We start from the raw sequence: 72,089 nt of genomic DNA, 5'->3' as shown, positions 1-72,089 counted from the left end.
ATTATATAAGTTTAAACTTGCCCTTTTAAATATAAATGTTATTAAATATCATTCGCTCCTATAAATTAAAATTGGCCGTATTTAAACCTTTTACAACTCAAACAGATGGCGCCTTAGTTTCAAAATAATAATTATAAAAAAAATAAATACCTTATAAAATATAGAAAATAAAAAAACAACAACAGAGAACGACCAGAATTTTCTACGAACAAAGGTTGAAGTGCTGGTGGTATATAATTTCGTGTAATTCAATTTGTAAAGTTAGTCTCTGAGGATGAAATGCGAAGCGTTTCGAAACCGGTTAGACACATCAGTATAAATAAACATTGATCTTTATAACGAAGTTAATCATTACTTATACTTATGCAGGGTTGCCACACGTCAGGGAAAAGAGGGAAATCAGGGAATTTAAAAATTGGCCTAAAAAGTCAGGGAAATGTCAGGGAATTTTAAGAATTGGTAAAAATTCAGGGAAAAGTCAGGGAATTCAATTTTATCTTGGCACTTGTTGAAGGTAATTCAACTCTAGATCTATGACAAATTCTATGATTATCATTTATTTCCTTGAATGTTTTGCAAATTTTTTCAACATTGCAATAACCTTTTTACTAAAATATAAGTTCATCTTAATTTATTAACTTCTGATAAAAGTAAAATATAAAAGAAAAATTTTGGCCTTAATAAGTCAGGGAAAATCTGTTAAAATGGTCAGGGAAAACAGGGAACAGTCAGGGAATTTGAATCTGAAAATTTGGTGGCAACCCTGTTATGAGTAACTATGTTACATATGCTATAAGGTATATCTGATTTACAATGTAAAAAGGGCTATCACATTAACCCAATAATAGAGTTATCAGATTTGGTAAGAAGGGTTCAAATAATACCTTTTTCTTTAAGAAGGATGATTAGATTTAGTGATGAACCAGCCAGTGATATCTAAAGGCTACGCAGTGTGGGGAAAAGTAGATGACACTTTATGACTAGGAATTTTCATATTTTAAAACGGTGACTAAGCCAAAAATTATGAGAATAACCTCAAATTCATTGCCGCACCCAACAATTTTTTCATTATGGTTCTGTTTATAAAACACGTAACGCAAATAATAAACTTTTTTGAAACTTCCATCCTCCTCGTAATGGAGTGTAACATTTGGTAAGACCCCTTCCCCTAAGTAACTCAACGCTCTGCATTACTTTGGCATTATGAACCTTAAAATTATTTAATGGTTTTTAAATTGAAGCGAATTTATTTACGGTTTTTCCTCTTGAAAATTATCGATACTATTATAAATCAGAAAAGAAAGTATTAAATTGCTAGTACACCTTATAATTTAGTGATAATTTAAGTGCTGGTATAAACTTTTTATATGTTACGTAATATTTTAGCGATATGATCCATCTCCATTGTAACATTCAGTAACACGTGTACAAACTGACCCTTCTCTTACTGCGTTGTTTGTGGGTTGTTACCGCGCAGGGCAAATTTTTCAGCGAATAGTGGGTGTTTTTACTACACTATTTAGTGTCTTTTCGGCGGGCATTAACTTGGATTTGAGAGCGTTTTGCTGTCTTTACAATGCACATAAAAATAACATAACAGAAGTTTATAAATGTTAAAAAGGTTCTTATTTTAAAAGCAGTCGCCTTATTTATATGACATTAATTTAATATAATATGCAGTAGATAAAATAAGCCATTGGTAATGAAGAAAATCCCTTTTAAATAAATCAGAAAAATCAAACGATTAAAATTTCCACAAATGTGCCGTTATTCCGACCAATTCCAATTTTTCACGTTTTATTTCTTGGTGCAGTTTATTGGCTGAGCACATGCAGAAACTAGTTTACAAAGTCGTTGTTGAACGGTGATTTTTTAAGGACAGTCAAAAAAATTCTTACAATTGTTAGACATTTCTTTATCACTGTGCGTATAAACTAAAATTGAAACAATGCTAGCGTAAAAAGCATGTTTAAAAAAATTTAATGCGTGCTATAAATACATCGTCAGAGTGCACTATTGAGACATCCTTTGAGCACGCTGTTAAGACTCGTTTAAATACACAAAGGGATGCTTGGTTTAGAATATATACCACTGTTTTTCATAATTTGAAATCGTCTCTATTTTTAAAAAAAACAATTAAATACGCCAAGACACCTCATTTCCGTTTCCATAATTAGGCTTAAATGAAGACTTATACGATGCAAAGCCACGGAAGGAATTATTATCAAGATGATCATGTGCAGAGCCAGATTAAGACCTTTAGAGGCACTATGAACTGAAATTATCATGTTTGCATAAATATCTATTTCAAATTATTATTAATAATAATAAACTATTATATCTTAGAAAATAAAATAAAAATAATGTGGAAAACAATGATTTTATACTTTATATTTATTTATATTTGAAAGGTTTTTCTAATTGCAAAGGAAATTAATGGCCGAGGCAAGTTTCAAATTTTCTTAATTTATCCGAGAGATGGCGTTGGCTTCACCTTTTTACTAGAAATAAGATTTTCGTGATGAAAAGGCTATTTTCCCCAGCATTTTCATTAAGGCAAGCGGCATATTATCTGTAGAAGATAACGCTGTAGGAAGTCTTTTAATCCTCTTTAAAATTTAGCTAAATAGCGCAACTGACCACTTTTCTGGTTTTACGATGAAAGTGAGATAGCTTTGGTCACTACACTTTCCTCCACAGAAATGCCCACAGGTGACCTACCGCCTAAAGGGTGTTAAGCCCATATAAAAACGTCTTGGCGAAATTTATTTATACGTTATATGTATAGAATCTACCAGTTTTATTTTAAATACACTACATTTTTCGACATGCGTCCACGTGAAACATGTAACGTTTTAAAAAATATATTTGTGTTATAGTTGGTTATTATTTTCATAAGATATTAAATGCACAAGACAAAAACGAATTATTTAATTGACCTTTAAAATTTAAATTAATTTTAATCTTGAGATTTAAAATATAATTTCATTAAATTTTATGATTTAAAATATAATTTAATTTAATTTTTTGATTTTAAATATAATTTCTTTTAATCTTGAAATTTTAAATATAATATAATATAATTTCTTTTAATCTTGAAATTTTAAATATACTATAATTTCTTTTAATCTTGAAATTTTAAATATAATATAATTTCTTTTAATCTTGAAATTTTAAATATAATATAATTTCTTTTAATCTTGAAATTTTAAATATAATATAATTTCATTTAATCTTGTGACTTAAAATATAATTTCTTTAAATCTTGAAATCTTCAATATAATATAATTTCATTTAATCTTGTGACTTAAAATATCATTTCATTTAACCTTGAGATTACAAATGTAATTTCACTTAATCCGGAGACTTTAAATATCATTTCACTAAATCTCGAGATTTAAAATATCATTTTATTTAATCTTGAGATTTCAAAAACCTTTTCACTTTATCTTGATTTAAATTTTTTTTTATTTAATCTTGAGATTTCAAATACAGTTTTATTTAATCTTGAGATTTGAAATACCATTTCACTTAATCTTGAGATTTAAAATACCATTTCACTTTAGGAGGAAGACTACAGTGGTCATTGTCTACTTTCACGCTTTTTCAAGCTGAACTCTTTTAATTTTGTATTATAACTTATGAAATTAATATTTATTGTAGAACAGCCTCTTGTTTAGTGCTTAAAATAACTTTGACAATATAAAATTTTAAAATAATTAAGTTATAACGTTTTAATTCGGACCATCGGAGCTAAACAAGTTGGGCAAGCATCCAAACTACCCTTTAGTTAGGATATTATATCTCGTTAACTATTGATATTAGAATTATCAAAATTATTTTAAGCACTAGAGGAAGGTTCATCCTAATACGAAAAATATAATTCAATTATGTAATTGTTAAAACAGAAACGTTCAGTTTGAACGAAAAAGAGGCTTTTACCGTATTCTTCCCCCTTAATCTTGAGATTTGAAATATTATTTTATTAAATCTTGTGATTTAAAGTATCATGTTGATTAATTTAATTAAAACATCAGATTTTAAAGAACATTAGTTAGAAAATGGAGTTCTTTATTTGAATTTTTATTCACTAGAAATAACCCTGACCTAGCACTACAGTAAAAGGCATCGGTTTAACTTTTGATTTTAAATTGATAGCATAATAAAGAATTAAAGTTTTATTAGAAATAACAATTTATTTTATTTCCCGCAATATTTATTAAATATGTACACAAATTATTGTGATGATTTTTTTCCCCTTTTTAGCCAGAGTTGTTTAGGTGTTCTCTTAAAGCGCTCATTGTCTGCGTTATAGTTTTCAGCTTTATGGTTTAACATTCCACGGTTATGGTCATTTTTAATAGTTTTTTCAAGGTTAAGTGTTTTTTAAATGCTCTTATAGCGAAGTCGCACTGTTTAACTGTGTGTCCCACTTTAAATGTCTCTGATTTTATTTAGGATCGACATGTTTTGGCTTTGGTGCTGGTTTAATTTTCCATTTCGCGTGTACTTCTTAACCTTGATTTTTCATCGATTTAAGTTTTTGCAGTTTTAACTTGGGGTCCTTCCTTTTTTGATTTAAAGACCGAGAACCGAGCGAAATTCGACCCTTCTCATACTGTACTTAATATTTTTTACGAGTGAAAACTGATTGGCATCTCTGCAACTTGACTGTCAGCTCTGACAGCTTGAATGACCACTCGGACAATTCTGGATATTGTAGCTTACCTCTTTTTTTGATGCTCATTATGAATATCCTACTCAAAACCAGCCTGAGCCAAACTGTCGACGCTGTCACTCCCCAAGAAATCGACAAGTTCCGTTTTGCGGGGGTTAAAATTCATTTATAATTTCTTGACTCGGGTTTAGTTTGGGAAATCAGTAATTCGCCAACTCTTACGAACTCGCCCTTTTTCTCCAAATTATCTCGTTGGTTCGTCTTAGATAACCCAATCTCGAACTCCCTTAGGTTTTTTGAAAGGTTCATTTTCTGGGTTTCAACATGGTTCTCGGCTATTGGATTCTTCCCCATTTTTGGGTCTTTAAATTTTATAAAATTGGATTCTCGAACTTTGCAGTGACGTTTAACCCGAAGATCTATTAATTCCGGGGGTTGACCCTCAATTGGGGTGGCGGAGTGGTTAGCACTTTCGCTTCGCAGCATGAGGAGCCGGGTTCGATCCCAGCTTGTGGCACTGTGTGAAAACTCGGAACAACTCCTTCCGCGTTGAGTTTGCCAGTTCTCTCCCGGCTGGTTTAAGGGGTTTTCCCCTGAGTTCTTCGGTTTCCCCTTCCATAAGAACTTGTTGAGGTTAACGGTAATAGTAAGTGTAGGGAGCTGTTTGCTCGCGTGGCACGAAGGGCTTGCCACCACCCTGCTACGCATTGTAACCCGGCCACCTGTTTAACGGCATTGAAAGTCGCTGGATGACTTAGGCCTAAGGTGGTGCCTTGGGTATTAGCCTAGCGGATTATTATTTTTTTAAACTTATCGAGCAAATACAACATTTTGGTTTTCTAAAAGTCTTGTCCTTGTAAATTATCTCAATAGCAAAGTTTTTGGGCTCCAAACAATTAAATCACCACAGGAATTTTCACTCTTTGAGTTTGGAAGTAGAAATCGTGAGTTCTACGTGGTTTTAGGTTTCAAATTTCATTCGTGCAAAACCCAGTTTTGATTAGCTCCTTAGCTTCCACCGGGATAATTTTGATTGTCATTGGGCATTAAGACTTTGGCAATCACGTCACCATCAAGCGAACCATGCGTAGCTTTCTTAATCTCGCTTTGCTTCGTTTCGTCGACCTTCAAGGTTTCAAAGCTTTCACTTCTCCGTCTTCGGTACAGAAACTCTTCCGTTGGTATGTCCGGTTGTTGTAAATCTAGTCCATATTACGCTAGGCCGGCTGTGATGTCTCTCGAGTTGCTAAATTTTTATTTTTCTTCCCCGTACTTAAAAATACTTTCGCTAGGAATATCCTCTTGGTAGCAAATTATATCTGCTAACATTAGTAACACTACTTCCTACCCATACATTGCGATAACCCCGCACTGTAACAGTGTAACTCGTAAAAAGAAGCGTCTTTTACTGTCAAGTCTTTCTTAGCAACCTTTTGTTTTAATAGTGTTGGATCCGACGTGACAACATCTTTCAAATTTTTAAATGAAAACCGTTCATTTTTCCCCGCACTTATGAATAAGATCCTTGCGTGCTTTATGCGCGAGTGTGTCGTTCTATCATTATCATCTGATTTATATTATGCCTACTATGGAAGATATGTCTTCCTCGCCGTTGATTCACTTTTGGACCTTCGGTCGCCAGAAGAGGTAAATATGGCTCTCGCAACTCCGGAAGATTCTTGGAAATTTTAAAAGCGGATTCAATGGCTGAAGGGTCTTCTTGGCTTAATGATTTTGGAGCGACGTCCTGTTTTATGTTTTCATCGTTCAATTTTATCTGATCAGAGGTCGTACCGGTATAACGTAGGATACTTACAATATTTATGGCGTTTTCGGAAGCATTTGGTGAACTACAGTCACGCTCTGGATTATCGTCTCAATAATTTCGTTATAACTTCTGGCAGTATAAGGAGAACCAATCTGAGGTAACTCGTTCGTTAGAGCCAGATCCTTAAACGATTCGGAATTCATCGTTAGGTTCAGCTTTGTTACGAATACTGATGTGATGTTGTCGGATTCAGCTAGTGGATATATAGCTGGATCCTATTCCACTGACGCAATTACTTTCAGTTCGGAAACGGCCACTTCTAGTTCACACTTATGGGAAAATGGCACTCGTGATGTAACCATTTTATCTCGCAGACTAAAATAATGTGTAGACTATTTTAATTAAACACGTAGTGCTAACGTAGGATTATTAAAACCGCGGGCACTCCAATTAAGGGTGGAGGAGTGGTAAGCACTTTCGCCTCGTAGCATGAAGAGCCCGGGTTTGATTCCAGCTTGTGGCACTGGGTGGAAACAGAAATCATTCTGAGTTAAGTTTGAAAGTTCTTTTCCTGTCTATGAAAGGGGCGTAACAGATAAATTAACTGGCAAAATATCAATTAATCATAAAAATTGCGGTTAACCGTTTATACATGGATATTATCCATGGATAGAAACGATTTATTAAGGGAAAAAGCCAAAAATAACTGATTATTTGTTAGATAATTTTTGTTTATGGATATTATCCAAATAAACGGTTAATTTTGATCCAAACCCCGACCCCTACATATATTCGTTAAACCTCGCTGAACCCTTCGCGCAAAGTCGAGAGCGAAACAACCATCGCTAACTATCGAGATGACATCGGTCCAGAGAATTCCGACCAGAAAGTCATACTCCAACAGCCATAAGTCTGGGAAAAGCAATGCCTTCTCGAACTTCATGAAACCTGAGGGACACCGTTTATCTAGCAATCCCGAGACATAAAAAACTCAGGGGTTTTCAAATAAAAGTTCGTGTAGGGACGCTAGTGGTTATCTGTGGCAGGCCTATCCACAGCCCTTCTACGCGGTGTTATTTGCCCCGTATCGCTGTTAAAATGGCCTCAGGCCTGTTGTAATGTTGGTTATAAACAGATTTTATAATTATAATTATAACGACTTACGTTATATCTATAAATGTTCCTTCTGTTGTTCTTAATGACGCTTCTTGCGCCCAATTGACTTCGACAGAAGTTGAATGCTCGACGATTTGGTCATTTTAAATCAAATAAGATTGGCTAATTTGAACACACCTTGATCTTAATACATGGAAGGATTTTATTAGCGGCTACACACCACTTCAGCTCAAGCTTGGGAAACAACTTCCTATGCTGAACTACGATCTAAAATGGTAATACCTAGAAAAAAAAACGCTTGCGCAACTTGAATCCGGTCAATAGACGCTTAAATAAAACATGTTCAGTGATTTGCCTAAAAGTAGTAATACACATAGCCAACGACATAATTGTAAAAGCGTTATATATTTATATTGCGCGCTTCTTAATTTTTCAATGTATAAGGACTGGTTCAATTTCGCACGCCCCTCTTGAAAGGAAAACTGAGCGTACGATATCAACTTTAATTTTACAAATAAAACTTATATAAACACGTGACTATTTTATTCAGTGATTCGTGTAAACGCGATGGGAAGTAAAAAAACAATGCAGCGTCTATTATTAAGGAACGTTCAAAATGCATCATCCCTCCCATAAATTGTGAAGAGCCAAATAGGGAATATAATTTCTAAGGCTTCGCCTGCTACAGAGACTTTACTTTCGTCGTGCCTTTGATGACTATATTACCTGACCTATGGCATCTAACACGTCTTGGAATAATTTTAACAAGCCGTTTTAGAGGAATCTCGCGAATAAACTTCAACAGCTATTTCGGGAAGGTGGAGCGCGGTTTTTATTCTAGTGCCCTCTTGTACCAAAGATTCGAAATACACAAAGGTTTTCTTCTCTTTTAATTAAAAAATCGAGAACACCAACGGCTTCTTTGCTAAGGTTGTAGAGAAATGATGCCAATAAATAATGCACGTTTTTATTGTGACGGTTTCTGATTTTAAACATAATTATTATAAAACACAATGGACCACTTAAATTTCATACAAGGTTCTTTCTAAAGTAAAATATATGCATTAAAACTACGCAAAATTTCGATTTCAGTGACATTGATTAACCGGATGTTAAACTAAAAGATACAGGACATTCAGGTTACGCTATCAAGTATAACCAAACTGTTAAATAATGGTACGGATTTAGATTTACAATGGAACAAGAGTTGCTATTTTTGGATTGGGGTAGTTACAAAAAGCTTGTCACGTGTGTATTCATATCCTTTTCTCTTATGAAATGATAACGATGAAGGACGTTTACATTGTTAACAGACATATCGATGGAAAAGCAGACCGGACGACTGTTGGAGAACCTTTTCACTCCCTTAAAATTAAAAAAAAAAGATCTTGGCAACTAATTTCTAAACCTCTGAGAGGGTCGCATGCTGACATCCTGTGGTAGGGCAAAGTTCATCACTTTGCCACTGTCAGTTTCATCAATTCCCCACTACTCAAACGGTGTTTAGTCATGGTGAAATTTTTTAAAAACATATTTACTTAAGAGCAAACATTTCTGACACAAGGTGATGCTGTTTGTTAAATTTATACGTAATATTGTAGGAATAATTTGTTATTAAAATGTGAAATTATTCCAATTGGATTTTACCGTTTAAATGAATCAATAAAAAACTAACTTTTGTTTAATTACGTAAATTTGTAACTTTATTTGACCTTTTTGATAAAAAATATGTGACTTGACCATGCATAAAAGGTACTTACTTTCTTAATTGCAGAAATTGAATGTTTTGTAGACAAGAAAAGAGTCCCTATATATAAGTGAAAGAGGTGTAGGCGGTACTTTCGTCATTCAATTTTATTACCTTATTTTGAAAATGGCATTGTTTGAATTAATGGCATAATAAAACAAATGTTTTTCACAATTACAGTTGAGTAATAAAAACGTGATGACGCTGATGAAATATTTGCACGTTCGATACGCTTAACCTCTACATCTATCGTTTTAATTTTCAACGTACGTTTTTTCCCGAAATAATAAAACTTTTCATTTAGATGAATTTCAACTAGCAATAAATTGATCTTCCCAACTTTATCAATTTTTATAATCCAAACCCATGAACATTTTAACTTTATTGCGAACATTTCCTAATAGAAAGAACCGTATGTGTGATAAGCAAATATATTTTTATTATTAAAAGTAAAATTATTGTTATTGTTAATTTTGAAAAGGCAAATTTGGTTTTAAGTTGTAATAAATAAATCAGAATATAATTTTAATATTTGAATTATAAGTTTCGTAAATGATTAGATTGCTACATGATATTATAATATTTTAATAAAATAACTCTGGGAGTTTATATTTTACTAGAGCTGTAACTAGGGTTGTTAATTTTCTGTAAATGTTAAATGTGGAAAAATTTCCGCAAATCGGAATAATACAATATTGACACATTATATTCCTTTTCAATGGTTTTTTTAGACTAGTCTACATGTAGAGATTTAGTTTTTCGTTAAGATTCGATAAAATAAGGTGAAAATGCCGCAAAATTTAAATTTACGAACAATATTAGAATAATCATGGAATGAAACACTTTTTTTTCTTTTTCGAGAATCTACAGAAAATATTTCGGAAAAAGAACACGGTCATTTTCCGGAATATTTTCCGACTTATAACACTTGCTGTAAAATTGTGGTAGGTTTTACCGACAGCTGACAGTAGCGGCAGCATCTCGTAACAACTTGACGCGGCTGGTTATCGATAAGCAGTGAGCATGCTGTAGCAATCACAGACATTCGTAGGCCCGAAAAAGTTGCTTTAAACGTTTTTAAAAAACTCTACATGTTCCTGGCTATAAAACTCAGTCACCCTAAATTTTATTCCGGTTGTGTTATAATTTCGTTACGAAAGAATGCATAGCTATTCTGATATTTTCCTTCATGGTATTAGATGGTCTATGTTCAATGGAATTCAACTACATTAAAGGTAAGATACCTTTCAGAATAAACTTCTTTAAATTAGATTTAGTCATACGGAACTAGGCAATTTTGATGGTTTTTTTAAGCCAATAAAGGTTTAAGTACCCCTCTAGGGCTTATTGAATATTGTTCAAGAGTGCGAGGGAAAATATAATATAAAAAGTAAATAACAGAATAAAATTTAAAAAATATGTAATTATGTGTTGGAAAGTGAACCTGAAGGGTTACAGATGCTGATTTTCTCTTTGACCGCAGTTTTAAAGCAACTGTAAGTCTTAATTTTCCAGAAAGTGTTCTCTTCAAGTTTAGCACATGTTTATCGTAAAACACTCCTACTAATATACATTTAATTTGTATACTTTCATAACTAATAAAAACGACCAACACAAGCAAAAACCCCCAAATGAGACTAATACGAACGAACTGCTAATACAACAGAGTTTCTTTAATATTAAAGATTTGTTGAATAACATGGGACCCGTGAATCCAAAAAAGACAATTCAACAGGTTATTAGAGATTAAATATGAAACAAAAATAATCAGATATATTGATTTGCAGGTCTCTAATTCGTCTGCTAAACTCTTAAAAATTTTAATTTAATGAGCTGGAAACTGTTCTTTTAAAAAACGCCAATGAAATATCCAGTCCATAACCTTTTTATCATTTCTTCCGGTCATATAATTGGTCGCTGTTGTACTTGTCGATAAAGGAAGGGTGATTGCAAAGCGAGGAGAAAAACTCCAAAATAATGAATTCAGTGTTATTTAATCGGAGGGGGGGGGGGGGGTTTAGAAGTTCCTTTGTTACCCATGATCCTCAAGGGAGGCGCCATAAAGATCCTAAGAATATAAAAAAAAAACTCCTACTTTAAATCAAAAAGTTTTTCTTAATCGTAAATTAACTCACTTATTTTTCGAATAGTTATACTAAAATGTATTTACTCGCGATCTAAAAATGAAGGACAAGCACATTTGGCTGGGGCGGTCGTCGAAAGCTTATAAGGGAACAATATCGTAATATAGCAAAGCTACAAAAGCAAAATATTTAGAAGACGATTTATACACGGTGTACCCAATTGAGTTGGGAAGGATATAGAGCCCCAGGCCGCGTTCAGTAACAGCAAACTGTTGGACCGTTGAATGCGCATTCGCTACTGTACGACGTTTTTCACTTCCGGGATTGACGTCACGTTTGCAAACGGAGAGTTAACGAAATAAGCGGCTGGAAGAGCCGGTTATTTTGTTGATAACGCAATCGTGACGTCACAGCACACGGGAAGGCTAGTTGCAGACGACACAACAGACGATATTTTATAAAATTTACAACAATCGTAAAAAAGCGTTCAACAGACGTAACGTCACGATTGAAAACGGAGATCAATGGTTAATTCACAATTTCTCCTCCATTGAGCGTCACTGAACGCGGCCCATGAGCGGATTTTCTCCATAGACTTTAAGCTAGCTATGGGACAGAAAATCAAGGATCTTTATCATTTAACTACTACAATGCATTCTCGCGCCAAACTGTACGCGCTTGCAAGTCCACAAGACATTAATAATAATAATTATAATAATCAAGCGACTTTTAAAGCCATTAATTCAGGTGGCCGGGTTACAATGCGTAGGAGGACACTGGTGGAAGGCCCTTCATATATCCTTCAGAGCGCCTTGCGTTGGAGGAAAGTTTTAAGGGAATTTATAAAATAAATAGTGTTTTAAGAAGTGATGGCTCGGAAGTGACAACTAATAAGAAGTAATAGCGGAAGAACGAAACTTTTACCAGGATCTCTTCTGTTACGAACCAGTTAATGCTAACGACCACTATCATGAAATTTTACCCAAATTGACAGATGACGAAAGTACATTTTGCAATGCCGACTTAAATGAAAAAGAATTCGAGTTATAAAAAGTCTTTCAAAACGAAAATCCCCTGGCATAGATGGCATTACAAACGAATTTTACTAACATTTTTGTTCCCTAATGGGCAGTGTTCTTTTCCAAGTTTTTTGTAATATAAAAAATTTACCACAGATACAAAGTTCCTTCACCATGGCCCCAATTATATTGATCTTTAAGAAAGGCGATCCAAAATTATTTTAAAACTGGCGATCAATTTCACTTTTGAACACGGACTATGAAATACTATCCAAAGCTCTAGCGAACCGTATTCGTAAAGTAGTAGGCAACTTAATCAATGAAGACCAAACGTCTAGCATTCCAGGTCGCAGTATTTCTACTAACATAGCAATAGTTAGAGATGTAATACAGCATTTTGAAAATCATAACTCTCCTCTGGCTATAGTTTCACTGGATCAGGTGAAAGGGTTCGATAGAGTTAAAATTCATGTTACCCCAAGGTAATCAGCTAGGCTAATACCCAAGGCACCACCTTAGGCCTAAGTCATCAAGCGACTTTTGAAGCCATTAATTTAGGTGGCTGGGTTACAATGCGTAGGAGGGTGGTGGAAAGCCCTGCATGCCACGAGATCGAGCCAACAGCTCCCTACACTAACTATTACCGTTAACCTCGACATGTTTTTATTGAAGGGGAAACCGAAGAACTCGAGGGAAAACCCCTTAAACCAGTGGGGAGATAACTTGCAAACTCAACGCAAAAGGAGTTGTTCCGAGTTTTCTTGTTCATAATTACTTGTATAAAATTTTAGATCACATTGGGCTCGGCTTATTAATCTCTAACTTTGTTAAAAAAAAACCTATTCAACTTCCGAAGCAAGAGTAAAATTAAATAATGTTAAAACCTCGAAATTTAAAATTTAAAAAGGTATAAGACAAGGCGACCCCCTGTCATCCTATCTCATTAATCTATCGATGGAACCCTTTTTATGTCATCTCCGAGACAAATTACAAAAACATTCAGTAAATTTACCGTTCCTGTCAAAACCGCTAGTTCTTCAATCTTTCGCTGCCGACTCTAGTAATTTCGTGACAGCAGAAAATGGATTTAGTATCATAAAACGGAATGTATTCGCCACCGAAAACTACAGCTGCGCCACCTAGTCACACTGCCTAGAACTATATTTGGGTGATACGGGTAATGGCGTTATGCGAAAATGCGCGTTTTATAACATCAATTAAAACATTTTACCAGAGATTTACTAACGATTTTAGCATATTTTTTAAAGTGTGTTCTTATGTTTTGTATTAACAAAGGTGTATATACGACATTTATTTATTAATTTTGAACTGTCAATAGGTAATGAATTCGTAAATATAAGTATAAATATTCGAGTTTAATACTTTAATAAAACTATGAGTAGGCCTTGGAGAATTCATACAAGGGATCAATTTGAAAGTTTTAAAGGTATGTAGGAAATTTATTATTATCTTCACATTAGAACAAGCCCAGATTGTTCTAATTGCATAGACTAGTAGCTTCAGCATTTTGTATAATGTATAATGTATTTTAAATAATTTTATTTGGTATATTAGTGAATCGCTCCATGCTTGAAATTTTTAAGTATATTGGAGAGTAGTCTACTCTTGATCCATAGAATAAGATGTGCGGATGCTTAAAACAAAAGTTAAAATTTGAAGTTGGTCACGGAAAACGCAGCATGGAAAGGTCCATTATTCATGCAATAGTGGGTAAATATATTTTTTATTAAAACCCAATTCTTTAATGTAACCTGTTTTATTTATTATTCTAGAAATTCAGGCTTTTGCAAACATGCAGTAAATTGCTGGTCTATTTTATATATAAAGATACTGAGAGCTACCCCAACTTTCTGACTTTAGAAGTGGGGTAAAATGAAGGAAAAGAACTAACTGTGCCTTCGGTATTGTACGGTAATAAAATGGTTAGAGTTGCGAGGGTTAAATTTGGCTGGCTCAAAAAGGTTTATGTAGTCTTATTTGGTCACTTAGTTAGTCTCAAAAATTTATTTCTAGCTTTTAGTCGGGATGAAATATTTGTGGAGAGTCCATTTGTAGCGAAGATAATATCAATTGAAGAGGCAGTGGCACAAAATAACTAAGTTGGAAAGGAAGGAATCTACTGGCTAACGACTGTAGAGGCTACTATGGAAAAATTCAGCTAGGCCTTTTCATTTTTTTGTCTATTCTCTCAAGGGCTATTTTTAATTGATATTAAGAGAGACTGACAACATTTGAAGAAAACGTTGTCCAAATATATAATTTTTATTTTAGATTTTAGTTAAAGAAAAGTTATAATTAAATTTACACTTCTAGTCAAGGAAAGTTATATTTTTAATATGTTAAATTAGTTCCTATTTTAAATTTTGGCCAATTAGTATTTGTAGATAACAAATGAACTGAACTATTTATGTTATGAATTTTCTACTCAAAGCCATGTTAACTAAAAAGGCAAAAACAAATGTATTATAGAATTAATTCAAAGTTAAAAGCAATTAAATTCATTAAAGAAACCACTTAATAAGAAATTACAATAGAAGTGAATATAATGTTAAGATATGCAAATAAGTATTAAAAATAAATACCATTTGAATTTACAGTATTATTTTTAATCATATTGGGATCTGCGGCAATAGCTCGAAATGTTATTAATCAACTCGAAAACTCATACCGAACCATCAGGGTGGCAAAGATAGGAAAATTGGGGTCCAATACAAAATAGAAAAATATGCCCTTTTAACGCATAATTTTGTGGGCCTCAATGTAATATTTTACAGCGATAATGACAATCGAACGGCTTGACCTAAATTTAATTTAATTCATTAGCATTTCCTTATTTTGCAGTATATAATAAAACAGATCACCTTTAAAACGATTCACAAAACGTAGGGTCCTCTCTTTTCATTTAGTTACATTGGATTTGTAATAAGTCTACATGGTAAATTATTGCTTGGAATGGCACTGCATTTCATGCGTCTCTTGAATTATCTTCATCTAAATGACAGTTATTATGATATATATTTAATAATATTAACTTTAAAATCAGTAATAACAAGTAAAATTTGTGTCTCACCATTTCTTCCTAAAAAGTCTTTATCTTTAAAATGGGCGCTGCAAATCTGTGCCCACTAACTAGGCATCTTCCCTGATTTTATATTAGTTAACCACACATTAAAAAGATTTTTGCATTTCGAAAAATTGTGAAACGATAACTCCAACGTTCTTTTCTCACCATTTACTCGAATTGTAATTTTTTTAAGGGCAGTATTACTACAGAAAGGTACTTCGCAATTTATGCCACCTCTGCGCCTACAATCCGCCATATTAATCGTTTGTTTTGATCAACAAAGTACGCAGACAAACCAAGCTGCAGGGGTAGCGACTGTGGCGCCGCCTATACCCGTTTCGCTAGCGAATAAGAAAAGGAAGAGCTAGCAATGCTAGTTTCAATCTTGAAAAGAGCAATGGCCTCTGGCTTGGTGAATGGAAGGGCAGAACCGACTCTCCTCTGCTGGGGATCTCATGGAGCAGCAAGAAAATTAAAATTCTCGGCTAAGTTTTTTCAATAGGTAAAGATCTTTAAAAAAAATTCATCCATATATCGTTATAAAACGCTAAACGTATCGTATAAAGCAAGAGCCCAATTATGTAACAGTATTCAAAGTAAAATTAATTATTTGCTACCTCACATGGAAATACCTAATGATTTATCAGAGTCAGGTCAAAAAAATGCTTAGAAGTTATCTGGCAAAATGAAAATAAGCACTGGTGTAAGGCCAAGTTCACAACTCTAAGAACATGCAAAGGAGGTTTTGGTTTACTGAACTTAAACATTCAATGTAAGAAATTTGCCTTCACCAAAATAAAAAATCCTTAGAATCCAGAGGCCATACTATTTTACTCGAATTCCTAATACACTACTTGAAATCAACAAATTTACTTAATTTGCCGATTTGGAAGTGTCCCTTTTTAAGCCTCCCAATAAACCACCCTAAATGGAAATCAGATGGTTTCCTATTTTTTCGTAACATTTTCAATACCGAGGAAAATACTTTTGAATTTTTAAACAATGGACAAAATCTCAGCGCTGCCACAACAAGAGCGTTGACGCGTCAAACCGCTATGATAAAAACGGTTCTTTTTCGTGAATTCCCGCCAGAGTTTTTCGAGAAAGGATATTTAGGAGAACCAATATTTGTAAACTTACATTTAGAACTAAATATTGATGATTTAGAAAATGAACTTATAGTGAATTGTGAAAATTCCAAATTACAATCCTTTTTAAACCCAGAATATCTATAAAACCCAGACTCATGCTATATACACTGTAAAATTATTTGGAATAGCTCATTCACGTACCATGTAAGCAATATTCTTTGGCATATGTTGTACAGTTTTGTTATAACCCCTCATTTGACTTCAAAATTATACGGATTAAAACCTGAGTGCCCTTTTTGTAATTATATTGTCGGTGATACTAGGCCCGAAGTGGGTTAGAGTGTGCAATAACTGGTGGCTTAACCGGGGAGTCGGCGGTGGCACACTGGGAGATGTTAGCTCTGATCAAATAGTCCTATCTCCACCTCCGACTTCGGTCAGGTTTGGGCTGGATACTGAACTTCGGTTCAGGCTAACGGAGAGGGTCCAGACAAACTGGCCGCCTCGGCGGATTGGGTAGCCTGCTGTGGGGCGGCGGGCCTCCATATGCGGGCACGGGCGGTCCTGTTTCCCGGCCTTTTGGGGCGCACCGGGATCTCCAGTGCCAGCTGTGCCGGGTTACTCGGGCTGCTGTGTGCTCATCGTTCCCCTTTAGGGGCTTTCTCCAAAGGGTTTGACTCCTTACCTCCGTAGGTAGGGTGTCGGCTGGAGTTGCTATAGCATTCACTCTTAATCCCACTGCTGTGGGCGAAGTGGGGATTGGTCCACCCATTGCTGCACCTTCTGCTGGGTTGAGTGGCTTGCGTCAAAGGTGCGACCATCAGTAGTTGGATTCTGCTACTCATGCTGGATTTGTCACCTGTCCGGGCTTGGGGACGCTGGCGTGGGGCACTATGATGATAGGCCTCCGGTGGTATGGTCCCTGTTACTAGGTACACCGGGCTATAAATTCTGACACGCTGTCGGTGATACTTAACATATTTTTTTAATGTCTAATAATTTTAACCTTTTTAAACAAAATAGATATTTTAATCAGAAACTACGATAAAGATTTTAAATTAAATGAAGTAAATTACTGGATTTATAGATCAAATGTTAAACCATTTACAAGCATTACTAAAATAATTTTCGGTCTATGTAAGTTATCTATAGATTTTAGTTATCACCAAAAAATGAATAATGTACAGAGGACTGTCTAAGCCTGATTGAAAATCACTTTGTATCGCGTTTCTTGAAATTCACAGAAATGGAAAAAGAACGTTTCCAGATTCTATATCCAGCGGCTTAGTTAAAGTAGAAAATGGTGTCGCTTTATTAAACTGTAAACTTAAGTGTTAGGGAAAGTTGTTTAGAATGTTGTTTGTTGTTTTTTGTTAATTGTTTTTTATTTCATTCATTGTAAATTTAAAAAAAAGTATTTTTCTTAAACAAACGCTTACTCCAAAGTGAGTAAGCTTAAACTAAAAAATAAAATTAAAAAATTAAGTTTCACCCCCCCAATTAACAAAAAAGGTTTAATTAACTTTTAACTTTAACTTAAATTTTTTTATTTCATATTGTACAACTGATGATATATACAACTGATATATTTCTAGTTAAAATGAAGTAAGTGGAACGGACGGATAAGCTATCATTGTGAGCCCCCACCACTTCTAACTAAACAATGATGAAGTTAAGCCGCTGGCTATGGTTTAGTAAGAACTTCAATGTTTCTTTTTTGGGCCGTTACTAGGACCCAAAGAGTGCGTGAAAATTTTGGTCTCATAACCCAATTCGATTAGGATTTCTGCCTACTTGCACAAGGCTGCCATTTTGCCGCGTGTAACTCGAAAACTACAAAAACGAATGATACAATTGAAGAATCAAACTAATTCAACGTGCCGTGCCTATCACTTGTTAATCTTAGTATGTCGGTATTGCACTAAGGTCATAGATAAAATGTCCGAATACCTCCCAGAAAATCTGAAAACAAAACACGTTTTTTCTTTATTTTGCAATATTAATTAGGATTCTTTAAAATTAAATAAAATAACATAGGAAATACCTGGATAAGTAGTTATAGCTAAGACTCCCCGTCATTTCGAGCGACGCATCGCATTTCCCACCCTCATTGTTATATATCTCGGTTCCGTATCCGTATCCGGTTCCGGTTCCTAAATTTTTGCTTTATCGGATCCGCGGTTACGGTTACGGTTCTTAAAATTTCAATTTATCGGTTCCGTTTCTCAAAATTTAGAACCGATCGGTTCGGGTTCCTAAACGGTTCCTATACGGTTCCAGTGTGTTTAGTATTAATTAAAGTTAAATACACAAGCAATTTAAATGAAGTTAAAGATAAATAAAATCCACAACATTTATTTATTTAGAATATAAAATTGGTTTTTGATAAATTATATTTTAAAAATAGAAGCTTTCTCAGTGACGTAGCTATGGGTTCGGGGTCTTCCCGCGAAACTGTTTTTGGGGTCCCTTATAATCATTAAGGCCGAGTCGCGATTATCGCCATCTAGAGTTAGGGCTGACATGTATCGCCTTCTACAATTAGATTTAACTCGTACTTGCGTGTTAAATATATAAAATGCTTAAAAATGGCTTTAAGCCCTTAGTGAAACGATTAAGATAAATCACTGAAATCAGCGTCTGGAGCATTAAAAACAAAGGTTCTGGTAGAACTTGGAAGTCTGGAGTTTAGACCCCCAAGTCCGACCACAATCACGATCTAGATGACTTAATGTAAAATAATTAAAAATAATTATTGCTACTATTCTCTCGTAGGGAACTCATGTAAGTACGTTATTTGTTTATTCAATAAAGTAGGGTAAAATGAACTCTTCTTTTGGAAAATTCCCACGGTTTCATCGTTCCAAGATGGAGGGTGGGTGAGAAGTGATGTACTTTCAAGTTTGGGGAGACCTGGCCTTCCCTTCCGCTCCTCATTTCAGGGGCGTAGGAACGTTTTAGAATTTGGAGGGGGCAAAGATTGAGTAATCGGTCGTGAATGTCATTAAGGCATGAACAGTAACAACAGTTATCATACGAAGTGTATTTTAGTCTTTAGAGTCGTTTATGAAATTAAGATACACAAATCCACTTTAATAAAATGAGAATGGTTTTGAATTTTTAAAGGAGTGTAGTAGCTTCACCGAATGCATGTGTTACTGTTTGACTACTATGTAAATTGGCGGGAAAAGACACAGTTGAGCTTCTATAAGCATATGAAGCTGATAGAAGCTCAACTGTGTCTTTTGAGAATTTAAGCTTTTGAAGATTTCAACTGACCAAAAAGTTGAAGGGGCAATAACGTTAGTTGCCCCTCCCAGAAAAATTCTAGGGAGGGGCATTTCCCCCCTGGTTCCAGTTGAGTATATAGTTCTAAATGGAGTACATATTATTTCGTTCAATAAGCATTGTCATTTTTGAAATGTAAGCAATTGCATAAGTTGAAAATTTAGATTTTCTAGACAAAAACTACTGAGGCCAGCGATTATATAATGCAAACGAATTAGCCTTACCTTAAAAACTTTCAATTCAGAAACACAACTTCAGTATGTTACTTTCATTATGTACCTTGTTTGGATATTTATGCGACGGTTATTGTGATTGTATTTATAAAGTTTTGGGTGCGCCTGTTGAAACATAAAAAAATATTTAAAGCAAGTAATACATTAACTTGAGCTGACAAGAGAAAAACTAGACGAGGCCTCGCGCGGTTGGACTGTACACAGTCCCGCAGGCAATTTGAGGGCCCCTCGATGGAAGCCCCCCCCCCGCGTTATTTACGGCACGGGCTTTTGTGCTGTTTCTCCTCTTAGTCGGATGCGAAGGGCATAACAAATTATGCTTGCCCATTGCCCCACTAAATAATTGCTCGGAAGGCACACTAGTAGCAGTAGACGACAAATATTTTTCGTGGCCTTTGCTACATTTGTGAAATTGGGCCGAGTTTTCCGACTGAAGAAAATAAAACTAAAACTATCGTGGATTTCCGGATTAAACTAGTTTTTAAAGCAAAAATTTGGAGGACGAGCCCATTTTCAATTGACAATACGTAAGGGTGTATCAGTTGACAGTTACGTAGAAACCCACATAGAGTTATCTGAGATAGGATAAAGATAAGCTTATATGAAAAACTAATAGTAAATTTGGAAGTTTCATTACTAAATTTCAACATGTGCTAAATGTTGGTAAATAAAGTTATAGAACCGTTTAAAAACCTTTTAAAACAATGCAAAACGTGGTTCCGGTTCCGGTTCCGGTTTCGGTTATCATTTTTTTACAAATATCGCTTCCGGTTCCGGTTCCGGATATGGTTATCAAATTTTTATATTATTGGTTCCAGTTTCGGTTCCGGTTCCTAGAATTAACTCGGTTCTTTTCGGTTACGGTTATCCGTTGCATCCCTATTATATATAATATTATCAATTGTAACTTCGGATAGATAAGCAAATGCACATTTCTGGAACGTTCGAACAAGATTATCCATTGCAAATTATTCAAAATACGTAGCTTACAATGGCCTCTTCTTCGACCAAACAGGGTGCGCCAGACGGTTATATAGATAAGAACAGGGTTGGCAAGGGCCAGCCAGACTAGTTAAAACCACCCTGGTTTAAGCCGGCTTTAACCACCTAATAAAATCCATGAGTAAAACCACTTCTTTTTAATTAAACAAAATGGAGAAATTAATTAGAAATATTGAAAAAACTAATACTTAACCTTCACTTTTTGTCGCAAGTAATGAGAGCTAGATATAAGCAATTAGGGTATCTTAAAATTAATTTTGCGCGTGAAAATACGCCGCCATGTTAGGGTCTAAAAGCGGGCAAATAAGTCTGCTATACCTCACATTGTAAAGGTACTGCTACTCACAAAAACGTCATTTTGAAATCGGGCATTATGAGCAATGAGGGCTAGATACAAGCAATTTGAGCATTTTTTATTAATAGATTTTACTGGTTTAAGCCACTAGTTACAACCGCTTTTAACCATACTTGATTTTTAAATTTTTAAAAAAGCCGGTTTTTTGCCAACCCTAGATAACACGTGAAGGATACTGTTAGTTCTTAGTATATTAATTTTTTTTCTGCTTTTTGAGTGATTGTTTATCGCTTACTTATTTTTAAAATAGGTCGAACTCCTTTTTTTATTTCAATGTAAAAGAAAAAGATGACTGTTTGAAATTTGCTTAATATTATTTGAATTATAGAAAATATTAATAAAAATACTAGAATCTTTAAAATCTGGAAATATTAATGTAAATGAACCAATATTTTATATACATATATATACAAACCTAATTTTTAAATTTGAACTTTAAATATATCATTTCGGGTTAGAGATAAAGGTTTGATGCTGCCTAATGAAATGTCAAATGGGTTATACTAGATCTAATGAGCGTAAGATCATTAAAGTAGGACAAGTAATTCAAAAGATATGACGCGTAAAACGTAATGCCCCCTTTTATAACTATTACAATTCCGCGACGGATAAAGACAAACGAGTTAAAATTAGACACGATCTTTGAAACTTTTAATGAAAATCATTAAATTTTTATTTTGTTTATCAAATCTACATAAGGATTAGGTAGGTCCTAATTGTTTTTGATACTATTCGTTTTCAAAATTCAAATTTAAATCATTTTTTATTTGCGAGAAAAAAAATCAATCCGTTTAAATTTGCTAACATTTAAAAAAATAATTTGAAGGGACCTCATCTTCTACACTGTACGTGAATTTTTTACACACATATCAAGTTCAAGTTTCAAGTTTATTGTTGTTAATTCGTAGTAAATTTACAATATTTGGTTACGGGCCAAGTCATGAGTGACTTATAGCCCGGTTGGTAAATATGCAATTATTATTATTATCTCGGAATGTCATTTTTGTCGTTCGGAATTTATCTATTCCTCAATTTATTGTTATGTTAACGATTAAATATAATGATGGAAATATAAATAGAGCCGTGGTAATTCACTAGATATGGCGTTAAAAAATATTTTTCCTGTTCCGCCAAAATGACTAGCAACGGCTTTGAACTAGATCACGTACACTCTGTTTGAAAAGTCTTCGACAGCTGAAATTTTTGCCCTCTTTTTAATTCTGCTAAAAAACTATAATAGATAGCTCGATGAAACCAATTGCAACTTTTATTTATTTTCCAATATCTTTCGTTATTTATCGGTTTCGTCCGCCAAAAATTAATAGTTTGGCGGGAACCGTCGAAACTCATTTTTGACAACTGTTTAAATATTGGTTCTACGGCACTGACTCGCGCGTTTTTGAATTCACAATGGTCGATTCATATTTAGAAAGTGGAAAAATTATCCCTCTACAACCAACGGTTGAGAAGTTATAGCGTTTCCAAACTTTCCTCGAAACTAGGAAACACCTAAAATTCATCAAGCGATTATAAATAACGCAACTTCGATGACAATTTGGAAACGCGATAACTTCTCAACCGTTGGTTGTAGAGGGATAATTTTTCCACTTTCTAAATATGAATCGACCATTGTGAATTCAAAAACGCGCGAGTCAGTGCCGTAGAACCAATATTTAAACAGTTGTCAAAAATGAGTTTCGACGGTTCCCGCCAAACTATTAATTTTTGGCGGACGAAACCGATAAATAACGAAAGATATTGGAAAATAAATAAAAGTTGCAATTGGTTTCATCGAGCTATCTATTATAGTTTTCTAGCAGAATTAAAAAGAGGGCAAAAATTTCAGCTGTCGAAGACTTTTCAAACAGAGTGTACAGTGTCGATTCATTTACGTTTCACAAAAACATAATTTTGGCTTTGACCCACTTCGTCACACGATCAACTACCGCTAACATTCAGCGAAGCAAATTGTGCCCATAAAGTACAAGCTCAACTGAGTGCCAATTTTAAGCATTCAAAAAAGGAGACATCTTATAGGTTAACGGTTTCAGTTAATCTAGTAAACGCTAATATAAAAATTGCGTTAAATTTTTTATTCGTTATGAAATTATTATTTTTTAAAATTCTGACGTTTTACTTCCTAGTATTAGCCGCGCAATGCTCACCGAAACTTATATTTGACTACATAATAGGTGGGATATATTTGTTAATTTATTGGAATAAAAGAGATCGATAAATTTCCCAATACGTTTTTAACAATTAAGGTGTTTGCGGAATTGAACATGTCTTCTATTGTGTAAATACACGGTTAATTAATTGATTGTTATATTTCAGTTGGTGGGGGATCTGCAGGTGCGACTTTGGCCGGTCGTCTGACAGAAGACAATTCTACAACTGTCCTACTTTTGGAAGCTGGTAAAAAAGCACCATTTTACTCCGAAATCCCACTTTTCTGCGGAGGACTGTATCTACCTAGTTCCGGAGCAGATTTATCTTATGTAGATTTAACAGAACCTCAGAGTAGAGGATGCAGAGGATTCATCAATCATGTAATATCAATTTCTTTCAAATCATATTTTTATGGTCCTAGTGGTTGCCCGGATATAACTATTTTATTTTCTTACTTTGGCACTGTGACAAACAAATCCAAAGAGGGATAGTACAAAGACTGGAGTAGACACTTTCGCAGTCCATTACAAATAATGTATGGACCCTAAACGTACATTTTAATTTGATGATAACCGGCTCATATTACTTTCCTATAATAATACCTAGAGGAGTCAATAAGCAAAACAAGCCAGGTTTTCGGTTTGATTATTTTGTGGCTCAGACCGCTAAAGTCCTGTCTCGGTATGAGCTCGGCTCATCTACGACTTCAATTGAAAAAATACTCCATTAGAACTGACCGGTTTGAGTTAGGCTCGGATGAATTTTGAGCTCGTTGGACATTTCTAGAGTTGCGCTCACTTAATTTAAAATCGTTCAGATTTATAATCATTTGGAATTGTTTCAAATCTGGATACAATCGATAGATCATTGAGTTGTTCATATTTCAAGGGCAACAATAAAGAGCGTGTTTCAATTCATCTAAACTGCTCTAAGTAGTATGCCTTTGTGCAGACACACAGCTTATATTTGGTCACAACCATGTTCATAGAAACGTAATGTTTTAGACGGGTAGCGCTGGATAATGAAAATTTTCTATAAATGCCTAATGAGCGACTTATAATTATCTTGTATGAAAATTTCCAGGAAACCACTGTCATATTTTGCCATAACACTGCACCTTAATGTTCGGAATTGTTATTCAAGTTTTTTTTTGTGATTTACTACTTTTAAAATAGAGTAAACTCGAGAACCACTAGGAAAACTCTACTTGATCATATATTGCAGCTGTTTCTGAGGCTTGATTAAGGTAGGGGTTTCATTGGACTCGCTGCTCGTTTTATGTCGCATTAGCTCAATTCACGAGTCACGATCGGGGGAAGAGTTAATTTTTTTAAAAATGAGGGTAATATTTGGTATACAATGCCTGTCAAATGAACAGCTGAGTACTTTTATGCTGTTCCACGAGCGACACTTAGAATCCAACTCGATTGTTTTTGGTTCGAATCGACTCTTGAATCATTTATTCTTAGCTTAGGTGAGCTCAACCAACTCCAAACAGTGTCGAGTGGTAAGCTTCTTTGAACTGGCTGGGTTCATTAAATATCAACTATGAACCAACAAGAAATCAATACACGGAGTAAATGCTTTCAATCATAATACAATTGGTTTAAAATCTGCGTTTTCTGATTTCTTTGGGCAGTACTGGGGGTGAACTCAAGATTGTTAAAAATATTCCTGCCGCTTATCCAACTTCAGCGCTTGCTAGATGACTCAAAAAAAATTATTTTATTCGTGTCTTGACAAAAGATGACGAGAGACAGAACACGCCTGCGCGTTACCAATTTATATATATATATATATATATATATATATATATATATATATATATATATATATATATAATTCTTAGATCAGTCTTAGAAATTACGTTTTTATAATTAAGACATGCAAATATATCTCTGGGAGAGCTCTTGGTGGAGGAAGCGCCATCAATTTTATGTTGTACGTCAGAGGAAGCTCTTATGACTTTGATTTGTGGGAGCAGAAAGGAGCGACAGGCTGGAGTTACAAAGACGTGCTCCCGTATTTCAAGAAGTCCGAGGAAACAAACATAAAAAACCACATTGATAAGAGTAACAGACTACAAAAAATTTTATTTCAACAAAAAAACAGAGCTTATGATTTTATCGTATTTGAACAGATCCGGATTGATTTTTTTTCCAGGCTACCATGGAAACTCTGGTCCGTTGACGGTTTCTTATCAGAACTATGAGTCTAATCTTCAACGCTATTATTTGGAATCTGTTCAAGAATTGGGTTACAAAATCCTAGACGTTAATGGCGCTTCGCAAAATGGTAAAAAAATTACCATAATTTTTATGTTATTCTTTTTGAAGTTTTCTATGTTAGTAAACTCATTATAAAACCACATTAAAAAGAAATATCTTTCTACGCTCCGGTTTAGAAGCTATTAAAATGAGCACTTTCTTATATTCGCGCATTTTTAATATGTTGAGCTTTAGCCAAGTTTTAAATTAATGTCTTTTATCATAAATTAACTTGTTAAGTTGGGCTCTTAAAATATTAGCTTAGACTTCGAGTAAACCAACAAAAAATAAATAAGTAACGCGAATTACTAATAAGTAAGTCTTGTACACTCTGTTAAATAAGTCTTCGGCCGTTGGGATATTGGCACTTATTTGCGATTATCTCAAAAACTATGAATGATAGCAAGTTGAAACCAATTTTATTTTTAATATTTTACTAATATCTTTCATACCTATGTCTTGATTCACGTGTAGCATTTCCATATCCACCGGAAACGCCGAATATCGTTTTTGACAACTTTTTTAATAATGATGTTACGCCCCTGAAACTTGCATTTTTGGATTCAAAAGGGTCGATTCATATTTAGAAAGTGTCATTGTTATCCCGATACGTCGAGCGGCTGCTAAGATATGGCCTATCGAACATTCGGAAAATTCTAAAATGCCCAATTAATCAATTTTATTAATCCGGCATATAACCACAGCGTTCCAACAACTCGTTAAATAAATATATATATGCTTATTGTGTTACCCGCAATGAAACGTTAAAAGTTTTTTTTCCTCAACAATAAGATATTAATTCTCGGTCGCCTCGAGCATTTTAGAATTTTCCGAATAAGTGCCAAAATCCCAACGGCCGAAGACTTATTTAACAGAGTGTACATTGATGCTGCTAGGGTAAGGTGATTATGTATTGAAGGTCCGTTATAAGTTGAAAAACTAAGAAATCTGCCTGGGCGGCTAATGATTTAGCTACGCTATTGGTCTTTTAATCTAGACTCTCCATTAACGTGTTTAATTGGTTTTGGTTTTGCCTATAAAATTTTTTATTTTCCTTAAATAGGTTTTGGTCCAGTGCAAGCCACATTGAGAGACGGTTATCGGTGCAGCACCGAGAAAGCCTTTCTTAGTCCCGCTTACGAGCGAAAGAATCTGAAAGTGCTAACTAGTGCTTTTGTAACAAAAGTAAGAAATCTTGCTAAAACTCAATACAGTTTCGTTGAAAATCTTACACGGTCAACATTTAGCTTTTGGTTGGTAAAATATTTTTTTTCTAAAATCGAAACAAAACAGTTTTCTTTTGTTGTTTAAACACAATTCAACGATTTTAACTGATTTTAAAACGAACTAAAAAAAATTATGAAAATTTGTTTAACCATGATATAAGATTTCCTTGATATTTCTCATAACAGACCCATTATTTAGGGAATGAAACTTTGAAGGGAAGGGCTAATAATTTTTATTTCGTTTTTGCTACGTCATATTTGCAGTTCGTTACATCATCTCTTACTCTTAAGATAACAAGCTGCTGCAAGCAGCTTGTGGAAATCAGTCATCAGCATATTATTCAAGTTAAACAATCGTTTCAAAACTAACATTATCACCGTGTCAACATTTTATATTTTAATCTTTTCATTTTTGGTATTAATGAAAATTTTAATGCTGTCGTGATATTTCTACACTAGAAAACCACCGAAATACAATAATTATGATATCGTGAATATCAAGAACTTTAAATAATGAAATAAACCTTATTCACCTCAAAAGAAAACCTTTTGTCCGATATGAATGTCTTAACATCGATTATCCAAAAATAATTTAAAACATTGAACGAATATTGTTAAAAAAAGTGTTTTTCAAAAGCCCTTAGTGAACCTTAAAGTCCAACTTTTCCTTTTCAGGTTCTTTAAATATATTTTTCCCAATAAATGGGCTTGTTTTACTTTCCTGGATAAATAATTTTCTCGATTTCTTCAATATCTAAAAACGTCTTCGAAAAAATAGCATAAATTTATTAAAAAAACCTTGTTGAAAACTTTTTCAACAAACTGGCATTTTTCATGACCATTAACTCTATAACGTTTCCTTTATACTACGATTAATATACGTATGCCATTTTTGCTTCTGTGTAGATTGAGATAGATAATGGCGGCTCTAAAGAAGCCCGTGGCGTGCATTACAGCAGAGGAAATAAATCCTTTTACGTCACCGCCAGAAGAGAAGTCATTGTGTCAGCCGGAGTTATTCGGTCTCCACAAATCCTTCTGCTCTCGGGAATCGGACCCAGTGAACACTTAAAGGATATGAAAGTAAATTGCTCAATACATTTCGCTGTTTAATCTAGTTAAAATCGAGTTATACACTCAGTAGATTTTAAAGTTGGAAAGATGTCATATGAATGTGCAAAACTGTTGTACAGTAGTAAATTTGAATTAAACAAATATAATTTTGACAATGTGTAGATATTTAAACCCAAATAGTAGAATTTTTTAAATCACATTTCGAAGAAACAATAATCAATATTTTTCAGATATTTTTATTGTTTAAGACACGAGCTAGTTAATAGTGGGTTAGACAAAAAAAACCAAGTTTAAAAATTAAAATTGAACTTTTCTTAGATTTATTGGTTTATTTCGTTCATCGTCAATGCTGAACTTTATCATTACAGTTTCTAGGCAGAAGATGGTACTGCCCATAACTCGAGAACGTCGATCTTAAAATTTGTATATGCTTGCTTAGCAAGCGCGGTAGCAATTGGCCCGTTTACAAGCTTTAACCCTAAAATAATTTTCATTCTCACTTTTTTAATTAAGCGAAATTTCAAAAAACAATGTTGACAAGACTTAGTGTTTAAAACTTATAAAGATCTTATATTTTGCTAAACGCTTCAGTGAACTGCGAAGATAAATATAAAAATAATAAATTAATAAACATAACTGTAATTTTTCTCAATTTTTGTTGAGAGATAAATGTGGATATTAACACTATGGGAATAATTTATTAAGCTGCGTCCTGCGGGTTATTTAAAATGCTTTTCTGGGTGAATGAATTAACATTTATTTTTCGAAATTATAAAATATCATTCCAATCTTGTTTTAAGTGCGTTGGGCGCTTTAAACTTATTTTTCAAGGAACAATGCAGTGCGCCTAAATCACTTGTTGTTTTTTCAAAAATGCTTTGCTATAAGAACGATAACAGGGACTTATTTTTTCGTGCCTGAATTTCGACGCCCACCTGAATTAATCGATTTCTTGAGGAGTGACAGTGGGGATAGCTTGACTGAGGGATCAGACTTCTCTTAAATATAATTCACATAATAAGCATCAATAAATGAGCTAAGGTACAATATCAAGAATTATCCAAGCGATCACTCAAGCTGTCAGAGCTGTCAAGCATGTTGACACTCGTCAAATTATTGAGTACCTGATTATAGGTGTGGAAATTCGCTCTATTTATTAATACAATTGTATTTAAAAATCTCTATTTTCGAAACTATATTTTCCAATTTTTAGATACCGCAAAAAGTTGATTTGCCAGTTGGATTAAATTACCATGATCATATTGCCTGTAATGGAATTCCATTTATTGTTAACGAAACATATGGAGTAACATACAACGACGTTTTGAAGACTCTAAAATATTATGAATCAAACGGAACTAAGAGCGTACCACTGCGAGGTCTACTGTCATCACCCTTAACTGCAGAGGTGATCGGATATGTTAAATCAGAGTTTGAACCCGAAAAAGGAGACTATCCAGATTTACAACTGTTCTTTACCAATACGTTGTTATCTCCTGAATTTTTAAGCAGCGAAGTAATTATAAATTTTAAACAAATATATAAAGACCAAACAAAATACGAAATACACATTCCTTAAGCCAAATCTGCCTGGTTTCGCGATATTTAATCGAATTCCTCCCAGCCATGAGTGACATAAAAGCAGAAAAAGAAAGGCGTTTGCTACACAATAGGGAAAGTATATAAACCATGTTTAAATGGTTTATTTACTCCAAATACAACTTTGAGAGGAAACAAGTTAGTTGATCTTTCATTCACTCCCATAGAAATATAATCTGTTTTGTTAATACAAAGCTGATTGGTTTTTTATTTAACTGTTGGAATTATCGACCCATATGTCACAGAAATTTGAAAACACAATCCCTCTAATGTGTTTAGTATATCTTTCTATTTAAAGTTAAATTAATAACACATTTTTATACACCATGTATAAAAAATAAATTATTGCACCATAACAACCAAAAGGAATTGTTTCCGAAAGGATCGTTAAGTCAATCATTTTAATTATACGTTAACAACAAATTCTTAAACAAATGACAATAAAATCCAGAATAACGCTATCCCATTCAACGTACCCTTTAGAAACTACTTTTTATCACGCTGTACATTGAAACACTTTAAAATCACCCTTTCTAATGAAATGATATTAGCAACTGTTTCTTCGAAACTTTTACTGACCATAATATTTCATTTAAAGGGGAATTGTCACCAAACCAAAATTTACGAGGTTTTTTTACAGAATGATAGAAAATATATTATTGATTATGTCCCTGAAATATTATAGTTAAAGAATTTAAAAAGTTACGCGACTTTTTCCGCAACCTCCAAAAATTTCAGAAATCGCGGTTTACCTACGTGCATGAATGTAGCGGCATGAATTTTAGAAAGGGTGGCGTGTAAGGCATTTTAAAAACACGATAAACAACAATCTACGAATATAACTCGGTTAAAAAGCCAAGGAGAATGTCGTAGTAGACGACAGTTCCAACCGAAAAACCATAAAAACGGGGAAAATAATATTTCGTTCACAAGATGGCGCTGCAGGTAGGTTCAACCAAGCGGTTCTGAGATTCTCGAGTCGGGGGGGGGGGATAAACACGAAATTTGGAAATATTAACATGGAATTTTTTGTATAACCAGTTTCGGACGTCCTCTATCCATTTAAATGGTTTTTAACCAATTTTAGGGTGGTGACAATTCCCCTTTAAACTTATTCATCGGTGTTAAAAATATATGCATTTTTAGATTCGAAATCACTACGAATCTTTCAATGACCAACACACTTTTCAAGCTTTCCTGGCTCATTTGCACCCCAGACAGAGAGGAAGAATTCGCCTCAGAAGCAACAATCCATTCGACAATCCCATCATCACGTTTGACTATCTGGCCAATGACACGGATTTAAACATTTTGGCATATGGTAAGAAACCATTTTCATTTCGTTTAACCACTATCCACCCAAAAACCATTCGGTTAAAAATGGCAAGGTCTTTTAAACAAAAACGTCACGTCCTATATTACTCTAGGCCATAAAAGTCTTGAAATCAAATAACGGGCAAGATCTGTAATTATATTCCCATAAACGTCATAAACTGGACTTATTTATCGACAAGTAATGTGCTCTCAAGTAAAATGCTAGACCTTGCGCGTCCTAAGTGTTTTATTGAGTTAAAATCCTTTGTACAACCATAAAACATTTCAAAGAGAATGGCTAATATTAGAATCGCATTGTATCAAATATATTGTTTAGTTCAAAATATATTGTCTACTCTGTTTAAATTTACTCTTTTACTTTAAAAGCATAATTAAATAAAGCAGACAAGTCGTTGACTGCATTAATTACGACACTGCAGTCAACAACTTGTCTGCTTTAAGTAATTTGCCAGTTTCAATAGTCGCACCTAGAAATGATCGAGTACCACTAGTACGGACAGTTTCAGTAATTTTATCGAGTGTTTTATTTTGTCTTGGTTGGCCAAGGTGGTACTTTGAGCGAGACAAGAATTAAACACGTGCCAACGTGTATTTCCTTGTCAAGTTATGTTGACTCTGATTATTGAAACTCGCTTACTATGCTTTTAAGGTAAAAGAGTAAATTTAAACAGAGTAGATAATATATTTCGATTTAAACAATATATACACCTATAAATAAAATAAACAAGCCGGGCCACGTTTTGCGAGAACGAAAGAAAACTTTAAAGTCGGGAGGTTGAAATGGTCCCGTGATTAGGTCATGCTGCCATCTACATCGTTTTTAGGAACTTATTCTTGATATTTATGTTTGCCTTTCGTCCGCTACGTTGTAAATTTTATGATTTGTTCACTCTTTATACATTCTTAAGAAATCGTTTTATCTTATATTGACCTTTTTCCTTATTAAATTGGTAAATTATTGAACTTATTTTGTATCATTAGAATCGTTACAGCTAAGCTAAGAAAACTTGTCTCGGCCATCGAGCCGAAAATACGTTCTTGGGCATGAGCGAGAGATAGCATTTTCAGCCAATAGTGTGTTTCTTTCTTTCCCAGAATGCTTTGCGAACATACCAAAAACCGTTTAAATTTTCAAACCAATTTATTTAACGGTGTATTTGATACAATGCGATTCTTATATTAACCACTCTATTTGAAATGTGTTATGGTTGTACAAAGGATTTTAACTCAGTAAAACACTTAGGACGCGCAAAGTCTAGCATATTACTTCAGAGCACATCACTTGTCGACAAATAAGTCCAGTTTATGACGTTCATGGGAATATAATTACAGATCTTGCCAGTGGCGTAACTAGGAACTCCTACCCCCCCCCCCCCCGCGAAAAACGACTTGCGGCCCTTTTAAATAGCACAGATTTTAATCAAAAACGTTTGGGGGCCCCTTAGTTCTCGGGGTCTGCGGGGGCGCTATTAACGCCACTGGATCTTGCCTGTTATTTGATTTCACTACTTTTATGGCCTAGAGTAATATAGGACGTGACGTTTTTGTTTAAAGGACCTTGCCATTTTTAACCGAATGGTTTTTGGGTGGATTTTACGCCTTTTTGTTTATAACAATAGAATGGAAGCACACTGCCCACTCTGACACCGGCGAAACACTTCGAACTCACTGCACCTGATTCACCTATAAGTCAGTAGCATTCGAATGTTTAATCTATTTCCCTAGTATCTGCCATTTTGACCTTGACCGCCCTATGGCGGACAACCCCCACCCTGACACTCGCACGACTATTGTTTTCGAACTCAACGCCCCTTTTAACCTACAATCCACCTATAAATATGTTGCATAAATAGTTTCCAAGTATATCCGTCATAGCGGGCATTTTGACTTTTAACGCCCTCTGGCAGCTAACTGCCCAATCTGCGACTTGCAAGACTATTTTTTCGAACACAGCGCCACGTTTTCACCTAGAATCAACCCTCAAACCTTTTGCATTCATTTTTTTAAATCGCTGGTCGCTCCGGTTTAGTACTTCTTATGTGTTTATTACTCCATGGTTTCGTTACCGACTCGCTGCACTGTACATTTGAACTATACCAGATTGAAACTTCTCCTTTGGAAGTACACAATGGGAGCTTACTTTGAAACTGTATACCAAATTGCATTTAAATCGGTTCAGTAGTTTTTGCTGTAGAGCGCTCTGCGAGGAGTAGGTGGAAGAAGAAGAGGAAGAAGTAAACAAATTAAGCCTAACTTTGCCCCATTACTACGAAACGTCACGTCAACGCTGTTCGATGGAATTAGTATATGTTTGTCGCGTGCCTGTAACCTTTCAAACGATATATAACTTGTTTTGATACGACATATAGTTTTTGAGATACGAGTGGGTAAAATCGGCTTCATTCTGACTCGAGATAATATAGCAAGTGCTCGGGTAGGTGCTCTATACCCGGACCTTGCATAGGGACTACCGTCCCTTTTTATTTATCGAAACATTTATATCAGGAAAGTATGGGCTCAAGTACACATGTCTCTTACCATATACACAATAAACTTAACCTTATTATTTGCAACCATGTTTTTCGCTTTTCTTATAACCAAAATAAAATTTCAATTGTCCAAGAATTGATAAAACAATTTAATGCAATACTAGGCAACATGTGTTAAATTAGAACAAGTCACAAATTTGTGTAAAGATTTGGATGCAATTTGTGTTCCGTAAAGGGGGGAAAAGGGTATATTTAATTTCCAATGTGAAGCATCAGTAGCGTAGATTAGAGCTTTGCCTCCAAGGGCGTCTCTCTTCCATACTTTCGCCCTAGATAGCATCAGCCCTTGAAATATTTTGGAAAACACGATGGTCAAATTCCACATTTAGGTACATTTATTAAAATGTTTTCAAACTTGGACTTTTGCAACAGTGTTATCTTCATTAAACAGTCTGAGAGTCGCTTTCTTACTTGCTCAACTTATATTAAACAAAATGAAATATAGTAGTGTTGTTAATTTTCCGGAAAAATAAAATTCGGAAAATTTTCCAGAAACGTTTCCGGAACATTTTCCGAATTGCGGAAAATTTTCCGCAAATCGGAAAAATAAAAATTTTAAACATAAATTACCTCTTAAGGGTTTTTAATGTTTTTAACTTTTTATCGATATAAAATGTCTAATATCAGTAAACATACTACAAAACATTAATAGCGTTACATTGTTAATCAGTTTAAACTAGTCTAGAGGTTTAGTTTTACTTTCAGATTCGAAAAAATTAGGCAAAAATACCGCATTATTTCAATTTGCAAACAATATATTAGACTAATCATGGAATGAAAACTTTTTTTTTTATTTTTTTCGGAAAAATACGGAAATATTTCCGGAAAAAAAGCCTCGGTCATTTTCCGGAAATTTTTTCCGACTTACAACACTAAAATATAGTAAAACGACTCTCGTTAAACTTCCGGTAACAAGTAGACATTATCAAAAAAGTAATGAACTAAATTTATAAATTGAACTGTTACTACATTGGAAATATTTTAAGAGCGTCGAGTTCCGTAGACGGCGTATTTCATCCAGAGCACACTCTTTCATTAACGATTTTATATTGCGTTTAATATAAATTTTAAATTCCTTAAGGTGTTTTTTAGGAAAAAGATTTTAAATTGAAGTGAATTTAACAAAAAAAGTTTTTAGTGAGTTACTACTTACAAGGAGACTACCCGAGGTGCAATACACCGATTTTGTTGAAACTCGGGGATTAGGTAGACCTTATGGTAGTGGTAAAATTCCCAAAGGGAAAAGTTTCAATGGGCATTCGTGTTGCTATGACAACTAAAAATGTTTTTGCTGCTATGGTCCAGATGCAAAAAAAAAGAAAAATAAATTGGGTTGGCAGGTTAACTTTCCCTTTGGTTTTGTTACTTTTTACCCGTCCATCCGGAAGCGTCTAGATCGCGTGACCCTCGACCGATAGGAGTTGTTTGTTAGTCGATACAGCTGGTTTTCCACTTTTTTTGTGTCATTTAATTCAATTTTACTTTACTGAAGTCCGGTTTATATTTGTAATATTTCTTGATATTCATCTTCAATATTCCTGCATTTACATTATGGCAAAAGTAGCATAAGACTCAAAATTGTGTCAGAACGGTATAGTAGTTAATGAGAGTTTGTCGCAAAGTAAACAAGTCGGTCCAGGCCGTAATATTAGTTCCACATCGGTGTATTCGGGTGGGCAAACCCATACACACTTAGTAGACACAGGTAGGCAAACTAATATAAAAGCTGTTGAGGCTACGTGATTTCTTATCGTTTGATATACAAATTGCCACCCTAAGTTAAAGAGTGAATGCCACCCACCATCAGGAGACGGGGTGGGCAAACTAATATAAAAGCTGTTGAGCCCATGTGATTTCCTATTGTTTGATATATTATTTACCATCATATGTTAAATAGTGAGCACCGCCCACCCTCAGGATACGCGGGTGGGCAAACCAATTCAAAAGCTGTGGAGGCCATCTGATTTCCTATCGTTAGATATATAAAATACCATTCTAAGTTAAAGAGTGGCCACCGCCCACCCTCAGGATACCCGGGTGGGCAAACCAATACAAAAGCTGTTGAGGCCATGTGATTTCCTATCGTTTGATATATAATTTACCATCATATGTTAAATAGTGAGCACCGCCCACCCTCAGGATACGTGGGTGGGCAAACCAATTCAAAAGCTGTGGAGGCCATCTGATTTCCTATCGTTAGATATATAAAATACCATTCTAACTTAAAGAGTGGCCACCGCCCACCCTCAGGATACCCGGGTGGGCAAACCAATACAAAAGCTGTTGAGGCCATGTGATTTCCTATCGTTTGATATATAATTTACCATCATATGTTAAATAGTGAGCACCGCCCACCCTCAGGATACGTGGGTGGGCAAACCAATTCAAAAGCTGTGGAGGCCATCTGATTTCCTATCGTTAGATATATAAAATACCATTCTAAGTTAAAGAGTGGCCACCGCCCACCCTCAGGATACCCGGGTGGGCAAACCAATACAAAAGCTGTTGAGGCCATGTGATTTCCTATCGTTTGATATATAATTTACCATCATATGTTAAATAGTGAGCACCGCCCACCCTCAGGATACGTGGGTGGGCAAACCAATTCAAAAGCTGTTGAGGCCATGTGATTTCCTATCGTTTGATATATAAAATACCATTCTAAGTTAAAGAGTGGCCACCGCCCACCCTCAGAAAACCCGGGTGGGCAAACAAATACAAAAGCAGTTGTGCCATGTGATTTCCTATCGTTTGATGGACGGAAAGTATCAAAGGTGAAATAGATAAGCAAAACACGACGAACATAATTCTTTTAAATTATTGAAATTAGTGGAAATATGAATTAAAGAAATTCTTAAACTGGGATTCAAATGTGTTTTTTTAGGAAATTTATATCAAACATTTGGGTAGTTTAGGCACCAAAAGTCATGTAAATTCGGAAATTCATAAAAAAATACCCACTAATGTAATTTTGCAGAACATAAATTAATAGAATATGTCATTCTCGAATTTTATATTATCTCGGTGACTTAATTGGTATTTTCTTAGAGCTGATATTTAACATGGATTATTAACAACTGCATGAATCATATTTTTGCAAGAATGTATTTATGAACTAAGAATATGGCAAGACGGAGATGTATGTCTACGGGTGAGTAAATCGAAGAGAGAAATCGCCTCCGACTTTAGACTAAATATAATGTTGCTAGTACTATTCCAACGAGTAGGTTATGTAGTCTAAAGTGTGAATAGGTCTCACTAGAAATTTTATTAGGCGGGAAGGTACAGCAGACTCACTTATGCTACTTTTGATTAGGGGTATAACGGATGATTTTGTAGTTTTTTCTTTAATTGCAGACGGGAAAGTTGAAAAACCGGAATTAACAAAATAAATGAAATTATACGATGGTCTGATTTCCCTATTTCATTATTTATTGTGACACCAGTTTTTTAGTGTATTTAAGTTTTGTACCTACGGCAAAAGTTAACGCTTTTGAAAGAAGATGGCGTGACAATCACTAGGTTTGCGCTAACCGTATCACATAGTTTAGACTGCCAAAATGTATTGTTTTAAAAATTGATTATGTTTTTATTTTATTGAACATTGTTTTTGCACAATATTTTGAGTATAGTGTTTTTAATATGAATGAAATTGCAATTAGGAATTCAAAATATGAACAGAAGTACTACGACCTCTGGCGATGGAACCGCAAAACCACCAACGGAAATGGTTAGACATGATCAGATTAGTCAAATTAGAAAATTTCAGGTTCTTAAGTATATTGAAACTGTCTGCACAGACAAAATAAAATTGAAAAATCAATTTCGGCCATGTTCAGATAGTCCATGAAATCGCCAAAATTTCTACAACCAAAAAAGTGGCAAACATTTTATGTTATTTTCATAAACTTCGTTGCTTAAGTGCAGTTCACACTATACAATTAATTGGGCTTAAAAATTACCGAATTAATTGTAAGCAAATAAATTCTAATGTGCTTACCGAAAAATTGTAACAAGTGTTCCCTTTTTTCTGTTCACACTATACCATTAGTTGGATACAATTAAGTGGCCCAATAATTTGCATAGTATGAACTGGGCTTTAGAATAAATGTAAAATAGTTAAATGGGTGTACTCAAGATGGCGGAAATTTTAAAATGGCGGCGATAGATATATTTAAATGGTTAATATATCCCCGCAAATTAATGCATTTATAGAAACCATTTAAATAATAAACTAATTGTTGTTTGGAGAAAGCACTTCCCCAACGAAATATCTTTCATTCTAAAATTACGTTCACCCAACTATCTTTCTCTGAAAAGTTTAATTTTGGCTAAAGAACTAACGCCCAGTTTACATTGTACAATTAATTGGGACACTTAATTAAGTAAGCAATAAATTTGTTTAGTGGGAATAAAAAAAGTCCGAACAATTGTTACATTTTTTTATACTTAAAGCAAGTGTCGGCTTGACGTGAAGTAGCTCTTTTTTCAACAGATGTCGGTAGCGTCGAATTGAAAAGAAGATGCTTAAGCCACTTTTTAAATTTGCCGATTAATTAAATTAAAGTAATTTTTAACAATATATTTTAAATGGGAAATGTAATTATGGTTAAAATCTAGTAAGTAGAGAATAAGATGTCTAATTATAATACTCTACAATTATTCTCTGACGACATTATTGTTTCGCTGTTTTGAATTTTAGCTTCCTTTGTAATTAATAGATGGCACCACGCTCTCCAGTAAAGTCGTTTTTTCGAAGAAATGGATAAATTCATGGCCATCTCTAATAACAAGGGCCTTATCATAATTCAGGTGGCAATAATAGAATCGACTGTTGCTTTAAGTACTCTCTGAAAACCAAAACCTTAATTTTTTTAAAATTAGAAAATTTAATAAAGCAGTTGGTCTAAAAAGAGAATTTTACGCTAAAATGGAAAAGAAAAATCCAATTTTTAATCGGTTTTGTTTATTCATACGTATAAACACATCATGCATCGTTTGAGACCTTCCTCTAGGTAATCAGATAAATAAAATTATCTTTCATTAGTTAGAATAACAATGTTTAACAATTTTTTTTAGCGAAACCATTTATTTTTCCTTCTTCTTAATGCCAATCCCAGCTCTTAACTCGAACTAAAGGACATAATCCCCTTTACTAAATGAGTTGAATAAGTGTATTTAACTTCTATGTACCATGTTCGGTTAACTAAAAATAAGGGGGAAAACCCCCTTTTTTAAACGAGATAATTTTTGCAATAACCAACATCGTATTATCTATGGCTTAAAATGAATACCAACGTGATCTGAATGTTTTTGTCAATAACATATTATAGTGGGGGGAGTAGTTTCTAAAACAGCGGTTAGTTAATTTTGAAATTAAAAATAAATCTGAGTATTTTCCTATGCTGATTGTTTATAAAAACAAATTGTACCCTTGCCCCTCGTGTGATTATTTTTATACCTCTTGGTTGTCAAACTATAGGTTCTATCCGTATATCGAAAAATATATAAAAAGATGTCTAAAATATTAATTATAAGCTAACTTTTAAAATAAAAAAGTATTTTTTTAAAAAACTTAAAATCATATTGTTCACATTGGCTGCCTCATCGCAAAATTTACAATTGAATATGAAATATAGGGCCAAGATGTTTTGTTCCATCAGTGTATCAGACTAGAAAGAACCGTAATTAAGCGCCACATTGGATAGCTGGGCTATAGAACACCTTGCCACCCTTATTTTAGAGTTTCTTTTGAAAACTAAGGTGTAGCAAACGAAAAGATAGTTGGCGCATATGAGCGCATGCCGAGCAAACTCGAATGATGGCACTGACGTGTTCATAGGCTGATGTGGGGGGCTGGTCCTTAACCTGCACCCCCAATTTTATTTATTATTGGCGTCTAAACCATAGGGGTCTACTACTTGAAAATGGTGGCCGATGAGAGTGCATGCCGAGCCAACTCGAATGATGGTACTAACGTGATCATCTGCTGATGTGGGGCGCTATTCGTTAACCTGCCCCCCCTCCCCCCCATAATATTAATTCTTTTGCATCGAAACCATAGGGGCCCGCTTCTTGAAAATGGTGGCGCAAGATAGTGCACGCCTAGAAAACTCGAATGATGGTACTAACGTGGTCGTAGTATTTTGTGGGGGGTTGGTCGTTAACCTGACCAATCAATTTTGTTTCATTTTCCCTCTGAAACAAAGTGGCGCAATACTTGAAAATGGTGGTTCATGAGAACACACGACTAGCGCAATCGATTCCATTAGTCTCTGTCTACCGTCAAACTTTATGGAGCCGAGGGAAAACTGCGTCGAAAATGGTCTCAAAATAATTCGGGTTATAAAAATTGACTTGTGTCATTTCAAATGTTTGAACCATGTTTAAATAAGATGTGGATTGGTGTTGAAAGGACCCTATTATATTAACGAAAGCTGTTCATTTTATCGTTAACAAATTACGTAACGCAGAAATGAGGATAGGTTTTAAAAATGATTCATTCAAAAATTTAAGAAACTTAAGTATTGACTATTACAATATGGCCCCTTCTATTGTTAATATAGATAACATTTATAATTACGCCTTAATTGTGTAACGTCTTCAAATGGCCAATCACCTTAAAATTATAAGACTTCTTTGAAATATAGCTTTTTTATTTTACTTATTACTTGGCCTCTAGATAGAAAACTAGTCATACTGTTAACAAAAGAAAATAAAACCATTAATTTTGAATAAGATATTACAATCTACAACTTAGGTTAGCGCAGTACACAATTATTTATTGTTTAAACCCTACCCCTCCCCATGTAGCATTCAGGAACACAACCCATTATAGTCTGTAAACAAAACTTTAATTTTCAAACGTACTTCGCCAAATTAAAGGCCTAATTTTACTGTGCTCTAGCTATATGTACCGTGCAGTGGCGTAGCCAGGGGGGCACATGCCCACCCCGAAACGTATGGTCGAACGTACAAATATTTTTATATTTTTTCAATGGTGTGCCCCCCCCCCCCGAAACAAAATCCTGGCTACGCCACTGGTACCGTGGTAATACATAATATGGTATATGTTAAATTTTCACTCTTTTTCAGGTCTGAAAAAAGGTTACGAAATTGGTTCGACTAAAGTCATGCGAAAATTGGGAGCCAAACCTGTAAATCAACCAATTCCAGGTTGCGAAGGAATCGAGATATACTCCGAAGAATACTTTAAATGCCACGCTCTAGTACTCACTTCGTCTTTGTCTCACGGTGTTGGGAGTTGCAAAATGGGAGCTATCGATGACAACACTGCAGTCGTAGATCCATTTTTAAGGTATGAATTTGAAATAAAAAGGAAAGTAATAATTTTCCGTGCACTATAAAGAAGTGTATTATAGTTTACTGTCCTCAAAACGTTAAATATGATTTTTTTATTCTCAGAGTGCGAGGAGTTAAGCGATTGCGAGTGGTCGACAATTCCATCATGCCTCAGGTGACATCAGGTAACACCAACGCTCCGGCTATTATGATTGCCGAGAAAGCAGCCGATATCATCAAGTCTTCTCAATACTCAGTATAGCCATTTCGGACTTATATGTTAAAGAGCGAATTTAATAAAACAGTTATACTTTACAGTAGCGTGACTTTATAGTTTCTTATTTAAAAAGAGAAAAAAACATAAATTGGTTTATTTTAATCGCATTTATCTTCTAATTCAAAAAAGCATTCTAAAGTTTAAAGAAATTGATATACTTAATTTTATAACTTTAATTGGTGGAGTGTTTCTTCGAAAGCCCACTGTGGGATCAAATTATTTGTTAAACTATTGTAACTTCCGAGATATTCTGCAGGGGAATCTATTGAATGTACCTAATTGTTTGTATCGTTTTTGCGATTTCCAGTTGAGTACAGATTGATGAATTTTGTCAATTGTTTATGTAATTTCAGACGGAGGACTAGCTGCTATCTTCCAAAATAATATTTTTGAAGACCAATGCTATTATGGTCCTGATACGTTTTTCTATTGCACTTTAGAATTCTAGAATAAGCGGTCACTCTTTTTGTTTCCAATATTAAAATACAGACATATTTAAGCCGAAGAGTTAGCATTAGCGAAGGAATATTGGTACTATCAACAAAAAATGTTCAACCGGACTCTAAAATATAGCCTGACCAGCAATTATTGGTAATGGAAAAATAGCCGACGGTCAACCTCAAAAATAATCCTTCGAGAATTGCATTACTTATCAAGAATTAGTCACAAGTAAATTGAAAGCTACGAAACGCATTTACAATTTTGCCAAATTTTTACAAAGCAAACTAAAGTTGGCGGTTAGGCAATCAATTCCTGAGCCACCCTGTTGACCAATGCAAAATTTACAAATAATTTAATCAGAGTACCCGAGGTGTTTATTGCCGATTTAGTTCAAAGTCGGGCGTAATGTGGACCTATATGAGATATGAAATTTCCCAAAAGGAGACGTTGCACTACCCATTCGATTTGCCATGGCAACCGAAAATGTTTTTGACCACTTACAACCAAAATAAGATTTTTCCCTTATTTTACCCAAAATTTGTTACAAATTTACCCTAAAAATGTTTCAATTTACCCAAACTTGATGAAATTAACCTAAATGTGGTCCAAATTACACATTTCGTGATTTTCAAAATTTTTCAAAATTTTCGTAGCTGTGAAACCGAGAAAATCCCATGCTTTTTTAAAAGGAGATTTTATTGTTTTAAGTGATGAAAAACATTTTCGGTTGCTATAGCAAAACGAATGGGTAGTGCAACGTGTCCTTTTGGGAAATTTCATATCTCATATAGGTCTACATTACGCCCGACTTGGAACAAAATCGGCAATAAACACCTAGGGTACTCTCCTTGTCAGTTTGAGTTTCGATTTGGTTTAACTTTTCCTCTTCTACCTCCATGGTAACGCTGGTTATAGCGGAATTTGATTTCAAGATAAACCTCTGTTCGTAACCATGGGTTCAGTTAAATGTTTTCGCTAGGTGGCGTTCTTTACACAAAGCTAACAGTTCTTCCTGTTGAGGTACAGCCTTTACTTAATAAATCCATGCTCAGATAATTATTTGTCTGGACTATTTACATCTGGTATTTAGTCACCGTCGTAGTACCTGAAATTACTCCCTCAACGTTAGAATAAATGGTAGATGATACGTCAGTCGATAGTGAATTTTCGATAGCTTAGTATTAGCTGTTGCGATCAGGGGTTCAGAAGTTGGTCAAACGCTAATTTAAGTGACATTTTGGGGCGATTTTGACTATAACCAGAGCCATACGGTGCATAAATCTTAACCCATTACGGACAAAATGGTAAGTGAAACATCGATCAATAGAGCATTACCGACTATCGATTGTCCAATATGGTTTAAGGTGGGTCAAAACTTTGGCAAGTGCCCATATATTGTAATATCGCCGTAATATACTAAACACGTGAACCGATAGGGCTAAAATAGTAAATGGTGCAAGAATACTTTGCTTAAAATAGACGGCATCACACTTTCAAACACATCGTCAGGTGCAGTTGCTGCGTAACCATAAAATAATGAATTTTCATTAGATGACTTGGATATCGTACTCCATTACACGATATGGGATCTTTTTCTATAGTTTCCAAATAAAATTCGTGCCGTTGTAGGGTTCGCAAATGAAGTTGATTGTCGCTGGTCGTATTCAAAACTTCTTGTCTATATCATCCGCCATCTGCAGACTCTGTCCTTTGATAAATTTGAGTTGAAGCTACCGTCTTTATGGAGGCCCTAATTAACTTTAGATTTTATAGCCGTTGCTACTGTTAGTCTTTCTCCGTAACTTTCTACGTAAAATTATTCTCCCGAATTTAAATCGTTAATCATCGATTGCATTACTTATTTTAATCCATATTTATCGATATCGATTGATTTTTCCAAAAATATTAAATTTATGTCTTTAATTGTGATTTGTACTTCGCATCCAAATTTAACACGGAAAAAAAGCAGCCAAACGTTGTGTGCTTTCCTCTTTTAGGGGATTAACGACATGACCAAAGATGATGTAACGCTATCTCCCTGATGATAGCCTGTTGCCATTTGTAGGGGTTTCAGGATTTTCACAGGGTCTTCTACTAATGCTCTAAGAGAAAAATAACGATTACCTTATGTCATAAAAATATCAGAGATATTTATTTTTTACATATTGATAGATTTTGGCGGCTGCACGGACAATTTTCGATCAGACAGTGCCCCCACCATAATTTGTTGCGCAGCAAAAAATATGTCATCCTAGAAATCAGATCATCAAAAACTTTTACAGCAATCAAGCTCAATCAACTAGATAATTACATTTTGAAATCTTTCCAAAGCGAACAGAACAGAGCTCCACCTGGTGTTAACCGGTGATTTGAAATCCAGTTTCGCCTTTGCCACAAGGTTGGCTAAAAGTTTAGAAATATATAAAACAAAGAAAGAAAGTTTAGAAATAATATATTTAACAAAGAAAAAGTTACCATAAAAGTGTTTTGGTTACCTCACCTGTATATTTCGGTGACTTTCTAAAAAATTTAGGATCTGGGTCACATACTTTACTAACTCATCTACTCGTTTATCATTCTTCAATGCCGTATTTATTACCAATTGCAATGTGTGCGCAGTGCAACGTTTCCGATCCCAAGATAAACATGTCAATTCAGGTTCATACTCATCAAAATCTGTTAAATGTTTTTTTACTAAGATCATTTTAAGTAAAATCATAAGCAGTAATACATCTTTCATCGTCATATTCTTCTCCTACAAATGCTCCATCATCATCTTCATCACAAAGTCCATGTTCCTCTAATTCAGCGAGAAAGTCATCTAGAGTGACATCCCGAACTTGAAAAGCTTTTGAGATATTAGATGCGTTATCTGCTACTATTTTGCCAATCTAAAATACAAAAATAAATTTATAATATCAAATTATCAATCAAGTAGAAAATGAGTCCAAAAATTTCTACTCACTTGATCATGTTTTAAACCTACTGCTTGAATGATGTTTTCAACTTAAGCGCTGATATTATCACCAGTGTGTTTCTCATCAAAAAGGCTAAACCCAATAGTTTTTTTGACGAGTGACCAGTTACTGCCAATGAAGTGGGCTCTCACACCCAGTATGCCTTTTCTCATTCGCGAGCTTTATATATCCAGAGTGAGGTGAATAGCACCATCTTCTACACCATCAAACAGATTTTTCAAATATGGGAAAATTCTTTGAGTAAATTCAGTTTAAAATTAACGACTGATAGATGTTCGTGAAAGAGTGTTGATGGATGGATTGAGAAGATTAATGAGCATTTTGAACCCTTTCCCCTCAGTTACAGTTAGTGCCAAATTATCAAGTGCAATTAAGTCCAAAACTGCTCTTCTATATCGCTTTTGCAGAATGTCATGATGATTTAGTTTCGGAACTTTTGAAATAATGTAGTTTTTAATTGACACATTTTAATGTTAATTAGTTTTTAAAATGTAATTAATATAAGTAACTCACAATGACGTTTGAAGTTGCTCACAGTATTTTTGGAATTTGATCGATAATCATTGTTTCAATATTTACAAGTCAAAATGAGTTTCTTTACCACGTTCTTCTCATCCAAAACATGTCCACAGTAGTCGTAATGGTTTTGAAACATTTTAGCAAGATTGGTAGAAGAAACGTTTTTAGTATATTCTTGTAGAACAACATATTTCTCAGGTTTCTTAAACATTTGGTCGGAATTTCCAGAACCTGATTCAACACTTTGGGTCATCAAGAGACTCTTTTTCAATAACATCACCACTTGACATAACTTTAACTTCAGAAAAATCATCAGATTCCTTAGTCTCTTGAGAGTCCTGACTTGATTTACTTTCCGTAAATTACTGGAATAATTATGATTTTCGGAGTCCAAATTACTAGAATTCTGAGGTAGAAAAATTTTGTCGTTCCATATTTCTTTAACCACGTTAACTCGATCACCATCAGCTGGAATGATGTCAAATGCATTTTCTGGTTCAAGAAATTCTTCTTGGAAATCTACCTTTTTTGATAATCGTATGAGATTGATTTGTTTATCTGCGGTGTCTGTTGGTGAATTCGACTGACTATCGCGTTCTCGTTTCATCATATTATTGAAAATATTAGGAGTTGATAAATTGTACGCCATGACCTCCTGATAGATCTCAGACTATAATCAATGGACTGAGAATTCAGTCTGTAACAGAACAGATCACTAGGGTTGCGCACTCTTATCGTTTTGTTATTTTTTAACTGGACAATTGTACTATTTCTGTTCTTAAATTCAATCAATAGGTGTTTCTATAAAATACGGGAGATAACGTGTAAATGTTTGTCTACGTCACTAGCTATAATTATTGAAGATAGAGAGCACGCGCTGCAGTCGATAAAGATTTTGGAATTTGAAGTCCACGTGCGACACGCGCGTGCGGCGTGCCAATAAAAGACTAAAAAGCTTAATTAATCACTGTATCTTTTTTATCCACAACCGACGATTATCCGAAAAAGAAAAATATTTTTTGAATGTTAAATCCCTTTCAATCCGTGGATAATATCTATAAATAAACAGTTAACCCCAATTTTTATGGTAAATCGATATCTGTTTTGCCCACCTCTACTTGAGGTTTCGTGACATCCGTCATTATATTTAATTGTCACAAAATTTCGATAAAAAATAAAAATACACATTTCATTTACCCTAAGATTTGTCTTATTTTACATTAGAAGTAGAAATTTATGAGTGTACGTTTATTTGGTGGCGAGACCCCCCATTGCCCTAAGCGCTCCGGAAAACAGGTTTTATTAAAGGGCAAAAACGCGTAAAATTTTATATTTTTATTGAAATAGTTATTGTCCTAATTGGGGGATCTTAAAATTCATTTTGCGCGTGAAAATATGCCGCCATGTTAGGGTATAAAAGCATGTAATTAAACCTACTATACCTTACAATGTAAAGGCAAAAACGTAATTTTAAAATGGGTCAATACATGAAATTAAACATGACGTTTCTAATGTAGTTAAATGCAAATTTATTCGTGAACCTTTTTAGCTCATGAAAATTCAGAGGGGGGAATTGCCCCCTTGTTGCACCCAAATTAAAAAGACTTAAAAGTAGTACTGATAGGAACTTTAAATACCATACACGTACTCAGTGCCGAGGGGCTGACCACTATACGTAATCGGTGTACAAGCCCGTAGCTTTGACTGTACTAAAGTGAAAACGTAATCGATTACAGATTTAGCACTACCAAAGGTGGTATTCGCTGTAATCGGTGTTCAGAATTTAAGGAAGTTATTAGCCACTCGCTCAGTGCCCTAACGTTTTAAAGCTCATTAATCTATTCTATGGAAAGGGGAAATCTAAGGCTTTTGTTTAAATAACTACTAGTCTACTATATAAAACAATGGAGCTAAAATGTTGGTAAATGTAATTGAACATTAATTGTTACGCAGGCCTAATTCAATTTAGTGACTCACACATCTTAGACAAGACAATATCTAATCAGATCAAACATTTTTCGCGAAGTTAAACGGAATTCAATTTAGGATTATGGTTACTATAACAATGACCGAAATAATTAATAAATTTAACTTTTAATTAACATCTTTAGATGAATGAAGGACTTTTGACAATAACGTATTTACAAATACAAAAGCATAATTATGAAGTACTGAATCTACAAGAATATAACATTAAAACCCTGTCAACAAAAACATCGATATTAGCCGGGTAGTCAATTAGCCTGCGATATATCTATAGACAGACAGACATTTTCGGTAATTAACGTATGGAAAGTAGATTTTAGAGGATCGGTAAAAAGCCTGGTTTTTAGCCCCCGTAAACCAATCACACTAAGGGAGTCGTCCAAGGTTATTTGAAAAAAAAAAAAAAAAACAGTATCGCTAAGAGTGGACGATACTTTTCGAAAAAAAGAAAAAAGATAAACATGAAGTACATTTTTACGCCAAAAGGTATTTTTTCACGTTTTTATAGATTAAATATGGTATACTAAATATCAGTTGATAGTTTTTATTGAATGAAAAAACTAAAATTAAAAATTACTAAAATATAAAGCGCACAAAATTACGTAACAATATCAACCACATTAGATTGCCATTTTGAAATTTTAAGATCACGTGGTACAAACGACCTTGCAAGACTCCCTCGGAGTCTCTCGAGCTGATTGATACGCGGGGAGAAATAAAATGCACTGTGGAAGGGTATCGAAAACTTGTCCTCTTAATTTACGGTCCATGATTAACGGTAATATTTCCCGCTAGCAGGGATCTAGCCCAGTTAAAAGTAAAAATCCTTATCGGAAAATAATATTTTTTAAACCAATTATAGCCTACAGGGTAATATTTTAGGTAACTTTTCGCTTAAAGGAAAAGTTTGGTTCCAAGTTTTCTAGCGCTAAAACTATAATTTACACTTTTAAGAAGAAAATACAAGTGAATAAATTTTTTTTAACGAACCTGAATAATTATTTATAAATTAAATTAAATTCATTTACGCTGAAATGTGGGTGCCGCCATTACCGATTTCAAAAAAAAAATATCGGTCAGTCACCGAAGACATAAGGCACGAAACTATAGAGCCTACTCTCTCTTGCTTTATCCGAATAGAGATAAAAGCAGGCTTACCGTTGTACATGTTGTATTTTTCAACGTGATTCTCTCTTTGTGGTCACATGACTCACAGACTCCTCAATCGTTGGCGAGAGTTTGTTTTAGACTGGCCAATAAAAATACTAGATTATAAATCGTCTGCTGTGTTTCTTAAGCCTAGGTCAAACAGTCTCTCTCTCTATTTTTTTGCAATTATATTTCATAAATCTGAAATGCTTGGTGTAAATTCCTTTGAAGTTGAACTGGAATATACAGAAGAAGAACTCAGGGAAATAGAAAATCAACGAACAAATGAGATAGTTGGTAATGCCCAAACTCAAATCAATTTAGAGGAAATCAAAAAACTGCACTTGTGGGAAATGTGTCCCTGAATGGGTTGGCCTAAATGGTGATGATGAACAACTTCATAACATGAAGAGATATTTAAGTTGGAAGTATGTAAGCAGAGGGTTAATCTGTTGCCAACAAATTGAGAAGGTTATTGAATACTTAAATGAATCTGATGGAGATGAACCAGCTCAGTGTGCAACTAATGACATTAATTATAAGTTTGTGCCAACGAAAGCGTGCTTTGAGAGCCACTTATAGGAGCTATTTGCATGCTCGTCAAAGACAATTACCTGAACATTTTACAAACAGGTAGGTAATTTTATATTCAAATTTACATGTAACTTTAACTAATTATATTTTATATTTTAGAACATATCGTTATACAGCTTGATGAACGTATACGCATCTCATTTTTCAGAAGCTGGAGAGAGGTATTCGCAACGCTGTCCCACTTTGCACAATTCTTAACGTACGAATTTTTTCCTGAAGATGATGTAAAGGCATATACAAGCTACGAATCTGGAGTGGAAATTGAGTAATTTAGAGCTATTTCATAAGTTTTATACGCTACCAATATTTTTATGATATTATGATGATGATTTATAAGATATTCTGATTCTGAATATCTATTTAATCACTAAAAGTTTGTGATAGAAATGTTGTGATAGTAAATAACCCAATAACTCGCTACTATCAGAAACTATAAGTGATTAAATAGATATTCAGAAATTTATTAAATAGCCCTAAATATCTCTATTTCCATTCCAGGTTTGTAGGACCGTATAAATATATATACATATATATAAATTTACTGGATAATATAGGATACGTCTAACAATATAGGACCATAAGGTAATTATAGAACCGCTGGGCTTCCTGCGCTAGTTCGGCAATTAAAAAAAAAATAGAACCCCCGAGCAAAAACGTTTTGCAATGAAAACATCAACGAAATGTAAATAAAAAAATCTAAGCTGCGTGGGGAGTGGGAGGAGGGGTGGTGACGAGCTTTCGAGAGAGCAACACATATCTTTGCCAACAAACATATTGGGGGAAGGAGGGGACCAACACCAAGGTATTTCTTTCCACCCTTTTTCTCTAAATCAGCTAGGCGATGGGCGTGAAAATCACGTGATAATATTCTGAGAACGCCCCTTTCCCTGTTTTTCAATATCTACCCCTCTGGCCCCTCTCGTGATTCCCCGCACTCATCATATAGCGCCGCCGCTCGCCTCCACTCTCTCACCTTACAATATGGGGGTTTCAGATATATTTTGGTATCCATGAACATAGGTTAACCGCTCAAATATTATAATCCGTGATGGATAGATGGCGCTAAAGTGTTTACCTTCAATATCAAACAAACAGAAAGAGAAATTACAAAAAACTATCGGAATATTTCAAAAGCAAAAGATGGTTGCACTAGCTCTATTTGGTATCATTTTTCGCTGGCCTAGTGAGGAACGTATATTTTCCGTAAAGGTAACTTTCATAAATTTAATTTCATTATTCTACCGTGCGCATTTTCTACCTAAAAAGATCATAAAATTCAGATATTTTTTTGAACTGACGAAGTGAGTATCATCTCGTATCCTGAAAGTATCAAAAGATACGAGCGCACCCATCACTGTATTAGAGTTACATTAAAATCACCACATTTCTTTCTAGAAAGGCCTGATGAAATGTGTGCAGTTACAGTGTTATACTGCAGTAGCCGGTTTGAATTGTTAAAGATACTTTCAAGAAATACCTAGTCGAATTGGAATAAGCCATTCAGTCGTAACTTTGGGTTTACAATGTACGGCAAATGAATTACGTATTTTAAATTGACTAGAGGGTCTCTTGAAAGTCTCTTTAATAAAAGAAAATTCACGACTTATCTTTTCTATGCTTAAGGACAATACACATGGCTCTCCTTGCACTTGCAGGCTCTCTCTATAGGTAGAGAATATCATTTGTTGATTGTGAAAATAGAGGACATAGCTGCACCCAAATTTTCTGTTAACTTTAACAGGTGCAATCTGGCGGTGCCGTATCAAAAAGGACACGGTCTCGGTAGCCTTTTTTCGGAGTTGTTTCGATGGGCATCCCATCTCCTAGTTAAAGGCGCGAAGTATATCGGTAGATGAGCGCTGGGCGTAGGAAGTAATATTCCAAACGACGCTGTTGCTGGAGAAAATATCACAACTTCCGCTAAGAGACGTTTCGGCGAGGCTATAAGTGAAAATAGGGGCAAAGTGGTTCTGGAAGAAGAAGAAGGGTTAAAAGAAGAAAGAAAACTACCCGCCGAAAAAAATCTACCACCGATCGTCCAAAAACTAGTAAAAAGACTACTATACGGAGAGGAGGCGCATTAGCTCGAAAGACGCGCAAACTACAAAGACGAGATATTTTTTCCGTGAAATAAAAAAATGTATAAAGTAGAAGCTCTTAAATCGGAATTGGATATATTTGCGACCAAACCGGTTCAAACTGGTGTCGAAAACGCTACTACGGCTTTTTACAGAACAATCTCGACTCTTAAAAATAAATCTCAAATCAAATTTTGTATTTCCAAATCAGCCGAGTACACCGATTTGGCTTTGACGTTGCTTTATATCAAATGCAAAGTCACCAGAGTAAATGTTGTATTGTTTATTCAACCAAATATAAATTTTTCTGAACTATAACCTGATAACCCCATCCGCCAGTCGATACTGCAACAGAGCATATCTGGAATTACTCCCACGTAGCGAAGGAATCCGATCTTACTAGTTGTATATACGTTAAATACGCCACTGGAAAGTTTGAAGAAGTACACAATAACCAGGGAAATACAGAACGACAAACGTTCATGAAGGAATCCAAGGAAATGAGTTTAACAGGAGCAATATACGCCGACCTTTTCAATATCCCCAAATATCTTTGAAGTGATGTTGAAATTAAAGTGAGATTCTCTCGATCTAAAACATCATTTGCTCTAATCGGGAAACCACCGCTGAATGCTGCCAATTTCAAAATCGCCATCACCGACGTGGCAAAATAAGCCCCAAAATAATAATTGCCCATGAAATGGCTCAACAAAATGCCACGCCAAGTATCATTTCACAAGAACAGAGGTTAAAACGCACGTTTCATTGAGTGGACTATCAAATGGTTGCTTGGATAACGTGTGGCTCGGAAATCTTCCTCAGCGTGCTATTATCGGTTTGGTTTCCCACCGAGCGTGCGCTGGTGTTTTACGTAAAAACCCTTATAATTTTCAACCATTTGGGCTGAACTTCTTGTCGTTATACGTCGACTCGGAACCCATTCCCTCCAAACCCTTCCAACCCAAGTTCTTGAGGGGTCAATTTGCTCGGGAATACTATTCGTTATTTACCGGCACTAACATCCACTTTAAAGACGACGGAAACAATATATCGAAATCCGATTAAGATAAAGGCTATACGTTATACGCGTTTGATATAACCCCCGATCTTTCGGCCAGCGACAACGCTCATTGGAACCCTGTAATAAGAGGTCATCTTCGTTTAGAGTTAGGATTCGACACGCCATTGACGCAGTCAGTCTCGGTCATTGTTTACGGAGTGTTTCACAGTTAAATTGAAATTGACAAAGATCGTAACGTGGTCGTTGATTATTAAATATGAACACTATAGAAATTAATAACGCATTTGGGCATGTTCCCAGATACATTGGAGGATTTTCATGTGATAGACTACCAGATCACATTTGGGCGTATCCCGTCTCGTTAATTATCAACATTGACCCGCATAACGGTCCTGGCTCTCATTAGGCGGATTCGGCCGGGGGGGGGGGGGTATATTTCAACAGTTACGGTATACCTCCTACCCTTCCACCGATTAAGCGATTCCTCGCCGAAAATTCTACGAAATGACGACCACGTGGCGTACTTCTTTAAAAAGGTGTGTAGGCCCCAAATCAAGAGCCGTTGAGAGAGTCTTGTTAAACATGAACGCATCGGCGGTGGTTGCAGACTTTGAGTTTTTGCTCAGAACGAGAAAATAATTAATAGTTAAAGAACTCGCCGTCGCTGCCATCGCTGAAACCCCTATCGTAAAAAGTATCATTTTTAAAGCCCCCTTTCTCTACAGCGATCTACCGGAGAGTGTGAAGCGTCAGAATTGGTGGGTGATAAATAATTTACACGGTCTACAGTGGAATCACAGTGATATGAACTATACAGAACTGTTGCCGCATCTTCGCGTTCTTCTAGAAGGAGTCGAGAGCGTGTACCTTAAAGGAAACGAGAAATGTCTCTATTCGGGTAAACTTACTCGTACTCGCGCTTCGGTCTTAAAACTGGGAGAGCTAGGCTGCCCGAAGGCCAAGGACATCGCCACGGACCAGAACTATCGGTGCCAACGTCATCGAATGGGCAGCCAAGGGCTTCTCTGCGCCCGCGAATAGGCCGGCAGGTTGGCCACCTGGATATACTCGCGCCGGATCGCGGAGGACCTGGAGGACGAGGCTGAAGTGATGGACGCTTAAAAATTTATTATGTAAAAAGACTTTATATTTTTCGGTTTTTATCTAACTATTATATTAGCATTAATTTTCGTGTAATAATTTTGTATCGTAATATGTTTAATTTTCTGTTTGTTTGCTTGGCGTTATTCACCATTAATTTAATTTTAAATATTTTTTAAATGTTATAATATTATATTAATTAGTATTAATTTTTAAGTGTTCTTTAAGCGTTATGTAATACGGTTATATTTAAAAAATAAAGGTTTTAACGTATATAATGTGGTTTTATTTTCTCTCTCTCTCAAACTCACCCGGGCTTGTCATTCAAAAAAGAGGCCTCGTAGGAGGCCTTTTAAGAGGGGGAAATTTCTTTACTTTGATCGTAGAATTTTTTTTATCAGTCAGTCGACTCGTTGAATACGTAAGCGCAAGAGGTGCGATTTCTACAGCTCCTAGAAAAATGAATTTCGAGAGGAATACGATAGAGAGTTTGAACTATAAGTTTCCGGCACAGTTTTTAAATGTAGATGAGTATGCAAACGCCGGGTTCTTTTACAAAGGTCATGACGATTATTAATGTGTTTTTGTTGCAATGGGTTAATCGAAAGCTGGAAGAAGGGCGATGTATCATTACTCAATCATATATCTCACAACCCGACTTGTAAATTTGTTAACGATGAAAGTACAAATAATATTACCAAACCACGTTAAAAGAAACCTGATGACCCTTTCAACTTGGGGCGAATGCCTTACGAGCGGGAAAGAAAAAGACGGATGCTATAGGATTCCCGGTAAAGTTCATCAACCCTTGATGGCAACGCAGTTTCCTTACCGACCTTGGAAGACCGTGGCAATGGACCTTTTGCACTACGGCGCCAAAAGGTATTCATAAATATCGGATTACTAGTCAGGTTTTTTTAACTCAATAAGCGGCGGGATTAAACGGCGAAAACGATTTTCAAAGAAACGTTTCGCAAGGTACAGCATACCGGAGTTTGTTTGCACTGACAATGTTTCTCAGCTGGCAGGAACACGATCCGCAGAGTTCCGGAGGTTTTCGAATAATAATGGTTTCCAGTCCATCACGTCCCAGAGCAATGGCTTTATCGAATCGGCTGTCAAAATAATAAAAGGCCGTTTGAAGAACACAGAAGTTATCTACCTCGGACTTTTGGCGTACCGATCAACACTGCTATAAAATCGTTTTAGCGCGGCAGAACTATTGATGAGTTGGCGATTTCAAACGACAAATTATGGTTCAGAACGAACCATAAGTCTACCTACGATCGTCATCTCGGCTCAAAGAAGGTGACTAAGTATGGATCGTTGATTAAAGGGTGGAAGATCACTTCGTCAAAAGTGCAGTTTGTCCGAGGTCTTTCGTCGTAGCCACGTTTAATGGGGAGATCCAACGGAACCGCTATCATCTCGTTCCTTAGACAAAGCTGGATTCAGATTCCTTTGATCCAACACCGTTATCACCCGAAGGCACCAACGCAGAGCAGCCAATGTCAAATCCGAAGCACTCCAGAGTTAGTTGGCCAGTCTAGAGTTATCAGGTCACCAGCCTTAAAACCAAGCCCATCTCCAATAACTACAAGATATGGTCGCGTAGTAATTCCTCCGAAGCGGTTGCGATTTTGAAATAAAAATTTGTAAAATTATTTTTAAAAAGTTTTGGGGAAAGATGTGATATCACGCTAGTGATAAGAGCACAAAAACACACTAAACTTATTTTCATCATCTCTCCAGCCCGTTGTTGAAGTTATACTGGTTATGTTTTAAATGTTACGTTAACAAATTGTTTTTGAACTTAACCATGTTGTGTATCCTTAAGCCCCTAGGGTAACATAATAATTTGAACGTGACAAACGATTATCAATAACAGAAGATTTTTATTCTATTTTGGTTAAGTAGGGCATTTAGGCAAATAAAATATTTTCAAAGTCTTAAATATTTTTAAAAATTATTAAAACTTTTTTGGGGAAATATAAATAATTATTATTAGAACTGTAAATAACAAATCTCTTCACAAAAATAATTCATCTTGACATGCAAGTTTCTTAAAAGCCGAATAACGAATAAAGATTTGATGTCTAAAATATGCATTAAATCCTTTAACATTAATTAGATTAATTAATTAACCTTTACGCGATGACACGGACGTCATTGAAATCCTTATTCTTGTATTAAACCTGATAAATTTAATATTTAACTACGTTTGTCTCTGCTGTGAGCCTGAGCATCAACAAACACACCGCACAATAGAAAGTGCAGTTGACCTTTTCACACATATTTGAAGTTCATTTGATTAGTCGCCCTTTACCTCCAGAGCGTTTCCACTGAGAAAGAAAAAATATTGCTTTCCTTCTGTAAACTGCTCGTAGGGTGGTGTTTTTTTCGCATTCCTGTGGTAGAAGTCGTTTACGAGTCAAGATGAAATGACTGAAAATTCCATCTTAAATGATTAAACCCTGAGTTAATCTTAATAAAATCTGATTTAATTTCTTAAAAGTGAATGCATGGCTCATTTAGAGCTAGCTATATTTTTACTTCCCCAGATAAACGTTCGAACTTCTTATCAGCAATCCTTTTTGCTTTTTACCCTATGGTAGGCAATATAAAAGAGAGCGTTTGAGGAGGAATAATAAACCACGCGTGGAAATGGGCAGAAAATATACGGGACGCGATCCTATGTCGCCGGACATTTCCTAGGCAGGAGTCGATAAGGAATACTTTTAAACATGTTCATAGGTCACAAATCCAAGATGGCGGCCGATAAAACCAGTATTTGTAGAACCACACCATTGCTAGCTTTGAACAGTGCTTTTGGAGTGTACCACCCTTTATATAACTGGAGTGCCGTTCATTTGTTGACCTTGTGGTTACAGCCTTGTTTGGAATGTTCCCCTTGTTTGATAGGGCGAGAGAACCTGATCGATTGAGAAAACACACATCTTTTATACTACATCAATGGTTGACCTTAAATATAACGGTTTAGGTAGCTCCACCTCTTGGATAACGTCACAAACTTTTACAACTGGTTCAACATTCCATTACCAGCTTTAAGGACTGATTTTATGACCCACTACATTACAACCTTGTACAACTAGTATGGATTCTGTTTTTCACCAATTTACTAATGATGTCACACTTACAAACGCATATATTTTTATTTACATCTGGTAACATCGATCCCAATCTATCTTGTTTATTTTCCTCACCTACATTGTAACACAGGAGGCATTCACAAAATTCGTAAAGAATGTATCGTTGGAATGTGCTTTCCCCCATACGGATGCAAAATCAACTCTGGCTTACGCAAACTCGTTAACATTGCGGAATTGAATATTTAACAGACCCTAAATACGTGTTTCAATAACTTATTTGTTGACCTTGTGTGTTTTGAACATGCACTGGCGCAACTGACTTAGATAATATCACTGTATAACACAATTGCGAGTAAATATTTTATTATATCACAGTCGTAATGGGTAAACGCAAGACGTCTCCGCAGTCGGGCTCTTTAAAAGTTAAAATATCGAAGAAAGTTTTAGATAGAAAAGTGAAATTTTTTTCATTCGAAAACTGAAGTTTAAATGTGATTCGCTCATTACCAACCCGTTCTACTTTGATCCACCGTGCCGAAAACATGTTTTTAAAAACATCATAAGGGAATTTGACTTTTTTGAATAATAATAATAATCGGCTTCTTGCTCTCGTCGGAGTAAGACGTGCGGTTTTTGGCTCCGTGTTTTGCTGTGTTTCTAGCGGGCAAGGCTTAGTTTTTTTTCGCGACTTGTAATGTCGGATCTTGAAACCAATGCACCGGGAGCCTTCCACTCTGGCAAGGACCCTCCGGATAAACCTCAACGAAAACAACGTCCACCACCACCAGCGGTGACACGGGAACAAGCCATCATTTTCGAGGCTATACCCCATGTCCCTGCCAAAATCTACGCTAAAGCTATCAACCAAATAATTGGAAAAGGTAATACTTACTACATTTCTAGAATACCAAAATCCCGAATCTGTGCTTATCTTGCAACTCCTGATATGGCTGAAACGTTGTGCATACAAGGCTTTGACTTTGATGGTGAACATGTAAATTGTGAGAGGCGGAAACGCCCATCTGAAAAAATTACGATATCAAATTGTCCCCCTGAAATTCCTAATACCGAAATTATAAATAGACTATCTAAATATGGAAAAACTACGTCTAATGTTATACATATTGATGTAAACCCAGAAGAAGACCCCGATCTAGGAATGCTATATAATTTTAAAAGAGTAGTGTATATGCTTCTCAAATCTGAAGTTCCCAGAAGCCTAAATTTGCGGTACGACGGCGAAAGCGTAGTCATTTTTCTCGAGAAAGGAAACGTAAATTGTGAGAGGTGTGGCAGGTGGGGTCACACCGTCGACCGCTGCCATGAAAAACCAAAAGAGATTGAGATAATTGAAAATCAAGATGGTGAAAATTATGCAAATGAAGAAACAACCCCCAAAATTGTAGATGTACCTAATCCTCAAAAACGTTCTTATGCGTCAGCCGTCGATTCTAGCGGTAACCTTTCGTTGGAAAATTTTCCCGAGCTTAGTGTTAATACAAATAACAATAAAAAAGCGAAAATCATTTCTAATAGTAACCCGAATGAATCTTCGATAAAGAATAGTGTCATTTCTGATAAAACGGTACCTATTACACATGAAGCTTTGCGCGATAACTCAGATAATACCCAAAAAAACAAAGCGTCTCCTAACAAACATCATACCAATGCACGTGAAAATCAAGAAAATAGCCAAATTAGTAATCGAGTTAACGAGGTTTGCACTTCAACTCCTAAAAAACTTAGACAATTTAGCCAATGTTCAAACACCACAGATGCTTCTGATGACAGCATTATTGAAAACGACCATAGGACTGCACATTTAGGCCATCCGGTTTCGGGCCGGCTTAGCGACGAAAGATTTAAATTTTTTCTAGAAGAAGTTCGTGGATGCAAACGCGTTAAAAAATTCGTCAGAAGTTTTTTCACTACAGACATTCCGTCCCTATACAGTCAAGTCCAAAATTATATATCCAAGGATTTAGGACCCATCGAAATTAGAAGGCTCGAAAAACTTTTAACAAATTTAGCAAAACCATGATTTATTCCCTTTTATCTTTAATGGTGTGTGTAACATTTTATTCTCATAATGCAAGAGGGCTTAACGATGTCTTAGAATTTTTAAAAGAAATTAACTTTATGAAAGAAAACAAAGTACATTTTGCATGCTGGCAAGAAACATTTATAAATCGATCGCCACTGAACATTCGAATTCCCATCCCTTACGTGAATGTATTAAAAGGCTTCACTAATCACAGAGCTGGTGTAGCGTTCTCCTACCTTTCAGAACTCCATTTAAATAACAATCTTGACATAATGGTGTCTGATATTATTCCGGGCTTTTTACAAAGAGTAAAACTAGACTTTCGTATGTGTAATCTTAATATTATCCTATATAACTGTCAAATGTGGACTGTGAGGCGATAAAAATTATTGATGCTATTCATGAAGACATTATGGCTATTACTCCAGAAAATATTATAATAACCGGGGATTTTAATTGTACGATGGATCCTAAGTTAGATAGGAAAAATACTAAAGAAACTAGAACGTCGGTGTGTCGCCGTTTTTCAGGGTTAATCGATTTGTTAAAAATGAAAGATATATTTCGAATAAGGAACCCAGGTAAAAAAGAATATACTTGGAGTAGCAAGGCTGATAGTTCAAAAAAAGCCCGTTTGGATAGATTTTATCTCTCCCCGGTTTTAGTACCTTTAGTCAAATACTACAAGACTCGCCAGGGTGGTTCTGAGTCAGACCACCTAGGGATCTTCCTCGATATCGAAATTAAAACAGAAAATATGTCAAATAAAAAAGGATCTTCCTGGTGTTTTAATAATTGTTTACTAAAAGATAAAAACTATGAAAAAACTATAAAATACAATTGGTCTAATTGGATTAAAAATATTCCTAATTCGGGCATTGATAAGATAAAATGGTGGGAAAGTGTGAAGTATAAAATTAAAAACGTAACTCAAGAATATACGTATAATTCCACTGTAAATAAAAACGGTGAAATTAAAAACCTGTTAGAAGAACTAGAAATTGACAATTTACCGGAAGACAAAAAAACTGTCGTAACCAAACGCCTTGAAGTGCTGCAAAATGAAAAAGCAGAAGCAATGATGACTAGAGCTCATGTTAATTTTAATTCCGCTGTAAAACATTCTTGCTTTCGATTGTTACAAATGGAACGCGAAAAAGGTATTAACAGACTTGTTTCGGTAAGAAGGCAAGACGAAAACCGCAAATGAAATGTATAAAGAAATTAACACTTACTACACTCATCTATATAAAGTAGAGAATGTCCAAGATACCACCACCTACGTTAAAATACTTCCAAGGCTACCTGAAGAACAAAAATTAAAATGTGAAGGTTGCTTCATCACTAAACAAGAACTATTAATTGTAATTAAATATTTAAAGAAATCCAAATCTCCTGGAGCTGATGGTACTACAAATGAGTTTTACCAACATTTCTGGCCGATTATAGGTAATGTCTTATTGGAAGTTTTTAATGAAATTCTCAAATCAAATGCAATTCCTAGCACCCTTTCAAAGGCAATAATTATACTGTTATACAAGAAGGGAGATCCTCTAGATTTAAACAACTGGAGACCAATCTCCCTACTAAACTCAGATTACAAAATTATCTCGAAGTGTTTAGCTAATCGTTTACGCGAAGTTATACATTTAATTATACACGAAGACCAAACCTCCAGTGTGCCAAACCGAAATATTTTATCAAATTTAAGTATAATTAGAGACATAATTTATCATTTTAGTAATAATTCAAGCGATAAATTAGCAATTGTATCTCTCGATCAAACTAAGGCTTTTGACAGAGTCTCTCATGAATATTTGTTCAAAATTTTAGACCATATAAATATTGGTCCCATACTTACACACTTTATCAAGTCGACTTACAAAAGTGCAGAGGCTAGTATAAAAATAAACAATATTATAACTGCAAAATTTCCAATAGGCAAAGGAATCAGACAAGGAGACCCCTTGTCTAGTTTCCTATTTAATCTCACCCTCGAGCCATTCTTGTGCAATTTGCGGGCTAGTCTCGCAGCCCAATGTTTAAATTTACCATTTATCCCCAGACCTCTGACAAATACGACCTTTGCGGATGACGTCACGATCTTAATTTCCAAAAATGAAGGTTTTAAAATTCTTACCAATGAATGTAAAAAATATAGTCTGGTTAGCAATGCCAGTATAAATTTAAACAAGAGTTGTGGGCTTTGGTTGGGTTTTTGGCGTAAGCGTAGTGATACTCCGTTGGACATTTCGTGGAGTAGCAATGATATAAAAATACTGGGGGTAAATTTTAATACTGACGACACCTGGCCAAAACTTTTTGACGAAACCGCTGTAGCAAATTATAATGAAAATTTGAATTCATTTAACGACATAAAGTCGCGTCTATCATTTAGAGCCCGTGCACAACTGTGCAATGTAGAAATTAGTAAGTTTTACTTCCAGCTACCCATAATGCCGCGTCCTGGTGATTATTCAGAAGTCATTCTTAAAAGGTCTATAAGCTTTATATGGGATTCCAATAAACATTGGGTGAGTAAGAATGTGGTGGTTCAGAGTGTTGAAGAGGGCGGTCTAGGCCTGAAAACACTAGATGGCCAATGGCAAACTTTTGCACTTACAAAATTTATTACACTGTTGAGAAATGAAACTCACAGTGTAGATTTGGCTTTTTTCGTGCAATATTTAATGGGTACCAACATTTATAAAATGAGTTTCCGAGTGTTTTCTCTTAAAAACATAGATTTTAAGTTTGATTTTTTACCTAGATTTTATTTGGATTGTTTTAAATTTTTATACGACCTTTGCTTTACAACTGAAAAACCATTAACTGCATTACAATTTTTAAATATGCCTGTACAGAATAATCCATTTATTGAAAATACAGAATTCAGTATAAAGTGGACAGAGTGCAATATTTTATATATAAAACAAATTTTTGATTATGAAACAAAACAATTTAAAAACCCATTTATGGATAGTGATCTTAAACTAAGTACACCATCTTTAAGGTTATTAACTCGAGAATATAACAAAGTTGTATCAAATATTTGCAAAACCTTTCAAATTAAGGAAATTTATCTATGGGAGGAAGGTCAACCAGATGAACTAGACTACGAAAAAATGTTAAAAGTTAATCTTGAAAATGAGTTAAAAATGTTCATACAGTTGAATAAAAATGAAAGCGTGCAATTAGTAAAAACGATAAAAAATGATGATCGAGCATTAGATCTTTTCAATCTGAAAAAGGATGATATTAAAATTAACTATAAACACATTTGGAATAACCACTCTAATGGAAAGGAGTGTAATATTTTATACCGCCTTTTAAAAGGTAATGTAATAACCCCTGATAAAGCTCACCATATTTTTAATTTGTTAAATCTTTGTCCTTTGTGCTTGAAAGCAAAAGGCCCACTTGAAATATTTACTTTGAGTGTACAGTTACCCATTGGTTTCTAATACGTGTTTCAAACATGATTGCAACTTTTATCCCTAATTTTCACCTTAAAGACCATTTGTTTTTATTTTGGTTTAATGTACTTGATGTTAACGAATATACGAAATATTTTGGTTTAATGTACTTGATGTTAACGAATATACGAAATGCATTCTACTCATGTTAAACCTCTCTAAACTAATAATATATTTTGCTTACCACGAAGCGATGAACCAAGATAATCAAAATATAAAAGAAAAAATGAAAAAACATTACTTAATCAAACTGCTAAGGTGTTGCACATTAAGTTTCGAGTTAAACAAACGTGGACAGGATAGAATTTTTTAAGAAATGATAAGAAGCAAAATATGTTATGTAAATAATATAGGTGAAATAATATTGAATCCGTTATTTTAAATGATGTTGTAATGTTGGCGCGTTTTTTTTTGTTTCTGTTGTTGTTTGTTTTTTGGATTTTTCTGTAAAATATAATTGAAAACCAATAAATGCTTACCTGGTTGACAGGTAGGCTTAAAAAATAAATAATAATAATCAGCTAGATTAATCACCCAATTCACCATCTTAGGCCTAAGTCATCAAGCGACTTTTAAAGCCATTAATTCAGGTGGCCGAGTTACTATGCGTAGGAGGGTTGTGGCAAGCCCTTTATTCCACGCGAGCCAACAGCTCCCTACACTAACTATTACCGCTAATCTCAAAAAGGTTTTATGGAAGAGGTCGGAGTTTTCATCCAGTGCCACAAGCTGGGATGAAACCTGGCTCCTCTTGCTGCGAGGCGAAAGTGCTAACCACTCCGCCACCCCACCTGGAATGGTCAAAAAATATTTCTAAACAGGATAATTTTTTAAGAGCACTTAAGGAATCATTTTTGTTGCAGATATTCAAATAAAACCCTCACTAATTATAACGTGTGCGATTGTTTAAATTCGAAAAAAGCCCACAATACACCGCTGAAGATGAATAAAATTATTGATTATTTGAACGAGATTAACGCAATATGTGAACAATCGGACGATGATTGTAAGAGTCAACCACTATACTAAAATGTTAAACCAACCACTCACGAAGAAAAAAGTATAGATATGCCTATTCTTACCAAGGCTGAAGATACTTTAAATTCGTGAATGCCGACTAATGAGCAGCTGGAAGCTCTTGTCTATTTTCAAGAATACTGTTAAAATAATCAAATTTAAATAACCAAAAACGAAATGGAAACTCCCGCCGAAGTATTGGAAAATCTTGAAAAAACTTGTAAAATTATTAAAACTATGTAAATAAATCTTTTTCTATGAAATTCATTGTTATTATTTTCCAATATATAATAAGATAAACACCCCAATGATTCGTGGTTCGATTCTTGCCCATTCGAACTATCATGCTGAATCTTTAATCAATTTAAAGAGAGGTCGCCCTAAGTAAACTATCACTATAAACGTTGTTATGTCAAGTTTTGTGGTATTTCTACCTTCGAACGCATCACCCGATATTTATCCAAAAAATACACCCTCTTCCTTTAAGGTGCCACTATCAAAACCCTTAAATATTAAAAACGAAAAATGGGTGTGTTGTTTATCCAAGATAATCTTGCCGGACACATATTCAAATATAACGAAGGCTTATTCGCATTTCCAAGTAGGCCAAGTATCAAATGTTATTTATCCCGAAGAAAACTGATGGGATTATATAAAAATTGAGATTCCACCCAAACGCTACGAAGCTGATTTTATAAAAATAAAAACAACATTCCCACATCATCTCCGTAAAAGTAAATCGATAGGCTTTAACGGATATGCTAGATCGAAAGCTTCTTTAATGATTGGAATTTAATGAATTGCCGGTAGATTGTTATCTGGTTGTGGTTTCACTTCGGGTTGTTATTTTGGCTGCGGTTTCTTTCTAGATTTTTGCTTCTTTATCCTGGGTTTTAATTCTAAATCTTCTACAGGAATCGGTTTTGGCAAATATTTATGTTAATATTTATTTACAACAAGGTCTTTTTTCACTCGAACTTCAATAAAATTCGAAGATATTTATTTTTAGCGTGATTTGTCAGGGGAAAACTCGAAAGATCATCGCTATCCACAAAATTATTTTCCCGAAATTCTATAACAGACCCTAACGGAGACTCCGTTAGGGTCTGTTATAGAATTTCGGGAAAATAATTTTGTGGATAGCGATGATCTTTCGAGTTTTCCCCTGACAAATCACGCTAAAAATAAATATCTTCGAATTTTATTGAAGTTCGAGTGAAAAAAGACCTTGTTGTAAATAAATATTAACATAAATATTTGCCAAAACCGATTCCTGTAGAAGATTTAGAATTAAAACCCAGGATAAAGAAGCAAAAATCTAGAAAGAAACCGCAGCCAAAATAACAACCCGAAGTGAAACCACAACCAGATATCAATCTACCGGCAATTCATTAAATTCCAATCATTAAAGAAGCTTTCGATCTAGCATATCCGTTAAAGCCTATCGATTTACTTTCCGCAGAAACTATTTCGCCAGTTACTCCCCTTAAACCAATTAATCCGCCTTCCCAACCTTCCATTAAACCTGATCCGTAACAATGGGATAATAATGAAATCGAACCGTTTACTTTACATATAATTATGTTATTATTAGAAAAGTGTAAACCGACACAATTTGACGAATTAAACAGTGCCGAACAGTATAAGTGTTCTTATTAAATCAAGCATCTGCTTAAGTTTTGAACTTGCAAGCCTCCACAGCTCAGTTCATTAAATTTGACCTCCAACGAGTTGTTCCTCCCGTCACCATTCGGGAAAGCAACCATATGTATAGCATTCTCTTTAAGTTAACCAACTATTTAACAATATAGTTAGTCCCAACAAAGTTTAAAATAAAGAGAGGTCTCAATTCAATTTTTACATTAATTTTTGTTTTAAATATTTAATAATTTTGGGAACGAAATAACTGAATTAACGGAAATCTAATTTTAGAGGAGTGATTCCTAGTTTCCACCCAGTAACACAAGCTCGAATCGAACCCGCCTCCACTTGCTGCCAGGCGATAGTGCTAACCACTCCGCTACCCCACCTTAAAACTGTCATACGCTGGTTATTATCATTTGAAATATAAATCGAACATAAAATGGTTAACTAGTATAAGTTGTATTTGATTTTTAATTTTTTTAGGAATACAATTACTGTGTGGACATATTTCTCGAATACACGTAATTGGTAGTGGCTGAATACCAATTACAGAAAATTGACGAGAGACCGAGTTTCGGTAGTACGAGTTTTGCGAGGCGCTTGTGGTGGGTGTTAGACGATAAAAGAGGTTTGAATTGGTGAAACAATTATGCCAAAGAAAAACGTCTTAAAATGGTTCAGAATAGACGTATTTTAAAAATAAACACCATGTTTAACCAAAACTTAAAGTGTGAAAGTTTTTACTAATAGCGCATTTGTGAATCTTTGTTTCAGATAATTTTATGCACACTAGACTTATATTTAATTTCCCAAAAATATTTTAAGTGATAATTTTAAGATTATAAATGTTTGGTCAAAGTTCTAGGAGCAATTTAAAATAAATGGTTTTTCTGGCCTTCATTTTGACCAATTTCTTGGAAACCCTCAATCAAACGGCTCAAGCAGAAAAAAGTTCTTAACCAATGTTCCATATTTTCAACCCAAAACCGTTCTTCGTAGAACCATTACTGAATATGTTTTTCGAACAGTAGTGGTTAAAGGTCCAACTCCCAACTATGCTATCTAGCACCATCAGGGGCTAGGCGGAAATTATTTCAGGGTTATATCTAGCACCTTCAGGTGTTAGCTATCAATCTCTATAGGTTCTAACGAACCAGGTAAAATAGCACGTGTATAGAGTAATATTAAATATTTATCGGCTCTGTTCCGTGTTAAACGCGGATGTAGACCTATATGAGGTATGAAATTTCCCAAAAGGAGAAGTTGCACTACTCATTCGATTTACCATGGCAAACGAAATGTTTTTGACCACTTAAAACAAAAATAAGATTTTTTCCTTATTTTACCCAAAAATGTTCCAATTTACCCAAACGTGATCAAATTTACCTAAATGTGGTCCAAATTACCCATTTCGTGATTTTATTTTTTTTTAAATTTACATCGGTGTAGTACCCTGTGAAACCGAGAAAATCCCATGCTTTTTAAATGAAATTTTTTGTTTTAAGTGGTCAAAAACATTTTCGGTTGCCATGGTAAATCGAATGGGTAGTGCAACGTCACCTTTTGGGAAATTTCATATTTAGTCTACATTACGGCCGACTTTGAACAAAATCGGCGATAAACACTTCGGTTACTCTCCTTGTAAGTAACATTAATATCGGAGCTCTTGCTGACCAAAGAATATAGACCCCAGGAATCGAAAGAAAAACCGTCTCGGTTTCAGTTGACGGGAGAGCTTCTGGCTAGGCGAATCAATAGAACCGGAAATAACCCCGTCAACCTAGGCTTGCCTTTGGAGGCTAGAGACAAGCAAATTATACTAGATGGAGCTTCAGTTTCCATTCCTGGGGTCTAAATTTTTTTTGCTGACCTACTAATTATCTGAATTTAAACTAAAATCTTTTCACATACGAATCACAAACTGGCAACGCCAGACATTTTTGTAACGATGCATTCCGAATAGTCCCTAACAATGGTGTGATGGAGAGGTTAGCACTTCCGCAGCGCAGCCAAGAAGAGTCGGGTTCGATCCCATTTTTTAGCTCTGGGTGAAATTTGGATTCAGTGCTTCAGCGGAGCTCTCTCGCCACTGTTGAAAGGGTTTTCTTCCCAGCTCTTCGTTTTTCCTTTTCTTATAAACTTAGTGAGGTTAACGGTAGTACGTGTAGAGAGCTGTTCGTTCACGTGGCGTGAATGGTTTTCTACCACCCTTCTGGGAATTGTAACTATAATAAAGTAAATGAAGCTCGCAAGCGGACTCATGGTGGTGCCTCAAGTAGCTGATTCTTTTTAGTATCAATTATATTATTGTGTCTTTCATAAAGACACGATTCCTGGTAAGTGCCAAATTATTATTAACTTTGGCACGTCCATGTACCACGAGCGTTACTAAAAACGCTCTATTTACATAACCGTTTAAGCTGCAACAAACACGTCAGTAACAGCACGCAGAAGACACATTTCCTATAAACTCGGCGTATTGTATTGGAATTCAAATATTTCAACTCCTTCCTTTAGAGCGGTTAGAAAACATTTCTCATTATTAAAATACATCACCTACCATAAAACAATTCCGGCCGGTTTCGTGTTATAAATTTCCATTTTAAACCCAGAAGTTATTAAATTTCTGACAATTTATTTTTCTTAACCATAATTAAGAAACATATTTAGGTTATTAGAAACGTGCTGTCGACCAAATTAAAGAAATATAATAAAAAAAACCATAATAATCAGCTAGGCTAATACCCAAGGCACCACCTTAGGCCTAAGTCATCATGCGACTTTTGAAGCCATTAATTCAGGTGGCCGGGTTACAATGCGTAGGAGGGTCGTGGCAAGCCCTGCATGTCACGCGTTCGAGCCAACAGCTTCCTACCTAACCTTGGTGATAATCGCCTTTCATAAATTCATTTAGTTAATCCATAAATATAGAACTGCCTTAGGTAAAATTCCATTTTCGTGGGAAAAATATTTTACTCTAAGCCCCGTCCAGAGCAGACATCAAGGAGCGGTTGATGAATCAAGGCCATTCAAGCTGCACTAAATACGATCTTAAAATATATGAGCTATTTTGCCCATAAGTATTGTGATGACTCTGAGACCACACGGTTAAGATATCAACATCAACAAAGTATGTTGAATTCATCAAGCGACTAATTAAAAGTAAACTTTTTAATTATTATAATGACATTAATGAATAAACGGAAAGAGTGACGAGAACAAGAGGACTCAATGGAGAGAATTGGTCGTTCAAAATCAAGTAAACTAATATAAAGGCATTAGCCAATACCCCCCTGAAAAAAATGATGTTTATGTTTTCATAACATTTAATCATTTCAATTGCGATTTAATCATTTAATTAGGATTCCACCATTTCCATTTCCACCTCGCTTCTCAATCAATATGTTTGCGCTACTTTAAATGTGTTTTATTGTTAATTTAATGATTATTAGTTACTATCAAATTGATTATACACTCCATTTTTAGTGAATTACCGTTTAGCATCCCTTAAAATGGTGCCTGGGATATCTTTGTTTGTTAAGTGGTTAAGGTTCATTTAACAACAATCGGGTTTATTTTAATTAAATTGGCTCTCCAATAGCTGCAATTAAACATTTTACCCTAAATGCCTTGATATCTTCATACATTTGGCGAATGCAGTTCGATTTGACAATAAACTATATTTTTAGTTAGACCTTGTCAATCTCTAGTTACATTAATAGCTATATCAAAAAATTCTATATTAAGTAAGTGATATTTGAACTAAGTATCAATTGAAAATTAATTTTACTCAACTGTCCAGCCGTCAATGTCACTAAATCAATTTGGACTCTTGGTGACCCAGCGAAGAAAATAATATATCAATCGATAGATGATATTTTATCTCCGCTATTGCTGTCTCAATTTTGCAGATTTTGGGGGCCCAGATGATGTGCGAAGGTCAAAACCCAGCTAGGGATGCAACGGTTACACTTTTTTGGACCATCTCGGTTTCAGATCCGGCTCCGGTTCCTAAATTTTTGCTTAATCGGTTCCGGTTCTTAAAATTTTAATTTATCGGTTCCGGTTCTTAAAATTTTAATTTATCGGTTCCGGTTCTTAAAATTAAGAACCGATCGGTTCCGGTTCCTAAATGGTTCCGGTTCCTAAATGGTTCCTATACGGTTCCAGTGTGTTTAGTTTTAATTAAAGTTAAATAGACAAGCAAATCAAATGAAGTTAAAGATAAAAAAAATCCACCACATTTCAATTCAATTCAATTCAATTTTGGTTTAATTATTTTTGTTTACATTTGTTGGTTGAGGGCCAAGTCGATAGCGACTTATAAAATCTGTTTTTGATAAATTATATTTAAAAAATAGTAATATAGCTTTCTCAGTGACGTAGCTAAGGGTTCGGGGTCCTCCCGCGAAACTGTTTTTGGGGTCCCTTATAATCATTAAGGCTGAGTCGCAATTATCGCCATCTTGAGTTAGGGCTAACATGTATCGCCTTCTACAATTAGATTTAACACGTACTTGCATGTTAAAAATATAAAACCCTAAAAAATGGCTTTAAGCCCTAACAATGTAAGTAAAACGAGTAAGATAAATCACGGCAATCAGCGTCTGGAGCAATAAAACAAAGGTTCTGGTAGAACTTGAAAGTCTGGAGTTCAGACTCCCAAGTCCGACCAGAATCACGATCAAGATGACTTAATGTAAAGTAATTAACAAAATTATTACTACTATTCTCTCGTAGGGAACTCATGTAAGCGCGTTATTTGTTTATACAATAAAGTAGGGTAAAAATGAACTCTTCTTTTGGAAAATTCCCACGGTTTCATCGTTCCAAGATGGAGGGTGGGTGAGAAGTGATGTACTTTCAAGTTTTGGGGAGACATTGCATTCCCTTCCGCTCCTCATTTCAGGGGCGTAGGAGCGTTTTAGCAGTTTAAGGGGGCAAAGAGAAACGAAACGGGGGTCTAGGAGCTTAGCCCCCGATGTAGAGTGAGTAATCGGTCGCGAATGTCGTTAAGGCATTAACAGTAACAACAGCTATCATACGAAGTGTATTTTAGTCTTTAGAGTCGTTTATGAATTTAGGATACACAAATCCACAATAATAAAATAAGAATGCTTTTGAATTTTTAAAGGAGTGTAGCTTCACCGAATGTATGTGTTATTGTTTGACTACTAGGTAAATAAATTGGCGGTTAAAGACACAGTTGAGCTTCTATAAGATTTATATGCTTTTAAATTGAGAATTTATTTTTTTGAAGATTTCAACTGACCAAAAAGTTGAAGGGGGAATAACATTAGTTGCCCCTCCGTAGAAATTTGCTCGGAGGGGCAACTAATGTTATGCCCCCCAGGTTCCTACACCCCTGCCTCATTTCATTGAAAAATATAAAGACGGGATTTCTATGACTCGTTTTGATTTCAATTGAATATATCGTTCTAAATGGAGTCCATATTATTTCGTTCAATAAGCATTGTCATTTGCGAAATGTAAGCAAATGCATAAGTAGAAATTTTAGATTTTCTAGACAAACTCTACCCAGGCCAGCGATTATATTATGCAAACGAATTAGCCTTACCTTAAAAACTTTCAATTCAGAAACACAACTTACAAGGAGACGACCCGAGGTGTTACACACCGATTTTGTTCAAACTCGGGGGATTGGTAGACCTTCATGTACCTTGAAAAATCCTAAAGGGAATTTATTCAATGGGCAACGGTTTTGCCATGGCAACGAATAATGTTTTTGACAACATAAAATAGAAATTTTCCCTTTAAAAATAACATGGGATTTAGACCGATTCCAAGGGTCCCCCTGTGAAACATTTTAAAAAATTGAAAAAAAAATTAAAATACCAAAATTATAGAAAAAACTAAAAATTTACGAATAAAATCAAAATTGATCACATTTTGATCAATTTGAACCAAATGGGTGAAAATGAACCGATATGGCTTAAATAAGAAAAATTTCCATTTTATGTTGTCAAAAACATTTTTCGTTGCCATGGCAAAACCGTTGCCCATTGAATAAATTCCCTTTAGGGTTTTTCAATTTACATGGAGGTCTACCAATCCCCAGAGTTTGAACCAAATCGGTGTGTAACATCTCGGGTCGTCTCCTGTTAGTTTAACGATCTGCTATAAAACACGTGTTTCGATACTTTTCAAACTTCACTATGTTACTTTCATTATTGGCGAGCTTTCGGACCGCGGTCCCTTTTCAAGCCGATAGTTACAATCAATGAAATTTACAAAATTAATAATTTCCGAAATTATCTCTTAACGTATTTTTTAACCTAATCTTTAAATTGCTCCAATTTTTTATTTCTATCTGTTCTTTATCTTGATTTAATTTTCCCTGATTTTTTATATAGACCGCCTCTTTAAAATTCCTTTTAAACCAATTATTTTCTTTTGCCAATATTTCTGAATCATCCCTTACGATTTTATGACCAATATTATTATTTATGTGATTGGCCAAACCATTTTCAATGCTTAGTTTTTTAACCTTATCTTTATGTTCCTCTATTCTTTTCTTAAATATTCTTTTAGTTTGGCCTACATAATTATCATTACAGTTACATGGTATATTATAGATTATACCTGTTTCTTTTAATTTTTCAATTTTTGGTTTATTTTTTATCAGAATATTCCCTAAGTTATTGAATTTATTATTGACCAGACCTATATTGTGTTTTGCTAGTTGGCGGTTGGTTTTTTCACTAATACCTTTAATATATGGTAATACTAAATTTGATTTTTCTTTCATTTCTTTAATTTTTTGAATCTTTAGCGAGGGGTCGTTTTTTACTACATTTTTATCAAAAATATTATTTATACAATTTTCCGGGTAACTGCATTCTTTAAGTTGTTTTAACATTAATTTTTTATCATTTATCGGATCGTCACTGATCGTTTCGATTTTAAATTTTAAACTTTTAATTAAACCTATTTTTAATTTATTGGGGTGTGATGAATCATAGTTTAATTTTTTTTGCATGTGTGGGTTTTTGGTATAATTTCGTCATACTTTTATTATTTTTTCTAAATAATTCTAAATCTAAAAACGGTAACGCACCATTTGATTCTGATTCATACGTAAATTTTATATCGTCATCAAATTTGTTAATTTTATCCGAAGTCACATCACTCGTTAAGTTCCTATTTTTTACAATTAAAATGTCATCCATATATCTATTGTAAAGTTTTAATTTTGGCCAAATTTCATCATCTTCTAAGAATTTGTCTTCTATTTCTTCGAGATATAAGTTTGCAATTGCCCCCGAAATACAACAACCCATTGCTAATCATTTACATTGTTTATAATAAAAGTTGTTAAATAAAAAATATGTATTCGTTAAACATAAACTTGCCAAACTCATAATAGTGTCTATATTTAAATTTGTCCTGTCTTTTAGAGTTCTGTCACCATCTAATTTCCTTCTTAATAATTCTAACGCTTTATCTATTGGAATAGAAGGGTACATATTTATCACATCTAAGCTAGCTAATTCATCATCATCCAATAATTCAATATTCTTTATATTTTCATACAATTTATACGAATTTTTAATTGTTTTATTATTTTGAACAATCAACGGTTTAATAATTTTAAGATTTTTTCAGTTTTAGAGGTTACACTGTTCATCGAGGCTACAATAGTTCTT

General features: G+C 34.8%; 2 protein-coding genes across 2 annotated transcripts in view; one reads left to right on the top strand and one right to left on the bottom strand.

Annotated features, from left to right (window-relative positions):
* Window positions 1-9,364, bottom strand: part of LOC149963175 (uncharacterized) — a 23,009-nt gene extending 13,645 nt beyond the window's left edge. The window contains exon 1 of the mRNA XM_090164921.1: window positions 9,323-9,364. The gene's annotated coding sequence lies outside the window, so the exon portion shown is untranslated. The remainder of the gene's footprint in view (window positions 1-9,322) is intronic.
* Window positions 9,365-23,567: 14,203 nt separating this feature from the next.
* Window positions 23,568-41,249, top strand: LOC149963174 (glucose dehydrogenase [FAD, quinone]-like). Its single transcript, XM_090164911.1, has 10 exons — window positions 23,568-23,658; window positions 23,801-24,015; window positions 25,518-25,707; window positions 25,799-25,930; window positions 26,966-27,087; window positions 28,035-28,211; window positions 29,416-29,718; window positions 30,948-31,122; window positions 40,781-41,003; window positions 41,111-41,249. Exons 1-10 carry the CDS (start codon window positions 23,568-23,570, stop codon window positions 41,247-41,249), a joined length of 1,767 nt encoding a protein of 588 aa, XP_090021037.1.
* Window positions 41,250-72,089: the final 30,840 nt, after the last annotated feature.

Source organism: Leiobunum rupestre, chromosome 1, assembly GCF_980474605.1.
Source record: "Leiobunum rupestre chromosome 1, qqLeiRupe1.1.hap1, whole genome shotgun sequence".
Taxonomy (NCBI): Eukaryota; Metazoa; Arthropoda; class Arachnida; order Opiliones; family Sclerosomatidae; genus Leiobunum; species Leiobunum rupestre.
The sequence above is the reverse complement of the archived record's forward strand: the minus strand, read 5'-3'. Positions and strand labels throughout refer to the sequence as shown.

Bases quoted from the DNA above. Each gene is read 5' to 3' on its own strand.
- LOC149963174 (XM_090164911.1), top strand. From the start codon at position 23,568: ATGAAATTATTATTTTTTAAAATTCTGACGTTTTACTTCCTAGTATTA. The intron at 25,708-25,798 runs GTAACAGACTAC...TTTTTTTTCCAG, and splicing joins AAAAAACCACATTGATAAGA to GCTACCATGGAAACTCTGGT. The intron at 31,123-40,780 runs GTAAGAAACCAT...ACTCTTTTTCAG, and splicing joins TTTAAACATTTTGGCATATG to GTCTGAAAAAAGGTTACGAA.